The sequence below is a fragment of the Bidens hawaiensis genome, unplaced genomic scaffold (assembly GCF_021521415.1).
Source record: "Bidens hawaiensis isolate Kalapana, Puna unplaced genomic scaffold, B.hawaiensis_p1.1 tig00017570_1, whole genome shotgun sequence".
Classification (NCBI taxonomy): Eukaryota; Viridiplantae; Streptophyta; class Magnoliopsida; order Asterales; family Asteraceae; genus Bidens; species Bidens hawaiensis.
In genome coordinates, this window is record NW_027492658.1 from 68,136 (window position 1) to 140,224 (window position 72,089).

Below are 72,089 nucleotides of genomic sequence, written 5' to 3' on the forward strand. Positions count from 1 at the left end.
ACTTCTGAGGGTGCCAGGATGTTTCCACGCGTGGTATGAGGACGTTCTTCCTCTATCGTGATATGCGGGTGATCCATATGTCCCGCAGGTGGTATTGGGGAGCTCCTCTATGACCCGCGGGTGATATCTAAGGGTATTTGGGTCTTTTTGGTACCCTACCTCTATAAGTCCCCTCAGTCCAGTGTTTTTTCCGTGTGAAGTCTTTATGCGGGTGAAATGTTGGATTTAACGTATTTTGGGGGTTTTTAAATTTGAGGTTTGGTAGGAGATATCTTCTGTTGGTGTAGATAATCATGAAAAAAGGACAAGTTGACCACTCGCAGGCGCGTGAACAGGTGATGGAACATTTTTGAGGGTTGTCACTGTACCCGACTGTGCAACTTTTTCTCTTTTTCGAATTTCCCGTGTGACGTGGCGATTGTTAATTATGTGATGACTTTCTCTCTCTACCGTTCATATCCCATCGCATTAATTGCGATGGGTATAAATAGGGAGAGATTTCTTCTAGTCGAAGTTTTATCGTCTTGAATTCCTGATTATCTTCTTGCTTTCTTTCTAATAAAATACTAAATTTCTTGCATATCTTCTTTCTATTCCACCACGTCTTAGTAAAATGTCGAACGTTCATACCGAGGTTGACGAGATAGAAGTCTCATGGGATTATTCTGAATATCAGAAGTTGCTGAAGACTTACGGCATTCCACCGGAATGGGAGCCGGAGTTTCCTTCCCCTGGTTCTATAGCCAGTCTGCCACCGCTTGGCAAAATGGCTGTTTACTCTGATTATTTCGTTTATGGAAATTTCCGTCTTCCCATAACGAAATTTTTCATTAAGGTGCTAACTGCCTATGGGATTCATTTATCCCAGTTGCATCCACGCACTGTAATGCGAATTCGTCATTACGAATTCGTATGTACAGCACATGGTATGGTGCCACATCTTGACCGATTTCCCGTCTTCTATCGTCTTACAATCGTAACGGTTGGTATACGTGCCAAGGGTTCTCCGATCGAAGTATCGGGTACGAAGTTGAGAAAGGGTCTACCGATTGGCGGAATAAATTTTTTTGGATTTCGGAGGACGTGGTACCTATTACCATGGTTCATCGTCCGGTTAATTCTGCTCTTCCGGACGTGTCACGGCTGCTCATGATGGACGCGATTGGTTCTGCACTCTAACGGCGGAGCCAACACCAATGCGAGCACTACCTGAGGAAGCATTGTTGTGGGCGGGCATGAGCCGCTTATGGCCAACAAAATTTATGGAGCCCATTTTTGTTGATTTAAAGGAATGTAAGTTATCTTTTTTGTCAATTCTCTTCCTCGAGGTTTTTTATGACTGATTTTCTATTTTTTCAGGTCGGAGCCCTATGCTTAATGCCCTCTTTGAGGATAGGGGTTGTGTCCATGAGAGCATTCGTGATGCGGGGGACCCACCTATCCTTGAGAGGACCAAGGCCCGGTTTCTTTTTCCGACGAAAGTGCCGGCTGAGCCTGTAGTTTCGGACGCCACCTTTGAAACAGGTGCGTATGTTCTAAACCTTCCTCCGCTTAATGCCATTACTTCTGATGGGATGATCGCCATTCTATCATTAAGCAATGATGATGGCGATGCCTCTGAGTTTTCTGCTTCTCAAGAGGAGATGGACTCTGATGACGATGCCCCTGAATTTTCCTCTGTCTCATCTTTATTGGCAGAATTGGAGAAAATGAGAACTTTCTTGACTTTTCAAGAAAGTCAAGCGGGCGTAAAGACTGCGGACACTGCGGCGAGACCTTCGAAGAAAAAATGAAAAACTCATCGTCTCAAAAATCCACAGTACGGTCTTGCTGAACACATTGATATAGTAGAAGGTATGTATCTCCTTTTCTAAGTTTTACTATTTTGAGATGTTAGCTGAGTATAGCTTTTCTTTTTGTAGATCCATTGATCTTTAGGGATGATATATCCGAGAGGTTACCCACACCAACTCCCCAATCTGAGAAGCAGCCGTTTCCTCCTCTGGAGAAGACTATGGAAAATCGGCCGCATTCTCCTCTGATTAAGACGACAACAGAAGGAAGGCCACCGACTCCCCCAGTTGATATTACTTTGTAGGAACCTAACATCCAGTCTGGTACTGATAATCGGTATGACTATCTTTTCCAGACTGGAAGTGCTACTGGTTTCCAGGAGGACAACTCTGCCGTGAATGCGGAGGGTTTTAGGATTAACGAGTCTCCTCCTTGTCCTCCTCCACAACAATAATCTTTAATCCCAGTTCTCCTTGACACTTCAGGTTCCCGTTATTATGGGGACGCGAACTTGGGAGATAAGTTTGATTTGTTTGTCCCTCCGTGGGACATTACTAATGGGTCTCGGTTTTCTGACCCCGAGACTTGTATGAGCTTTATTAAGCACTGTGCGCCGCCAGCTGAAATGGCGTACCAGCGCGACTGCTCCCGCCATGAACTCCACACTGATCTTTCATTTTCCTTGGCTAATTCTTTAACTTGTAGCCAAGAAATCTTGCGTGAATGGCGTTCTATGGGTGGAAAGCTGGGTGACGCTCATCGGGCCGCTGAGGCTGCGAAGAAAGAAGTTGAGGAGCACCGTATAGCGGCCAATACTGCTAAGTGGAAGCAGGCGGATGCTGAGATCGCCCTTAGGGGTGAGCAGGATCAGAATGCTACCGCTGCTCGCCAATGGAAGGAGGCCTGTGAAAAGCAGAACTCTCTTCTTGAGGCTGCCCGGGCTAAGGCCCAGAAAGAAAAAGATTAGTTGGCCCGGGCTCAAGAAGCAAATTCAGCTTTGGAAAATCAAGTGACTCTTCAAGGCACTCGAATCCAAGAGCTTGAAGCGGAGCTGAATTTGCAGAGGGAGCAAGCTGAGCTTAATGACAAAAGTGCTATTGAGATTCAAGCTGCTTATGACTCCCTCTTGCAAGCTCAGGAAGAAACAACTGCGGAATCTCAAGCGCTCCGGATGCGAGCTGAACGTGCGGAGAAAGACCGTCAGTGGCTCCTCACTCGGGGACTTGATTCTGTAAGTTTTCCTTATTTGTTGTTCTTCTCACGTTTTGATGTCAAATACTTATGTTTTTATCTTGTCAGGTCATCTGTCATATCAAGGGGAGTCCTGAGATGGTTGACAGCTTTGCCAACCTGATGACTGCCTCTTCCCAACATGGTCGTGTGAGAGGCTTTAATGAAGGGGTGACCTATACTCAAAGTAACCGTTTATTTAAAGATCATCCGCTTCATGGCCTTGATGTCAAGTAGGAGCGGGAAATACGGATTAAGAAGCATGATAATCTTGTCTTCCCGCTTCAGAATATGCTCCCAGAATTTGCTTCCGCCGGTGACGGTGTGCAGCAGTTAAGGAGCTACTTAGGTGATGAGTCTGAGGACGACTCTTCTGAGGACACTTCCTCAAAAGCTCCGGAAGATAATAAAGCTTAAAATCCGTAGAATAGGATAGGCTAGATTTTTAAGCTTTGTAATTGATCTTCTATCTTTTTGTAATCATCTTTTGAATGTTAAATGGAAATGAACTTTTTTTTTTGTTTATCTTGTTGTGAATATTCAACTGTGTTGAAGTAAATGTCCTTAGGAGATATTTTCAAAATTTGAAATTTTTGTAAGATGGATGATCATGATGACGTGGAAGGAAAAGAAATTTTTTATAGGCAACTGACAAGACGTATATGACGTCCGTGACAGCCTGTTTGCACTTTCTTGAATCTCCCGCCTGACGTGTCGATCATCTGGCGGTCCTCGGTTTCTCTCTCTTCTGGCGCTCCATCAGTCACATTAATTGCGATGAGTATAAATAAATCAGTTGTGATTCCATTTAACTCTTATCGCTTTCAAATTCTCCTTCTTTCAAATATTCAAACCTTGAAACTCTCTGAGATTTCTTTCTTCTTCTTACTTAAATGGCTGGAGAGAAAAAAGGTACCCCTACCATTCGTGACGTCGTTGTAAACCTTAAGCAGAAGGACTTTGATGACGTTGTTAACGTATACAGTCTGGCTTCTGAATGGGAACCAGAACGTCCAGCGAAGGGTTCTGTTGCTACCCGTCCACCGCCGAAGAAGATGGTTGTATACATAGACCATTTACAACGGGAAACTTCCAGATCCCGATAACTAAGTTTGTCCGATCGATTTTGACGACCTATGGGATTCATATATCTCAGATCCATCCTTTTGGGATGTTGAGGATTTGACACTTCGAATTCTGTTGTCAAGTTCGGAATTTTGAACCGTCTGTCGGCATGTTTTCCGTGTTCTATAAAATGACCTCTCGCGATGGATGGTACAGCTTTTCTTCCACCGGGAAGAACATTATAGGTACGGAATGGATCCGTAGCCTACATGGCTGGAAGCCAAAGTTTTTCTGGATTAGGGAAGATGTTGTCCCGTTCCTGATGGTTCGTCGTAAGGCAGAAGAAGCCATGCCGGTGGTTCCGGCTACTGCACACGAGGGTCTTTCCTGGTTTACGGCTCTAACTGCCACGCCAACTCCCATGCGTCCTATCCATGAAGGGGCAATGGTGAGTGCGAAGATGAGCCGTCTGTAGCCATTCCCTGAGTTAGAGCCCTACTATGAGAGGACCGACAAGAGTAAGCTTGATCTTACCTCTAGTTTCTTTAATAAACGTCTGGTTTCTGATTCGTACTATTATTTGTACAACTGAGGGTTCCGCCTTTGATACTTTGTGGGATCAGGAAGGAGGGATAATGGTGCGCCGTCCGATTGATTCAAGGGATGTGCCCTTTTTAGAGCGCACCAGTTTTAACTTCCTGTTTCCCACTGCGTTTCGCTCAGAACCTGTGGTTTCTGAGGCGATGTACGCCCAAGGAGAGGATTATGTTGAGGAATGCATCCAGAAAGGTGAGGGCATTCTACAACTTCGACATGTGACTGCTATTACTTCCAGCGGAGTGATTGTACTCTTTTCGTCCAATGAAGAGTCGTCATTCCGCGAAGGAAATTTTCCAGTTGATGCTACTAACGCTGTGGACTCAACTGCATGTCTCACCCGCCTAAGAGACACTGCCAGCCAGGCACCGGTTCAAGACGATGCGAACACTGCTACGGAAGGCAACGTGCCTGATGATGTCATCCCTGAAGATATCCATCAAGCTGGTGATGCGGGTGCCTCCAAAGTGGCTGGTAAGCGTAAGGTTAACCCCGTCACAGTTGCTCCGAAGAAAAAATCCAAAAAGGCAAAGTCTACCGCCTTCGAAGCACGTTTAAACCAGCTTGACAAGGAAGACGCTTCCTTGGGTAAGTTAAATATTTCTCATGTTTTGTTAACTGTTATAAGTTAAATATATTTCTAACCAGCTGTTAACGTTATTCAGTGGACCTGGACAACCTTACTGAAGGTGCTTCGGGTTTGAAGAGTTTGACTCCTCTTCCGCCACCACCATCTCCGCCTCCCAACACTGCCAAAGATCCGATCTTTGTAGCGGATGATTCCCCTATGAAGAATAAGGAGGTTGACAATACTGAACATTTTAGTATGTCACCGTCTTACAACGTTCATCACTTTAGGGATCAAGGAGGTGAGAGCATGTTTCCCCATGGTCCTCAGACCTCTCCGGCTGCTCAAGAGGAAGATCCCACCCCGCATCGTCCACGTTGGTCCCTACGTCGAGACTCGACGTTTCGCGACGTGAACCTATGTTTTGAATACATGCGGGAAACTCTTCCTCTCGTTGAGAGGGAGCGACATCGACGTAGTATTCGCCAAGAGTTATTGAACTCCAATTCTTATCATTTGGCGAATACTATTTCCACCAGTCAAGAGATAACCCGGGACTGGTTGGCGATGAATGAGGAATGGGATGACTTGGAGATCAAGTTGGCGGAAGCCAAGAAAGAGGCTCTCGGGGCCATTGATGAGGCCAAAGAAAACCGACAAGCACTGGAAGCAGAAAAGGCTGCTCACCTTGCTACTGAGGAAGCCAAGGCTGTTCTCCAAAGACAACTGGCTGAATAAGCTGAGCTAATAAAGACCTTGAGCGCTTGGTTAATCTTGCTGCCAGAAGCCGAGAACAAGCATTGGAATGTGCTGGGCACAAGATGGAGCTTGTTTGAGCCAAGGCGGACAAGAAGTGGCTATTAGCCGAAGGAATTCCCAAGGTATGTATCCTGTTTTGCTTTGTAAATAATCTAAGTGTTTGAAATTACTTATACTTAATTATTCTAACAGGTCATTGCCGAGGTCCGGGCAAGTGATGAACTTGGGAACTGTGTTGTTGTTCTCCTAAAAGCTTCTAAGCAAGCTGGTCGCCAGCTAGGCTTCCAGGAAGGTTACAAGTTTGGTTCTACTTCCAAGTTTCCTGAGGAGTATATCTTGGCTAGCCAAGATACTATTGCCATCATTATCCAAAAGACAACGGATTTTGATTCTTTAAAATTTTCTTTGGCGGAGCAGGTATCTGAGCTTGCAGATAAGGAGGACAACATCGAGCAATTAAAAGTCCTTCTTGACCTTGGTGAAGAAGATGAAGAAGATGCTGATGATGCGAAAGACAAGAACGCGGGACATGATGATGTCGCGCCATAGATAAATTTTGTCTTGTAATTAAGCTTTCCTTCTTGTAATCCCTTTTGCATAAATAAAGAAGTTTCTTTTTGTATCCGATGCACTTTGTTTTATTTTTTATAATATAAGTGTTTGTAGGATCTTCTTTGTATGCCAATAAAGGATTACATAACCATACATGTCATAAATGACTGAAATAAAATTTTCATAGATGAGGCATAAGCCGAATTACAAAAAATGAAAGTACATAGTTTGTGACTATCTAATTAGACACGCAGGCCAAAAAAGAAAAACATACTACATGTAACATTTCTTTAGTTGGGCCCCATTACAAGTTCTAGGGATCTCAGTCTCATCCAACTTTTCTAACTTGTAGGCACCTTTAGATAAAACTTTCAGAATTCTATAAGGTTCTTCCCAAGTTGGGGCCAACTTTCCCGAAGGCTCTTGCCCGGAGGCTTCATTGTTGCGGAAGACAAAGTCTCCCGCATCGAACTCACATATTTGGATCTGCGAGTTATAGTACCATTGCAGCTGGCGTTTGTAATTGTGCTCGCAGATCGACGCTATTTCTCTCCTCTCCTCGAGGAGGTCAAGATTCATCCGGAGTTCGTGATCATTATTATCAATCGATAGAACTCTTGCGGATGGAATCCCAATCTCGGCCGGAATAATGGCCTATGTGCTGTAGGTTAGACTAAAGGGGGTCTCAGAATTACTAGAATTCTTTTGGGTGCGGAAGGCCCATAGTACATGGGGCAATTCGTCAACCCAACCCGCCCGTTTAGTTCCTAACCTTGCTTTGATTCCTTCCTTGATCGTTCGGTTGGTTCTCTCAACCTGACCATTCGCTTGCGGATGGGCTACAGATGTGAAGATTTTAGAAATCTGTAATTCTTTCAGCCATTCCTGTAGTCCACTGTCCGCGAATTGAGTACCATTATCGCTAACGAGTTCCAGCGGAAGACCAAACTGGCATATGATGAATTCCCACAGGAATTTCTTAACACTTGCTGCTGTTATGGAAGCAACTGGTTTGGCTTCCACCCACTTCGTGAAGTAGTCGATGGCTACTATTAAAAGTTTGACACGTCCCGGGGCTTCAGGGAAAGGTCCCATTATATCGATAGCCCATTTCTGGAACGGCCAAGCTGAAGTGACTGGAACGAGCTCGTTCTTTGGTCGCAGCGTGTTAGGAGCATGATGCAGGCATGAATCACACTTTCTGATTTCATGCACAGCGTCCAAATGCATTCTTGGCAAGTGCTATCCAGCATTCATCAATTTCGCTACGACCATGCGCGTGCCAGCTTGAAGACCACAAATGCCTTCATGAACCTCTATGATTAAATAGTTCGCGTCCTCAGCATCCACGCATCGAAGTAGTGGTCCGAGGAAGGAACGTCAGTATAAAACACCGTCATGCATCTGATAGTTCAAGGCTTTGTGTTTTATCTTCCGGGTCGCGGCTTTTCCTTCCGGAAGAGTTTCGGATGACAAGTATGCTATAATGGGTGTCATCCAGGATTCCACTCCCGTTTGGATCACCAAAACTTGGTGTTGTGGAACAGACGGGTGGTCCAATATTTCGATGCGGATGTCTTTAGCAAAATGTTCAAAGTTCGTGGAAGCCAATTTGCTAAGGGCGTCTGCTGATTTGTTCTCGCTTCTTTTTATGTGAATGACCTTGCATGAGGAGAACTGAATCATCAAATCTTTCTCCTGTGACACATATGAAGCCATAAAATCATTCTTTGCTTCATATGTTCAGTTGATCTGTCTCGCAATCAACATGGAATCCACACGGGCTTCCAAATGTCTTACCCCAAGCTTTTTGGCTATTCGTAAACCTACCAGGAAGGCCTCATACTCCGCCTCGTTGTTAGTGCTCTTGAAGTCTAATTTTATAGCGTATGTGAACTCATGGCCTTCGGGATTAACTAGCCTGAGACCTGTGCCAGATCCCTCACTGCTTGAAGAACCATCCGTGAACAAAGACCAAATATGTCCTAGTTCAGGAGGTGCTTGGGGTTGTTGCTCAATCAAACATTCTTTCTCTTTGTGTTGCGGGATTTCAGTGACAAAGTCCGCTAACACTTGTCCCTTAATTGCTGGCCTAGGTTTGTATTCTATCGCATGTTCACCTAGTTCTATGGCCCACTTTGCCACAATTCTGGCTTACTGATGACGTTCTTGAGCTTATATCCGATCAAAACTTTGATGGGATGCCCTGGAAGTACCTGCGGAGGCGTCGGGCAGCATAGACCAATGCTAGGACAAGTATTTCTAACATAGAATATCTTGTCTCCGGGTCTGATATTGTTCTACGAACGTAGTAGATCAGTGTTTGAACATTTTTTCTATCCGTTAGGAGGACAGCCCCAATAGCAATGTCTGATGCTGACAAGTACATCGTTAAAGGTTCTCCGGCATAAGGTGCTGTCAACGTGGGTAGCTCCATCAAACATTTCTTAACCTCTAAGAAAGCTTGTTCCGCTTCCACGGTCCATCTGAAATGTGCTTTCTTGAGGCAATTTCTTAGTGTTGAGATAAAGGGATAAGATTTGGCCGCGTGATTTGCCAAAAAACGATTTAAAGCAACCAAACGACCGTTGAGCGTCTGGACCTCCTTGAGGGAGTGTTGGTACATGTTTGTCAGTAGTTCATAGTCTTGTAATTGTAATCGAGTCTGTATTGTAATTGTGTATTTGATTATGTTTTAGATTGTGTAACTAGCAAAGTTGTCAACAAGTTTGCTCAGGCGAACTTGTTGAACAAGCGAAGTTGTCAACAAGTTCGCTCAGGCGAACTTGTTGAATATGCGAAGTTACAGACAACTTCGCCTGTGGCGAAGTTGTCGTGTATATATTCACTGTTTCAGCCGAAACGGGTAGGAGGTTAAGCAGTTTAGGGTTTCAGTCAAGAGTTCGAGTTTAAGCAGACGTGTTTGCTAGTTCCAGTGTCTGTAATAGTGACTACGAGTCACGTGTTTGGTTAATAATATTACGTGTTTGATTCATTGCTTGTGTTATTCTATATCTACACTCGTAACCTACCTACGCAGGGATTCCGCACCTGCGTTGTTAGAGAACATCCCGTGTACGATCCGTTCCAGGAACCTACAATTGGTATCAGAGCCAATCGGCTCGATTGTGAGGTTCGGGATTTCACGCGGGTGTAGTTTCGTCTCGTTTGACCTATTCGCGAGACGTATTTTTGTTGGGATTGTGTTCTACTAGTGCTTGACAGTCATTTTCAAGCCTTAGCATTGATCGGGAGCTTCTGGTTTGAAGAAAACAGATCTGGAAAAACTTCCAGGTTCATCGGGCGAACTTGCTGATCTTCAGGCGAAGTTGTTGAATTCAGGCGAAGTTGCCGTCACTAGAATTAGGGTTTTTGGCGAAGATATAAGGTTTGGCGAAGTTAACCACAACTTCGCTCAACTCATAAGTTCGCCTTAGCGAAGTTATCTGCAACTTCGCTTCACACTTAAGTTCGCTGATTTCATAAGTTCGCCTTAGCGAAGTTATCCACAATTTCGCTTACTACCCAAGTTCGCTCAACTCATAAGTTCGCCTGAGATAAGCGAAGTTAACTTTAACTTCGCCAATTCAAGCGAATTAAAGACCTCAGCGAAGTTCTCTGTTCAGCGAAGTTGACCTTCAAGCGAAGTTATCTTTAACTTCGCTTACTGAGCTGTTTTAATATTTTCTTGTTTTTTTTTTTTTTTTTTTTTTTTTTTCAGGTTTTTCAGGTTTTACAAGGATGTCGTCTATCAACATCTCCGATTTGGTCAAGATGGAAGTTGAGGCAGGGTCAGCCACTAAGGCCCCGAGATTGATGAAGGGAACAGACTTCGTGGCATGGAAGGATAGATTCATCCAGTACATTAAATATCAGGATGCCAAAATGTGGGTGTGCATTCAAGATGGATACGTTCCTCCAACCATGCAATACGAAGGACGTGACGTGGTGAAGAAGTACAGTAAAATGGAGGACGAAGAAAAGAAAATGTATGAGGCCGAGAGCAAGGCCCATGCAGCGATAACAATGGCACTTCCTCAAGAAGTTCTCCATACGTTTCGAAAGTACACTTCTGCAAGAGAGCTTTGGGATGCTCTGGAAAACAGATTCGAGGGGAACGTAGGTATCCGTGCCTCAAAGATTAAACTCTTGAAGACCCAGTTCTCCGTCTTCAAATATTTGAAGAATGAATCTTTGGATGATATTATCACCAGATACTATCATCTAATGACAGAGCTTAGCAATTATTCGATTGCCTACCGAGAAGAAGAGATCGTCGAAAAGCTTCTCGATGCTCTCCCACCGAAGTGGGAAATGTACACCGTCCTTATGAGGGAAGACAGAGACTTTCCTAACTGTGATTTGGAAACTGCAGTAAACAAGCTCAGAACTTATGAGCTCAATATGGTTCGAAAAGAAACACCAACAGACCAGATACAAGACCCTGGTATGTATGGTGCAAAGATTAACTCAGGCTCAAGCTCGAGACCTGAATCTGCAGCTTTTTACTCAAAAGGGGAGTCAGGTCCCGACTCTCCTCATGATGGAAACGTTTCTGTAAACACGAATGGTGATGTATGTTTCGTTGCTGGAGGATCTAGTACTTCAAAGCCTCAAGCATCCACAAGTAGTTTTTCTGTAAATGCATCAAGCAATAATTATACCAAGATGCCTATGAGTGTAAAATCTGCTGAAGAGCAGTTTGCAGTCTATGCTTCATTTATTGCTTCCTACGAAAACTACATCCAGGGGAAGATTGTGGACCCTGCTGTTCTGGATGAGGATTATGACCAGATCGATGCTGATGATCTGGAGGAGATGGACTTGCAATGGCAAATGGCCATGATAGTGAGGCGAGTCAAGCGTTTCATGAATAAAACGGGGAGAAAGTTCGTTGGTGGTCGGCCCGGGTTCGACAAGTCCAAGGTAAGGTGCTACAATTGTCAACAGTACGGGCACTTTGCCAAGGAATGCAGAAATGAGAGGGTTGAACGTGGACAAGGTCGACCTACACAACACTCAGGAGTTAACAGAGAGATAAATGCCATGTTGACCAGAGAGGCAGGAGAGTACAACTGGAATCAACGCCCAAGTGGTTCTGGTGAACAGGCTAACATGGCTGAGACTGAAGCTGAAGAATGTGAGAAGGTTGAAGAAACAGAGAAAGCGAATGAAGAAGAAACCGCTTTCATGGCAAATGACAAGGATAATCGCTCCGAGGTAAGTCTTAAGACTGTTTGTACTAGTTGTGAGAATTTGTCTGAGCAACTCACAACGATAACTGCTCAGTATGTCAAATTGGATGCTGAATTTAAAACGATTAAAGAAGATCACCATTTTACTAAAGCCAGAGAAAACAGTTATAAAATTAAAATTAAGGCTTGTGAAAAAGACATTCAAAGTTTAAAAACCAAACTTGCTGAGAAAGTAGAAATTATTGATCTTAGTTATGAAGTTTTGGAAGAAAAAACTAAAGTGATTGCTGATCGGGATAAACAGATTGCTGACCACCAGGTAAAGGTGGTGGAACTGAACCGCAAACTTGAGCAGTTCAGGAATTCCTCGGCCATCCTTGATCACCTCGTGAGTGATCCAGGTACCTCTGCAAAGAGGGGAGGAATCGGATATAACGAAGTTCCACCACCCTTTAACCACAATTATACTTATAATCCAAGTGTTCAGAAATCTGTCGATTTCGAAGTTCCTCAGACAACTCCAATCAAGATTACAAAACCAAGTGTTACCTGTGGAGAAACAAGCTCGAATGTTTCTAGTCTGAATATTTCTGTATCAAGTCCAGTCTCATCAGATTCGGATATGTTGTCCGAATCTGGTCAGACAAAAGAGAAGGTAGGTTTACCCACCGATGGAGATAAAAATGAAGTAGCTAAAAAGAATACTCCACTCAATCCGTACGTCCCACCTTATGTGAGACAAACGGATAGTAAAACTGCCTCTACATCCAAATCAACATTTGACAAGAAAGTGGAGAGACGATGTTGCTTTAGATGTAACAAATTAGGGCATTTAGTTGCAGACTGCCCTCTGAAGCCGAGATTCAGAGGTGTGAGGCCTAACAAAACTGAGAATAAGCGTAATTTTGTAAATGCTAAAATTGGAAACTTTTCAAATGTCAAAAATGTACCTAATTCAAGTTTTCATAAATACAAACCTCAGTTTTTCAACCAAACCACAAGATATAACTCTTTCAATTCTCATAGGTTTGGAAGGCATTACACTCAATCTGCAGGGAGATTCCCTAACAGGACGTACAGAAATTATCCTGATGCTAACTTGAGAAAGCCAGGATACGGGATGTATCGATCCAAGACCAATTGGTCTTGGGTCCCAAGATTCTAACTCTTTGTTTTATGGTGCAGGAACAGTTGAACAGGGCTGCAAACAATCTTTGGATTGTAGATAGCGGCTGTTCCAGGCACATGACAGGCAACAAACACTTGTTGCAAGACTTAAAACCTGTTCAGGGAGCTAGAGTTAGTTTTGCTGGTGAAAGCGGTGGAAGGATTACCGGAAGAGGAACTGTGTCGAATGGGAGAATGACACTTGAAAATGTAAACTTTGTGGAGGAATTAAAGCACAATCTGCTGAGTGTGTCGCAGATCTGTGATAAAGAATACACTGTCCATTTCACTAAGAATGAAGCGATTGTATTGAAGCCTGGTTTTCATATACCAGAAGAATGGATAGTAATGAAAGCTCCACGTGAAACGAATACATACGTGATGGATATGAGGTCTACTGAAATGGCCACCAGAGAATCCTGTTTAATGACAAAGGCAAGCGAATCAGAATCAGAATTATGGCACAGGAGAATGGGACATATTCATCTTCGTAAGATGAACTTCATTGTCAAAAATGGGCTTGTGATGGGTGTTCCCTTAAAGAGTTTTAACTTTGAAGATAAATGCATAGCGTGCAAGAAGGGAAAACAACACAAGAAAAGCCATCTCACCAAGACGATCAACTCAATTGCTGGTACTCTAGAACTACTTCATATGGATCTCTTCGGTCCGGTGAATGTACAAAGTCTAGGCGGTACCTCTTACTGCTTGGTGATAACTGATGATTACTCGCGATACTCGTGGGTATATTTTCTGAAAACGAAAGACGAGACGACTCAGATGGTAAAGAATCTCATTACAAAAGTCGAGAATGTCATGAGTAAATCAGTTAAATTCATCAGAAGCGACAATGGGACAGAGTTCAAGAACTTTGAGATGGAAATCTTTTGTCTACAGAAGGGTATTGAGCATCAATACAGCGCTCCGTATACGCCACAACAGAACGGAGTAGCTGAAAGGAAGAACCGAACGTTGATTGAAGGAGCCAGAACTATGCTGGCAGACTCAAAGCTTCCTGTGATGTTCTGGGCTGAAGCAGTGGCTACAGCCTGCTATGTTCTGAATCGGGTGTTAACAGTTAAGAGACTTGGAAAAACTTGTTACGAGCTTATGCACGGTAGGAAGCCCAACTTGTGCGGTCTTGAACCATTTGGTTCTCCTTGTTCGATTTTGAAGACTAACTCGAAATTTGGTGAAGTAGCCGATGAGGGAATCCTAGTCGGTTATGTTGTTGGGACTCCCAACAGATGGGTCTTCAATACGACAACTTGCAAGGTGGAGGTGGTTTGTAACACCGACATTACTAGTTATCAACCGCCAAAACCAAGCAATGGACCTGCTGAGCTTTTTGACTATGTTAAACTGTTTAAGTCGTTTAACGTACCTAATTTGGAAATTGCTGAAGAAGACGAAAGAGTTGTGACGAAGATGATATTTGATGAGGAAGAGGAGCTAGTGCAACATCAGATGACAGAAAAATCTCAGCCTTCCACATCAAACTCTATTGATACCCCTGCGGCCTCAACTGAAGATGAGTTTATTAATCCTTTTCACTCTCAGCCTGAAACTACCATAGATGAGATCTCTTCAAACTTGGAAGAAAATTTACATGTCGGTGCTGTTCCGACCACGAGAATTCACAAAGATCACCCTTTGGAGAATGTTATAGGTGACGTGTCCTCGGGTGTACAAACCAGAAGTAGCCTGAATGAGCACACCTGTGTTTATTCAAGCATTAAAGATACAGGTATTATGAATGAATGTTTGTACTCTTGCTTCATAAGCCAAATTGAACCGAAGAATTATCAAATGGCTTTGAAGGACAGCTCGTGGGTCGAAGCTATGCAAGAAGAGTTGGCTCAGTTCGAGAAAATGGAAGTTTGGTCTTTGGTTGAAAAACCAAAGAATGTGCATGCTATAGGCACGAAATGGGTGTTCAAGTGCAAGAGAGATGATAAGGGAATTATTGTGAGAAATAAGGCGAGGCTGGTTGTTAAAGGTTTTAATCAGCAAGAGGGTATTGACTACAATGAGGTTTTCGCTCCTGTTGCCCGGTTAGAAGCGATTCGATTGTTTTTGGCGTTTGCTGCTTTCAAAAAGATGAAGGTGTTTCAGTTGGATGTAAAGAGTGCGTTTCTTAACGGGAAAGTTGACGAGGTTGTGTATGTTGAGCAACCACCGGGTTTTCCTGACCCAGACTTTCCTGATCATGTATACAGGTTGAGCAAGGCGTTATATGGTTTACATCAGGCACCTCGTGCCTGGTATTCAACGTTATCGGACTACTTGCTGGAAAATGGTTTTGAAAGGGGTTTGATCGACAGTACGCTGTTTGTGAAGAGAGAAGGATGTGACTTCTTACTGGTTCAAGTCTACGTGGATGACATCATTTTTGCTGCATCAAGAGTATCCATGTGTCAAGATTTTGAGGCTGTCATGAAGAAACGATTTGAGATGAGTGCTATGGGTGAACTAACTTTCTTTCTAGGATTGCAGGTTGATCAGAAGAAAGATGGGATGTTCATTCATCAAACAAAGTATGTTCATGATGTGCTGAAAAGATTCAAGATGGAGGACAGTTCTCCATATGACACTCCAATCTGCGTCAATCACAAATTGGGAGCTGAATCAGATGGTGACGCAGATGTGGACCCTACTCTGTATCGGGCGATAATAGGTTCTTTAATGTATTTAACTGCTTCTAGGCCTGATATAATGTTTTCTGTTTGTCTTTGTGCTCGCTTTCAGGCAAACCCAAAGGAATCTCACATGAAAGGTGTGAAGAGGATTTTGCGGTATCTCAAGGGCAAGCCGAAACTAGGATTGTGGTACCCAAAGGGAGGAGACGTTGAACTGGTGGCATATACTGATTCTGATTATGGAGGTTGTAATCAGAGTCGGAAGTCAACAACAGGAGGCTGTCAGTTTCTTGGAGGAAGATTAGTTTCCTGGCAGTGCAAGAAACAGACATCAGTTGCAATTTCAACTTGCGAAGCTGAATACATGGCAGCATCCAACTGCTGCTCTCAGGTTTTATGGATTCAGCAACAATTGCGCGACTATGGTCTGAATTTCTTACTCACTCCTATTTTAATTGATAACACTGCCGCCATCTCAGTAATTAACAATCCCGTGAAGCACAGTAAAACTAAGCATATTGACATTCGTCATCACTTCATACGGGATTGTGCTGAGAAGAAACTGATCAAGATCGAAAAAGTTGATACACTTGAAAATTTTGCTGACTTGTTTACAAAAGCGTTTGATAAATCCAGATTTCAAAACCTAATTGAGCTAAATGGGATGATCAATCCCGAGTAACCATGTCTTTGTTTTTGATTCAAAAAAAAAAAAAAAAAAAAAAAAAAAAAAAAAAAAAAAGGTGTCTTTATTGCTTAAAATTAGTCGGTTACCTCAGTTTGATGGACATCTCCTCGGATATGTTTTGGTCCTTGTTTTCGACTTAGGAAATGAGGATAGCCATTAACCGGAAGACTGAAAGTAACTGGGGCAGTGTTGACATGTTTTTCTTTCAGTTGCTGAAAATTAGTCGGTCATTCTTAGTAAGAAGGACACATACTTGTATGTGGTCGGTCCAGCTGATCCAATGGATCTTCAGGATAGCCGTTTACCTGATGACTTTGACATGATTGGGGCAATTGAATTCAAAATTTTTTTTTAAGGGAAATGAAATTACTTTTCAAGTCTATTACTTCGTAAGAAGTTCTTTGCTGTGTTTAAAAGAAAATTGATCCAACCTTGGAAAATGATATATATACTGACTATGTGTGCCTAACTAGTGAAGTTATTAAGCTTAAAAGGCTTTAGAACAGTCATTGTATGTCATGGTAATTTTAATGGTGCGTAAAAGTAGATGTGATACTAACTTAAATTTACTCGAATTTACGTGGAAACTCCTTAAGAGTTTTGTATGTCTTCATACATATCTTTTCGAAGGATAGGCAGAAAAGCGACTACCCAGTCATACACGAGCCCGTGAGTGTTCTGATTCCCGTGAAGAAAGCATTTCAAGATACTGCAGTGATCCAGATTCGGGACTTGCAGTGATTTAGTACTCCGATGAAAATTCTTATGTTGGATTATTAAAAAAAAAAAAAAAAAAAAAAAAAAAAAAAATTCATGTATAATTTTTGTACTTATGAGAAATAGTGACAATAAACACGAGAACCGAAACGTCTCAAGATTTCTCAAGTTTGGAGTAAGAAGAAAACGGGAAGCAGACAACGAGTATCTACAAGTTAATCAGACACTATGGGTCGAAGTCAATTCGGGGTGACTTGGGTACAGCCAAATACGCTTTGAGAATAGATAGAAGGCATCATTACCTCTGAGTTGTTGCCAACTTAAATTTTTGAGCTTAACTGAACCTTAATCCGTATCACAGAAAACAATGAAAACCATTTAAGTTATTACATGCTTACAACCTGTTTCTCTATGTCACAATACAGCCAAACACGGATCCAAGTGACAGTCACATAGTTAGTATGATTCCTGTTCGGATCTTTTCTAAAACGTAGTGGTCCCTGACTAGACTGAAATTTGATCCCTTATTTCGTTAAAATTTTATAAGTATTTTCTGTTTTTGTAGTTATATTTTTTTTTTTTGTTGGTTACTGGTTCTTGATCATTTTTGTTTAACTCTTTTTGGTAACTTATAAGGATATATTCAAGATTTTTCAAACTGAAAGGGCTGTTTTTGTATATATCGGGCGAAGTTGTTGAATCGGCGAAGTTGTACTTAACTTCGCTTAGGCGAAGTTAAGAATAACTTCGCCTGAACCAACTCTGCCCTATATAATGATTTTTTTTCTGGAACAGTTGCACATATTTCAAACACTCGGCGAACATATAACAAATTTTCAATTTTTCCGGCGATCTTATTTTTCAATTTCGATTTCGATCTTGTGTTCCTTTGTTTCTACTTTACTTGTGGTATGTGTTGTCAAAACATCCTTTCATTCTCGTTATTATTTTAACCGGTTCGAGACCTCGGGTCGTCGAACACTCGAAGAACCCGCGAAACCAAGGTTTTCGACCTCACGTTACGTGTTCATGGACGACCTTTTCGTCCATACACCATTGAGATATGTTGTTCTTCATGTTTATATCGTCAAATCGGTCCGAAAACATCGGATTTCGACCTCTGAATCCGAACAGTCGCCGATTCTGTTTCAGGCGAAGTTATGGTTTTGGCGAAGTTAATCTCAACTTCGCCAGACGCTTAAGTTCGCCTAGGGCGAAGTTAACCACAACTTCGCCGTGGCGAAGTTATCATCAACTTCGCCCTGGCGAACTTAACTGTAACTTCGCCGTGGCGAAGTTATCCTTATCTTCGCCTATATCCTTTTCTTTTAACTGTTTTTTAGACGAATTTACTGATGATGCGAAGTTGTCCCCAACTTCGCCTCAACTTTAATTTCGCCTGTGTATCTTACATCACAACTTCGCACTTGCTACACTGCGAACTTGTGAGTTACGTCAAACGTCTCTAACTTGATTTGTTTTGTGCAGATATGGCTGCAGTTGGAGGAACTGGTGGTGATGATGGTGATGAGCAACGACAATTCTTTCCAGCTCATAACCAATACATTACTTTGGATCCAGACGCACGAGGCGTTGAAGACTATAGGGAGATTATCACATTTCTCCAACGATCACGAGTTTTTCACGCGATCACTAATACACTACCCATATCTCTGCCCAACATTCAAGACTTCTGGTAGACGGTGTATTATGATTGCAGACCTGAGGCTCCAGTGATGCGAGCAACCGTCAATGGTCAAAACATACAGTTTTCTTCGGAAGACATTCGGTTGGCTCTGCAGTTCGGCAATGAGACACGAGACGACCCAACGGAGTTCGTAGCTCCTTTCCGTGACGGAGCATACTTGAGAATGGGTTATTCGGGTCCGCTGGGGGACTCGCAGAGGAGGAAAGGCTTTCTGCTGGACCAATGGCGTTTTCTGATGCACGTGTTAATTGTGTGCATGTCCGGCAGGAAAGCAGGAACAGACGGGATGGGTGCGACGATGCAATCTGCCATGACGGCCCTGACTTACAATCGTCGTTACTCTTTTAGTCAGATGATTTTCTATGAGATTGATCGTCAGAGACGGGCGACGGCGCGAGAACGATTTATCATGTATCCGCGATTTCTTCAAATGATTATTAATCATGTCGCTCCGTCTCTACCGCAACGGCGCCCTATTCGATATGTTGAGTGTGTAACAAAGCGTATTTTTGCTCAATGTAGGACGTCGAGCACTCGTAGCAACCCTGAACGCCGTCCAAGACATACTCCACTTTTCGGGTATCTCATCAACCCGGAGTATGTTCCTGCAGGAGGGGACGAGTTCAGGGATCCGCAACCACATCAGGCGGCAGCACCTCATGCTGTATCAGCTGCGCCTGTTGTATCTTCTGCTGCTGTGCCAGCTACTATTGCACAGACTATGTCCACGGCTGAAAACGTTGATCTGGATGCTGCTTTCAGTGGACACGGTTTGTTTGATATGGATATCTCGGGTCCTCAAGTTATGGATGCTTCAACAGCAGCTACTTCGGTAGCTGAATCCGAGTTAGATGAAACGTTTGCTGAGGCCAGACGGCTAATGGTGACTCGTGAAAGGATTTCGGGTAAGAGGCCGAGAGTTGAGGAAGAGGAAGGAGATGAGGAAGAAGCGGTACAACTTGTGATGAGACGTTCGCGACGAGAACAACTAGGTATTGCTACTGGAGCGGGGGAGACTTCAAGGCATGTACGTTTTGCTCCGCCTGTCTTGTCAGGTATGTCACTTCTTCCTACTACTGCACAGGTTACGACTGTCGAAGCGTCAGCTCCAGCAGTGGTGTCTCTACCACCACAACCGTTTGATCCACCGGTGGTAGTCGCACGCTTCGTTGATTCGACTATCACAACAACTGCAGGGTTACCAAGTGTACCACCTGCGGTCACTTCTGCTACTGATGTTCCGCCAACTCCACTGCCTACTTCAGATGCTGAACGGATTACATCACTAGAGCGTATTGTTGCCGAACAGTCTAAGACTATTGAACGCCTAGTGGAATCCAATCAACTACAAGCTGCCCTCCTGGTTGAACACGGAAGAATAATTGATGCCTTCAAGGAATACTTGGCATCTCAGGGGGAGAAGACGTGTAGGGGCGATGAGTTGAGAACGAAAAGACGAGAAGATCATGACGATGATCCCAATGCACCTTCGGGTGCAGGTGGTGAGCTGCCAAGAACCTCTCAGGCTCTTGGGGCTTCCACAACTGAGGGGGAGTCTACAGATGTAGCTGGTGATGTTGTTGTTGGTATGGGTGATGATGCTGATGTTGAGGACGTTATCGATGCTTTAAAGGAGTTGGATGATGAGGAAGACGATGAGTTTATGGATGATGACGACGTGTTGCCCGTGGATGAGATTGAGAGGATTGGGGAAAAGATTAATGTGGAAAATGTGTTAGAAGAAGGTGAGATAATGGATGATGATGTTGAGCATGACATTCCCGAAGTGGAAAAGTCGGGTGTTGGTGATGAAACGGTGTTGGATGAGACGATGTGGGAAGAGCAGCCTAGATGGAAGGAAGAATATGCTCATTGGTTTGTCAAGACCAAGAAGCCTGCTGTTCCAACCATGTTCAGAAAGAGCTACAACATTAAAGGGTATGCAGAGGCGAAAAAGGGGATTATTTGTTGGATCTATGATGAACAGCTCAAGTTGTTTGTGGTGAAGCGTTATGATGGCGTTCAGTATTTCAAGAGAATGTTGAGATCGTTCAACACATTGCCTGAATGCGAAGTAAAAGATTTGGCCAGGTTGGGCCTGATAAACCGAAACAACGACAATATGGCTAGAATGATTGAGAAGATAATGTGGAAAGAAGGAGTAAAAGAAAAGAAGTTTGAGTTGCTAAAGCCACAAAAGGGAAAATTAGTGAAGGATACAGAGAGAGGTATGAGAGCAGATGGTAAACCGTGGATGGTGATGAAGTACAAACCAGTCCGATGTATCAAGGAGGTACCCATGAAAGCTATGCCTCGAGATGTGCTGAAAGATTTGAAATGGTGGTTTGTGGACTGTGAGACTGCAGAGGCAGTAATGGAGGACGAGGATGAACAAGAACTGCTTCGGGTTTACGACCCGATGCATCTTGTTAACCTGTCGCAAGCTGATCTGGAAGTACTCAACAACAAGAAGATCTTCTACATTCCTGCTTGGAAGGATCAAGCTAGGAGATATCAAAGTGTAGTGTCAGTATGTGTGAAAGAAGGGGCGCACGCTTAGAGATGCAGATTACAAGACTCGAGTTTTGAAGAATCAAGATATGAAGCTACTGCCAAGGGGGAGTCTGTTGGTACATGTTTGTCAGTAGTTCATAGTCTTGTAATTGTAATCGAGTCTGTATTGTAATTGTGTATTTGATTATGTTTTAGATTGTGTAACTAGCAAAGTTGTCAACAAGTTTGCTCAGGCGAACTTGTTGAACAAGCGAAGTTGTCAACAAGTTCGCTCAGGCGAACTTGTTGAATATGCGAAGTTACAGACAACTTCGCCTGTGGCGAAGTTGTCGTGTATATATTCACTGTTTCAGCCGAAACGGGTAGGAGGTTAAGCAGTTTAGGGTTTCAGTCAAGAGTTCGAGTTTAAGCAGACGTGTTTGCTAGTTCCAGTGTCTGTAATAGTGACTACGAGTCACGTGTTTGGTTAATAATATTACGTGTTTGATTCATTGCTTGTGTTATTCTATATCTACACTCGTAACCTACCTACGCAGGGATTCCGCACCTGCGTTGTTAGAGAACATCCCGTGTACGATCCGTTCCAGGAACCTACAGGGAGGAAGGAGAGGGCATGCGGGCTACAGCTTGAATTTTATCTGGATTAGCTTTGAAGCCCGCATCTGTAACAATTACTCTAAGGAATTTTCCTTCCTCCATCCCGAACGAACACTTAGCTGGATTCAGCTTCATGTTGATACTTTTTAATCTTTCGAACGTTTCTTCGATGTCCCTCAACATTTGGTCCTCCTCAACGCTCTTGATCACGAGATCATCCATATAAACTTCCAAGTTTCGACAAATTTGATTTTTAAACGTTGCGTCCATCAACTGTTGATAGGTGGCCCCCGCATTCTTTAATCCGAAAGGCATCATCTTGTAGCAAAAGGTGCCTTGATCAGTACGAAATGATGTTTTATCTTCATCACCCGCAGCCATGCGGATCTGATGATAACCTTTGTAGGTGTCCAGGAAGCATTTGAATTTGAATGGAGCCACAGCATCAACCTTGAGGTCTATCTCAGGTAAAGGATAATAGTCCTTGGGACACGCCTTGTTTAAATCTTTGAAATCAATACACATCTGCCATGTCCCGTTGCTTTTGGGAACAATAACCGGATTGGCGACCCATGTCTGATATTGAATTGGTCGAATAATCCCGGCTTGTAAGAGGTCCTGAACTTGCTCATTCATTGCTTTTGTTTGCTCCGGACCCATCTTACGTTGTTTCTGAACAATCGGTGTAAACATAGGGTTTACCCTCAATTTGTGCTCCGCAATGCTCCACGGGACACCAGTCATGTCCGCGGGTTGACATGCGAAGACATCAATGTTTTTTAATGATAACTGCTTCAAAAAAGTCCTCACTATTTTTGAAATAGCAGGTCCTATTGTTACAGTTTGATCAGGAAACTTTTTGTTCAAAACCCATTTCTCCGGTTCAGTCCTCAGAGATTGTTTTGGAATCCTGCTAGGTTTTGAGCTTTCTGTGGTAAGCAATGTCTATTGACGTGAATTATTGCTACGCTGGTGTTGGTTGGAATTCCGACCGCACCGTGAGCTGTGGACGGGTGAGCATTGAAATCTCTAATTGCTTCCCTCCCTAAGATGATGTCATGTTTTGACGTTGCAAGTAAAACTAAGAATTCGACCTCCTCGGTCCTTGAATGAACTCCATCTCTTAGGGTGACTGGGAAAGAAATTACCCCTCGCGGGTGCATTACCTCTCCTCCAAATCCTGACACAGGAGCATGGATGGGTTTCAGTCTTTCTTTATCCTCCTCATCCAGTTGTTCAAAGCACTGTTCATACATGATGTTCGATGTACTACCAGTGTCAAAGAAAACATATTAGGAATGATAATAACCAAAAACGGCAGTGATAATTAGGGGGTTCTGTTATTGGGACCTCCCTTGATTCGTGGAAAAATCACTGGTTCATTTTTCCATTCCTCTTCATCAGATTCTCTTCTCTTTCCTCCCACCTTATGTCCACCCTGGATCATATGGACGTTTAAGTCCTTGACTTGCTTTTTGGATGGACCCTGGTTGTCCCGTATATGGGCTTTACCAGTGCCGGACTTCCCATCTTTTACCAGGTGTCCAAGTTTTCCAGACTTCACAGCTATCTCAATTTCGCTTTTCATAGCATTACACTCGTTAGTATTATGACCAATGTCATTATGATACGAACAATGTTTTTTGGTATCAAGGAACGACTTCCTTGTGAGTGGCTGTGGCTTTCGAAATTCACGTTCTCCGTGGTGAGAATTTCAGCGGGAGTTTTTGAAAGAGGAGTCCACCTGTTAGGACCTCGATTCGAGGGTCCTGTTTTGTTCTTGTTGCCGATGAGAGATCTTGCGTCAAATGGCTTTGATGCTTCAGTGTTCGGCTGAAGTCTTGACCAAATTGGCCCTTTTGCCTGTTTATTGGGTCGTGGAGTCTGAAACTCAACTTTGAGCTTTTGCTTCGAACTGTTATTCCCTAATATTTTTTCAGTGTTGGCAAATAACTTCGCCGTAGTCAAAAGATCATCCCATTCCTTAGGCATTCCGTCCCTACCAGTGAGTGTGCGGATCAACTCGTCACAGTTGACATTCTTGCGGAAGGCACCGCGAAGCATGTCCTTGCTTATCCCACCAATGTTCAGACTTTTGTCATTGAATCTGGTGATAAAATCTTCTATGGATTCATTATCCCGATGAATAACATCCAGAATCTCTTACTGGTCACGCGTGTGCTTCTTTTGTTGGCTGAACTGTTGTGAGAACTTCTTCACTAGATCATCCCAACTAGAAATTTGACCATCAGGTAGTTTTTCGAACCATTCCCTTGCTGCCCCCGTCAGTGTCAATGCGAACATGTGACACCAATAGGGGAGCGTCCATCCGCTTACACCACATACCGCCACGAAGTTCAGTAGATGATCACTTGGATCAGTCATGCCATTGTATCTACCCACCGTCGTAGGTATCTTAGCATTGACAGAAAAAGGTGTTGTCGCAATGCTAGCTATAAATTTTGACTTCTCGGCAAAGGCTGCTGGACGGTAAGGCTTGGTGAAATCTTCCTCAGCATCGCTGTGTTACTCGGTTGGCGGACGACGTCACGCGGACGACTGCTTCTTGCCCCTGAACTCATCCTGCTATCACCCGTGTAGAAACTGTAGTCTCCCGGGTGATAAGTTGAGTCATAACTATCATATTCATCAAAGTAAGAAGGCATCCGCATGTCCATGCGAGGACGAGGGCGTAACCTTTGTGGTTCAATAAATTCTTGCTCGGTTTGCTGACTGTAGTGGATCGGACTTCCCCTCGCCGTTGGAGGAGGAGAAATAGGTCTCCGAGGAGATTCTTCATAAGTCAGGGTACGAGCGTGAAGATGTGCATTCCGCACTCTACGCTCGTACTCCGCTTTCAGGCTCTCTTGTTGGGCATGAAGCCATTCTTCCGGAGACAGTAGTCCGCTGGATCAGGAATTATGACGGTGAGACCTCGCCATACCAGAATCACCGGAATCATCTACCAGATCTAATACTGAGCGAGTTTGGCGAGTCTCCCTCATGATTCGTCCAAGGTCACCCAGATTAGAGCCTTCTGGAGCCGTAACATGCCCTAAATCAGTAGAAGTCGGTCCAGTTGGCGCAGTGACACGCTCAAGGGTACGAACACCAAGTGTTGTATCAGTGGCTCGTGAGCCCGTAGCTGTACCACGCGCAAACATACTGGAAGCAAAACCCTCAGGTGCTTTAGTATTAATGACACATGATGTTTGTGCAGGAATTCCCGTCAGCCCCTCAGGAAGTTTAATCATACTTTAAACGAACCGAAAAACCAACAAAAATTTGTGTTGTTCTAACACCAAAACGGATGGCGCCAATGAAGAAACACGGATCTAATCAGGTGCTTCAGTATATATATGAACATGTTAAGTTCTAATTAGTGATACGGAACATATATGAACATGTCAAGTTCTAATTGGTAATATGGCACATTTCACATTTTTTTTAAGTGGTAGATAAAAAGTATTGTGGTTTTTAACCTCCTATGACATTAGTAGTGGGCCTTCATTACACATAGGTTTGGCAATTTATACACATTATGTGAATACACGACGCATATCTACGTGACTTTAACAGGTAACAGATAAGGCCTTAACAGGTCTTGTGTACTAAACAGGTAGACACGAAATTACCTGTTAATTTTCATGTCTAAACAGGTATAATACATGTTTACATGTTAGATACATGTTAATACTTAAAATTATATATATATATATAGTTATATTATATCCCTAACCCTAAATTCATCCAAATCATTCTTACAAGTAACAAACCACAGTCGTCGCATCTCAATCTTTCATCATCCATGCTCCTGTCACCGGCCTTCCTCCAGTCGCCGACCTTCCTTTATCGCCGGCCATCTCTCTCTCCGGCCATTCTTACGTCGGCCATTCTTACATACCACAGTTAATACTGTCATCAGCCATTCTTACAAACCACAGTTGTCACCTCTCATCATCCATCCCACTGTCGCCGGCCATACTCCTGTCGTCGGCCTTCCTTCTGACATTGGCCACAGTTTTCGTGTACTATAGTGTATTATCGTGTATACCAGGTAGTCGTGTTCGTGTTTGGGTTACAGGTACACGATAAGTTTTCGTTTCGTGTACATGTATACACATTTCATGTTCGTGTCTTATCATGTACGGGTATACACGATATGGCAGCCCTAATCACACATGTTATTGCACCAAAAATGCCCAAACACCCTTACACGACGTTTTGATAATTGTTTGGTGTGCTGGTTTTCCCAAGACGGAGTTTTGGGAAATGGGTTGATCAATGGAACACTAATATTTCTTCTTAAAGTAACTAATTTAAACAATATGTAATCCTTACAAAGAATTGATTCAGTAATTTGAATTTTGTATTAAGATGGTGTAATATTATAGTTACAAGAGGTGTGGTTATATAGACCAAATGTTACACAATTGACCCTATACTAATATAAACTATTGGTTTAACACAAAGAATTTCAACTATTATGCATAAAAAATAATAAAAAAATCACATGTTTATGTGGCGTTAACGTGGCATGAAAAATGAACGCTTTTAGCCACCAATAGATGCCATTATAAATCAATCATGGTAAGTTTAAGTTGTTACAAATATTATTTTAATAGATTTGTAAGGAATTATATTGATCGAATTGTAATTTCAAATTCTAACATTGTACTATTGTAGATCGAGCACACTCAATTGACTCATTAAATTCTTACAAGTTACACGATTAATAAGGTGTGAGCGGTTCGAAAGAACGTAACTTATTTTATTAAGTCCCTATAAAAGCGTATTAATGATTAGGATTTTTTAACGGTCAATTTGGATCACCGAAGGGCCACTGACCCAATCGATTATCTTCATTTCACCTTCAGGAGGAAACCTCCTATAGGTAAGAAAACCTTCTGGCCTAACTTAAGCCCTCTGTACATTGTTTCAAGTGAGACTTGAACTCAAACCCTTATCAAAATTGAAGTCTTTGGGTGTCTCACTCTAAGCACTTGGACTAAAAATCAATAAATCATTGGTTATTAATAATTACATGATTAATAATTTATATTTTACAGTTATACAAAAATGTAAAAATAATGACGGTAATTCTATCTATATTTTAACTTTCACAACTACTAGGTTGGTCTAGTAGTTGTTTGGTAAGTGTTGCGTCATTAAGTGCTGAACCAATAAAAGGTCTGAATGTTTAAGAGAGTCTGAGCCAATAAGTGTTGAACCAGTAAGTGTTGTTTAGTTGGACCTCTGAATGACTTTGCAGAATGACTATTTTACCCCTCTAAACTATTTCGTGCAAAATGAACTACCATAATACGTTTTTTTTTTCATTAAAACTCAATATATACACAAATATATACGTAAAAATGAAAACAATGTACATAAATGTTTCAAAGATACAAAAATTCAGAGTATCATAAATATAAATGTTTAAAAATAAACATATTATGCAATAACGAAATCGGCGTCTTCATTCTTGCAACCCGAACGATGTCTTCATTAGGGGTGAGCAACTTAACCGCCATAACCGTTTAACCGAACCATAACCGACATAACCGAACCGATTTTAACCGATAACCAACATAACCGATGGGTCGGTTTAGTGAATTTTCAATAACCGCCAAATATGGGTCGGTTTTGGTTAAAGATAATTCCAAACCGCCATAACCGAACCGACCCATTTATTTAACCAATAATAAGTTCGAGGCTAACTTCCACCGAACATATGATCGGAATACACCATTTTGATGGTTGTTCAACGTTTGTTATTGAGTTAACTTGGAATTTCATTGTTGGATTATATGTTGCCGTTTTTTTTAAATATATGGTATTAGTATTATGGATTATATATTTTGTTAGACAATGTAATGTCATTTTTTTGTAATATTTGGTACCAAACTTTTTGCCGTAGATACATTGTTTTGGCTATGGTTAACCGACCCAAACCGACTCGTAATAACCTTCAAAACCGATTAACCGAAACCGCCATAATGGATCGGTTATGGTTATGGATATCCATTAACCATCATATCGGTTATGGTTATGGGTTTGACTCAAAACCGCCCCAAACCGACCCATGCACACCCCTAGTCTTCATACTTGTGTAACGCCCAATCTTAAAAGGCTTGATCATCTCGGCACTCGCATTAAACTCTACCTATAGTCGCCTCATTTGTCTGCATGACTCGAATGCTTTCATAAATTACCTACACATTATCACCACGAAAGATTAGCCATATCTAAGTGAAGACTCATAATTATATACAATTGTATGATCAATTAATTATATTCATTTTGTGATCATCCACTTGACACATTTACTTCCAATCTTTGAAGCACCTAGCTTGATAACATGTCAACTTTCAATACTAGAACACACAAGACGGATATTCAAATCACCCAACCATGGGTATTCTTCACTTATAGTTCATTTGCACATTTCTAAGTTTCTTTATAAAAAAAGTTTAGCATGGCATAATTTAATATTATATAAAAACCCAATTTTAATGTTGCATGTTTAGTGCAGCACCTATTCCCATTGGATTTTGACACCCTTATGACTTGAATTACTTCAACATGATCAAAGGTAAAATATAGTAGAATCGAAAAGCTTTTGACCATATTTAATGCACATTTATCCGAGATATGGTTGATTTTATATAAATTCAAGAAAAACAGGTAAGCAGAGTAATTTTTCGCCATTGGATTTGCTGAAATAGCTGTACAGCTATAGAAGTCAGCCATTTTACCCCACTTAATATCCAAATCAACTTTTCATATCTTAAAATGAAATGTAGTAAACTGAAAGGGCTTTTTAACCATATAAGGTACACACTTATTATAGTTTTATGCGATTTTATACAAAATTTTAAAGACGTACCAGTAACAAGATCAACTACACATCAACTTTGTTTTTTATCAAATTCGATTAAAAACTCAGTTTTATATCCTTTCTAGTGACATCAATATCTAGACTCCAATTTACACTCATATAGACTTCGTTAAAACTAGAACTCAATTGAAATTACCACTTTTATGATTAAAGATACCACACCAGCAATTAATGAATCACCACACCAACAATTAACAATACAATTTGGTCCATAATCGTCATAACAACATTAAATTAGTTATTGTAAGCATAAAGTTCAAACCCGTGCCCCAATTCCATCCATCCCAAATATCATTTTAAATCCCAGTTTCAAAAATGATAAACATGATTTGAACATATATAATTTAATCCTATACTCATAACCAGGCAACAATCAGCAAGATTTCAAGGTTTTATTCCCTGATTTCAACTTCAAAATTACTTCTATCATATCATTACATCAAAGAAGTAGGGTTTAAGGAAAAACTCACACCTTTTGTTCTACTAGCAGAGAAGAGAACGATTTCATAGCTTTAGAAGTTATCATAATTTGACCATGCATCCATTCTGACCCGATTAAACTGCTTTAGATCGACCTATTCTGACCCAATTAAATCAAACAATTAAAAAAATGGATTAAACAGAAACCTATTACATAGAAATCAGAAATCGATTAAATCTTAATCAATTAACACTACAAACAAAAAGGCATTCAATGGAACACAGAAAGTGTCACAAGAAATCAAAGAAGTGCCACTAAAGAACTATGTTGGAATCAGTGACACAAAAAAAGTGCCACTAAAAAGCGCTACCACTAAAGCCTTTTAGTGGCACTTTTTTTCTGCCACTACAAACTTTCGGGCTTTTTGTGACAATTTTTTCCGTCTGCCATTAAAAGAATTTTGGACTTTTAGTGGCACTTGATGGTTGGTTATTTTGTATATAATTAAGTTCATTTATTTATTGGTTTTAACTGTTTATTGTGAGAACTTTGATACTTCATACATGTGTATTGTGTTTCAGGTCATAGACGTTAAAGTACCTAATTTGGACTTGTTGATACACGAGATGAAGACCCGGGACGTCCAGCACGCAAAACGAGAAAATAATATTTAATATCTGATGTGAAGGCCCATCGCAATACGCGACGGGCAGGCCTGAAGACACATCGCATATCGCGATGGGATTAAAAATAATGTTCACCATGGTCCATCGTGCTACGCGATGGACCAAAGAATACCCCATAGCGTATCGCGATGGGTTACAAAGACGGGAAAGTTAGGGTTTTTATGTTTTTCATCCTAAGTCGGCCCTATCATTCCATAACGAGTTCTAGGCAGTTTCCAGAGCTACAAGAGGGTGATTAGATCATTCCAGATCATACTGAGGCCATATTCATGTTCTATATCATCATAACTGAAGATTCCATGATGTTGAGGCTCGGCTAAAAGTTCCGATTCATTCCCGGGATGTAAAGTTTGTATTTTATTTAGTTTTTAATGTAACCAAGAACATACATTGTAATTATCGTTGATTGATCTATGAGTATTGATATTTAGTATTGCTGTGAATTCAATCCGTTTAGGTTTACGTTGATCAGAACGATTAGTTTGCTAGTTACTATAGTAATTGCTCATAGGGTTGATTTGACTCGTTTGAATACAACAAAGCATACAATTGCCCTTATTTGAGTCACACTGGCAGGGACCGTTTGATAACCAGTGTCGTGTGTTAGCAATTGTTGGTGCCTAAGGTTTAACTCGTTAATCAGTCTTTAGTCGGTCTTTAATAATTAATCGGTTAGGTTGCATGAGAAACTGTTAAATTACATTCTGGAATTTGTGAAATTGTTTAATCATTCTTATTTTGCGTGCACTAAAACTCATTACTTCATAATATTATAAATTAGTTACACGATTAAGTTGACCACATACTTCTTGTGTTTGACACCCTACTTACCCTAGCTTGCTTAGGTGGTTAGGAACTTGATTTATTTGTTTTTGACTAGATAGCGACAGTCTAGCATCAACACTCTTTTCCGTCTGCCACTACAACATTCAAACTTTTAGTGACACTTTTTTCATCTGCCGCACAAACTTTTAGACTTTAGTGAAACTTTTTTTTGTTTGCCAACTTTAGGATTTAGTGGCACTTTTTTGAATGTCGCCGCTACTTTTAGAGGTTTTAGTGACATTTCTTTGCCTGCCACTAAAAACTGAACTTTAGTGGCACTGTTTTTATCTGCCACTGCAAACCTTTGACCTTTTAATGGCACTTTTGTGTTTTGTCATTATAAATTTTTGAGCTTTTAATACATCACCACAATGTTTTGGCATTTTAACAAATATAAAATAAAAATAAAACTCGTAAATATATAAATCATTATATCTTCAAGTTTGACCACGTTCCAAAACATACAAAATGTCTAATAACTCTCATCAAGCCAATATATCAAACGTATAAAAAGGAAAGTTAAAAACATTAATAAAAACTGAAAAACTTTACTACGATCATTAACCATTTTCACAGTCTTTAATCTTCATATGAGATACAAATACTTGATAAGAAAAATAGAAACTTTTCAATATGTAAACAATGTGGACGCTGAATTGTGTAACTAGCTTAATTAATAACCTAAACATGATAATAACCTATTGAAATCAACCATATCAACACTTGCCTTATTTAGGGATGCAAATGAGCCGAGCAGCACACGAGCTACTTCAGATCAGCTTGGGAAAAAGCTCGATCAAGCCAAGCCTAAACAAGCTTGACCCCGAGCCTAAAAGTAACCTCGTTTAATAAACGAACCCGAGCTTCACTTGTCGATCTCAATCCGGCTCGCGAGCCTAAACGAGCCTAGCATTTTTATAATATATATATAATGTTGTGAAATAATAAGTAAATAATATGTTATACTTATATATATAAATTAGTTAGTATATAGTAAACAAGCCGAGCTCGATCTTGAAAAACTACTCACGAGTCAAGCTCAAGCTTTAGACATAGAGATTGAAACAAGCCTAAAGTTATAGATCCTTTATTCAACAGAGTATTGAGTGCCTCTTGTCTACCATCTCACTTTTAACACATGGGTCTCTAGCTTCCATCACGTACTCGTCCAAGCATATCCAACTGTAATCTTCGCTGTTCAAGTACGTTAAACCATAAGATGATGAAGCGCTGAGTAAATAACAATAGGCATATCGTTTGTTGATGACACTTAAATTAGTGGCACAAAAGCGAAATGCCATTAAAAACGAGTGACACTAGATTTTTAGTGGCATACACAAAGTGCCAAAAAAATCAAAATTAGTGGCATTAAAACTAAGTGCCACTAAAATGTGTTATAAGCTATGGCACACACAAAGTGCCATTAAAAACCTAAATTAGTGACACAAGTGTTAAATGCCACTAATAATGTGTGCCACTAAATGGACTTTTTTTGTAGTGTAAGGATGAAATAGAAATCGATTGAATCAGAAATAGATATTTAACCTGGTTAGCTGCATCGACGGAGCAAAAAAGAGACATGGTTTCGGGTTCGGTGGCGGTGGTAGATGGTGCGAAGGTGTGGAGAGCTGATGAAGATGGTGGTGAAGAAGAAGAGCGTTGTGTATGTTAGGGTATAATGGGCTTATGTGTGTGCTGAATGGTTCAACCAGTTTTTTAACCTGAATGGCTCAGAGCTACACTGAACCACTAAGATGTTTTATTTGAGCGAACCAAAAACACCCATGTTTAATCGATTAAGATATCTACATGTGGATGGTTCCATTAAATGCCAAAGAAACAGCCCCTTACTTGATATGGGGTAAAATATCAATCAATCAATCATACCAGTGAAGTCCCACCAACAACAAACTATAGGTAGTGTATAGGGAGTGTGGGATGTAGGCACACCGTACCTATCCAAAGGGATAAAGAGGTGGCTTCCAGAGAGACCCTCAGCTCTAAAATACATATGTATGAATCAATACAAAGGAAATCAAAGTTGATCAGTAATATAATATATATATATATATATGGAAAGGATATACTATTATGGTGTGTGACCAAAATAAGGTAAATAAAAGCCCTAAGGTATTCCTTTCTCTCTAAAAAACCTTAACTTTAATTCTACGTCTCCACGAATTCTTATCCTCAACCATGTCCTCGGAGAGGTTTAGGTCTATCAAATCATGCTTAATCCTCTCATCCCACGTCTATTTAGGTCGTCATCTACCCCTCCTCCCTTTTATTGTAATGTTTTCTACGGATCTAACAGGATTCGTCGCCTGTCTTCTCTTCACATGTCCAAACCATCTCAATCTCGATCCACTCTCTTATCTTGTCTGCTATGTTCGCTACCCCTAATTTTTCCCGAAACACAACGTTTCTTATTCGGTCTAACCTTGTATGATATGGGGTAAAATAGGTGGGGAAAATGTTAGTTGTTAAAAACAAAATTCTATATTTTAACTTTCAATGGACAACTTTTTAAAAGAAATAAAATTATGGTAGTGATCTTTCTCTTTTAATACACGATAAGAGTTTTAAATTTTTGCATCTATGTTATATTAAAACATTTAAAGTATTATGAACAGTTTATACGAACTTCAATGGAATTAATTGTTACTTCCAAGTTATAACCATTTGGTTGGTAGTATACTTGATTACTTCATTTAATTCTTTACAGCTCTTACTTTATGATCTAGAACTTATACGTCAACTTATGACTGGTAATAGATAAATTCTTAATAAAGCACTCAACTAAATTTGTATATGAAAAATTATTATCAAAAGAAGTAGAACTCAATAGCCAAATAATACTTATAAATTCATTCAGTTATAACCCCATATCATATAGCATACTTTTTGTAGTACAGCAGCTGCCATGGTTGATCCTCCTAATCATTTCTTCAAGTTCATTCCACCAGGCTTCAACTTTAACATTGTAAGCTTTTATATATGCAATTAATATTCTTACTTTGATAAATGTTTAAGAGATTTGTTAACTTTCAATATATATTCAAGTCATCCATGGATCCATGCATGAAAAACAAAATGAAAAGAGGAAATAATAATAATAATAATAATAATAATAATAATAATAATAATACTTTGACTATATTTGAAATTACAGTCTATTCCGAAATCGTCTTTGCCGAACTTGGACGGATGGAGATCCAAAAAAGCAATACTGAGACGAGGGTGTCACAAATGGCCAGTGGACACTAGCGACGGAGAGGTTTTTGGTGACGGTTGGAGGAAGTTTGTGGTGGATAACGGAGTGCAAGAGTTGGACTTTATTGTATTCAAACATCATGGAAACATGGTGTTTGACTTATTTGTGTTTGACCCATCTACATGTGAAAGACAATATCTAAATCTAAGTGACGAGGTAGAAGATTCTCTCCCAGAATATGATTCGCTTCACACAGATGGTAAGCTCCGTTATGTAGTACCCTCTGCTCGTAGATTGTACTATGTTTTATGTTGGTACTCTATGAGTTTAGGAGTGTGAATTTCTTACACAACACGAAGCTAACACGAAATTTGTGGGCTGGTTTATGTTTGGTATAAACGGGTTCGGGTCAGTTTCAGGTCGAACCCATGAACATGTTTAGCTAACGTGAGTGGGTCAAACCCAGGGGGTAGGCGGATTAATCCGTTTAACCCTTTTATTTAATTATTTGTTTTATTTTATTGACACATTTTATGCAATAAATTAAACTGGTTGGGTATCTTAGGCTAAAGTTTAAAACTAATTAACATGAGATTTTATCATTAAAATTTATATATTTTGTATATATATTATTTTTGCTTTAAAATGTATATAAATATTAATATATGAAAATTATAAAATTTAAATCTTTTGGGTCAAATCGTGAATATGCGTGTCGTGTTCAGATTCATGTGTCTAACACGTTTTTTGGGTTCGATTCGGGGTCGTGTCGGGTTAGACCCGCCAACCCGTGTTTAACATTAGATGCCTTGGTGGTTAATTTTGTTTTGACATGTGATTAGAGAGGTCAAAGATGTTCAATAAGCGCAAGAGGGCCGAGTATTCTTCTCAAAGCAAAGATGGACTCCGACTAGACGACGATCATTGTTTTACGACCATAATGACACCTTACTCTGTCCGAACCTCACGAATTGTAAGTCAACTTGATATTAAATAGTAAAAAAATCGTTGAAAGTTCAAAAACCTTGGTTACTTAGATTAAACTTACAGCAAAATGTGGCCAATTTTGACTTTCGTTTCAATTGTGGTGTGTTTTGGAATACACGATGAATATAATTAAAAAAAATTAGTATATATCTTGGAGTGTTGAAATTAGAACGAGGAAATATAAACTATGAGAACCACATAACGAATTTGTACCTGTTGCTTTAAGAGTTATACAGAAAACGGATACACTGTGTGCAAAGTGTGGCTAGTGTGTGAAGCACTAAAATAATTATTACTTATGGTTCTGAAATAGCGAAATGTATATATTGAACTACGATAATAGTTATTTCACTACTTTAAAACTTTATGGTAATAATATTGTGGATGCTCTTATATATATAATGATATAATTGGTGTTAAATCTGTTTGCGACAAAATTTAGTTATACTAAATCATGATAAAATTCTGTTTCGTATGTCCTGAAAACAAAGAACAAATGTAGTTTAATGGTCTCGTCAAAATGTAGTTTTGGTGAATAAGTGCATCATTATACGCATTTTGCAGACCGTTCCTATAAAATTCGCAAGATCAAACAGATTAACTACCAGAAGAATGTATACACAAGTAGTTCTAGTGGACGAAGCAAAGAGTACTTGGCCTGCAACACTCCATATCAAGACAGATAAAGTTCAGTTAATGGGATGGTGTAACCTCATAATAGCAAACGGCTTAAGAGTTGGAGACAAGTGTATGTTTGAGCTCGTAAAAGCCGGAGAAGTGCCTGTTTTCAATCTCTTTAGTACGCATCTTTCTATTTGTTCACAATATACAAGTTTTTATCTACTGACCAATCGAGACATGAATTCAGATCTAGCAAAGAAGCCCACCATAAATCATATTCAAGTAAAGAAGGAAACTAGTAGCTCAACTTGTTACTATATATCTACTCTGAAGCCATATAGCTGTGAAAGGTGGCATTTGGTAACTTCTAACACCCAAATCTTTTGGTAAAACGAAATAACTAGCTTCAATCAATCAATCATACCCAGTGGAGTCCCACCAATAGTAAAACTATAAGTAGGGTCTGGGAAGGGTGGGATGTAGGCACACCGTACCTCTATCCAATGGGACAGAGAGGTGGCTTTCAGAGAGACCCTCAGCTCTTGATTACATATGTATGCGGCAATATAAAAGGAAATCAAAGTTCAACTATAGTATCATTGACAGGAGCACGTAGCAAAAATGATAATACTATATATATATATATTGAAAGAAAATATCATAATAGTGTGTGACTAAAAATAAGGTAAATAGAGGCCCCTAAGGTATTCATAATTTTAATCAACATATGGTGACTCTTTGTAGCATCTTCCGGCTGAATTTTCAAGATCAAATGGTTTAAGAATGGGAGAAATGATTCTTAGAGACGATAATGGTAGATCATGGAAAGTTCAGCTCAACAAACTTGGTGACAACAGACTTTATCTTGGATGTGGTTTTAGAGACTTCATGATTGGGAACGGATTAAGGGAAGGTGATGCGTACAAGTTTGAGCTCCTCGAGAATGAGAAGGACAAGCCTCCCATTGTGAACTTTTCGTGTAAGCTATTATATCTTTTCTTTCTTTTCATTTTAGCTAATTGATTATGTTTTCGAGTTTGATTCCCCTTATGTTAGACATTCATTTTCTTGTGAACTTTTCGTGTAAATTGTTGCACTTTTATCAATGTGAAGTTTCATATTATTTTAGTTCTAGGAAAGAAGGCAATCAAGGATCATATTCAGTTACAGGAGACAAGATTAAAGATTAAGGAGGTGATTGGTTCGACTTTGGTTAAGAAAGAGAATGACAAGCCTCCCGTAGTGAAAGGTGATTGGTTCAACTCTTGTAATAAAAGTGACTACTAGCGTAGCTCCAAACGAATCAAAAGTTATGCTCTTTTTATGTTGAGTCTTTCTAGCCGAATTGCCACTAGACTATTATGCAACTAGGCATGGTTAAAGGTGATTAATTGGTTCAACTTTTGTCTTAAAAAGTCTATTAGCTCCAACGAATTAAAAGTTAAGCTTTTTTAAGTTAGAGTCTTTGTAGCCATTTTGCCACCGGACGTTGACTATTTTCCCACTAGACATCATGAAAGGTGATTGGTTTAATTCTTGTTATGAGAAATTATGCTACCCACCAACGAATCAAAAGTTAAAGGTGCTTAATTAAGATGAGTCTTTCTAGCCAGTTTCCCACTTAACTATTTTGTTATTTTGGATATAATTATGTAATATGGTTAAGGCTGCTCTAACAGGGTTAATTATGAGCTAGATCCACTCCCATGCACTAACATGTGTATGTTGATTAGAGACATCAAAGATGCTCGACAAGAGTAAAAGGACTGACTATTTGTCTCAAAGCAAACATGAACTTCAACTAGACGACGATTATTGCTTTTTGACCATAATGACACCTTATCATATCAAAGACGCAAGATTGGTAAGTTAATTTTAACTTGATGATCAGTTTAGGTTAAAAAAATAATATTTTAATTGAAATTTTAGGAAAACTTTGGTTATTTAAATAAAGTTCTGATCCGGATGTCCTGAAAACAATAAACAACTGTACTTTTTGCAGAATGTTCCTATGAACTTGGCTAGATCAAACGGATTGACTACCAGAAGGATGCCTACACAAGTAATTCTAGTGGATGAAGCAAAGAGTACTTGGCCAGCAACACTCCATATGAACAAAAATGGAATTCGTTTAGCGGGCTGGCGTAACCTCATAATAGCAAACGACTTAAGAGTTGGAGACACGTGTATGTTTGAGCTCGTAAAATCCAGAGAAGTGCCTGTTTTCACTTTCTATAGTACGTGTCTTTCTGATTCTTTCTATATATAGCTTTTTTCATTCACAATAGTTATAATATACAAGTTTTATCTAGCTTTCCTGACCAAGTGGAAGGCATCATGAATTCTGTTTTTATGTCTATACTAACTTCATTGTCCAGAACTAGGAAAGAAGCCCACTAACAACAATATTCAAGTAAAGAAGGAAACTAGTTCCGCGATACAAAAGGCGACTAGCTCAACTCATTACTTTACTTCTACTCTGAATCCATATAGCTGTCAAAGGTCGATTTTGGTAAGCCTTTTAATACCCTAAATCGATCTTTTGGTAAAACGAAATAACTAGCTTGTATACCTCAGTTTATTTCCTAACATGTGGTGAGTCTATGTAGTATCTTCCGGCTGAATTTTCAATTTCAAATGGTTTAAGAACCGGAGAAACGATCCTTAGAGACGATAAAGGTAGATCTTGGGAAGTTCAGCTCAACAAACTTGGTGAAAACCAATTTTATCTTGGATGTGGTTTCAGAGATTTCTTGGTTGCGAACGGATTAAGGGAAGGTGATATGTACAAGTTTGAGCTTGTTGAAAATTAGAAGGACAAGCCTCCCGTTATGAACTTTTCGTGTAAGATGTTATATTATCTTATTTCTTTGTTTCGTTGTTTGTGTCCTTTTATGTTAGAAATCTGTTTTCTTGTCAAGTTTTTATGTTAAATTATTATACTTCATTACTTCTATTAATATGAAGTTATTCTATTTTTTAGATCTAGGAAAGATGGCAGGCAAGAAACACATTCACTTACATGAGAATAGTACAACGATAAAGAAGGTGATAGGTCCGACTCTGGTTAAGAAGAAGGGCATGCCCCAGATCATGAAAGGTAATTGGTTCAACTCTGATTATAAAAAGGACTGCTAGCTCCCAATGAATCAAAAGTTAAGCTCATTTTAAGTTGAGTTTTTATAGTAAGTTAATTTGTCACCAGACATTGACTATTTGGAACCACTAGACATCATGAAAGGTATGGTCCGACGCTAGTCGAAAAAAGTTAAACTAGCCCCGAATAAATTAAAAGTTAAGCTCGTTTTATGTTAAGTACTCTTTCTAGCCAGTTTGGAACTGGCTAGCTATTCTGCCACTAGACATCATGAAAGGTGATTGGTTCGACCATGGTTATGAAAAGGTCTACTAGCCCCTAACAAATCAAAGTGTTTATAGCACGTTTTCCTCTAGACATTAACTATATTTACACTAGACATTGTGAAAGTTGATTGGTTCGGCTTTGGCTATGTAGAAGTGAGAAGTACGCTAGCTCCTAACGAATCAAAAATTAAGCAAGTTTGGTCTATTAAGCCATTTTACACATTAGCACAAACTATTTTGTAATTTTTTATTATAAATGTGGAATACTACACTTTCCTTAGGCCTATGATCAGCTAGATCCACTCTTATGCACTAACAAGTATATGTGACATAAATTACATTATTGCAGAGGAAGTAGACTCTACTCCATCTGAAATAGAAGGCCGCCCATACTACAACGGCGAAGTAAAAGCCTACCACATAGAAAAGTCGATGCTGGTAATTCGATACATTTAGTTGTCATTATAAGAACAAAAAAAGCTCAATATGCAATAGACAATAGTGTTTGTGACATATATTTCTAACAACTGTGCATGGCATGTACGTAGTACTTGCCAAGTAAATTTGCAAGGAAATATGGATTGTTCAACAAGGAAGAAATGATTCTCAAAGACGACAATGAAAGGTCGTGGACCGTGGTTATAAAGTGCTCTAGGGACTATTGTTGCATAGGACCAGGATGGAACATATTTTGTGCTGCAAATGGCTTGAAGGAAGGGGATCTTTTCAAACTTGAGCTTGTCAGCAATGGTACAATACCCGTCGCAAACTTTTACGTTCAAAAGGTCTACTAGTTACATTTAACAAGCTCTCCTTGCCTGATAGTTAAACATGTCGTGATGTAACGTGTTTTGTTAAACATTTGTATTAAAGTATGTCTAATTTGTGTAAAACTGGCTTAAATGTTTGTAGTAAAATTATCGACTGTTACTTCTAATTTAGAAAGATGATTGTTAGCAACACAACTTTTGGAAGAAAGAGAGCATGTATATATGCCGTATGTAGCAATTGGCTTTGTCAATGACAAGGCGATAAAAGCAATGTGACAACCCATACGGCAATATCATCTTTTTTTATATTAATTTTTCAATAAAAATACCATTACTAACGAAATTTTTACCTATGAATGTCACCTTCTCTATGAAAATCTGTGTTAAAGTCTTCTAGCTAGTTGAACCTTTTAGAGTGGTATGCTTTTATTAAAATTATGTTGTGTTGAACCTCTTTTTAAGAACACGAGAATGTGAATAAATTAGCATAAGGTAAAAATTAGAGGATAAACAATTAATAATATATCATGTATAATTGGTGTAAAAATAACGTACTTTATCTAAAGTTTATTCTTAGATTTGCGAATGTTACCTTTTTGCTCCTATCATACTTACGTATGATTATGCTACGATTTCATGTTTTCCTTATATTTTTTTATCGAGCGAAAGATTTTATAAAAACTCACCGGCTAACGAAAGAACAAGCTGAGATTTTCAATCCACAAGGGCCAAAAAGTTGACAATTGCTTCAATTATCAATTCTTTCAGCTTGTTACTATATATATATATATATATATATATATATATATATATATATATATAAATAACATCATTTTCGAATCACCACAAATCTACCAAGAAGTTAAGATGACTGCTTCTATGTATCTAACTCCTTTTTAACCCTCTTACTTCTTTTTCCATCTTTTACCAATAAACAAGCGACTCCGGTTGCTTTGAAAATTGAAACAGCAAAAAAAACCTTTACGCGCTTTGAAATGGTGTTTTGGTTGGATACTCATGTTGCAATCTATTTATTAGCTACTTGTAAAATAGTAAAGTATTGTTGATGGTCATTTAACCCGTTTAAACTTTAAACTAGTGTATATCAACACATCTATATGTTAGTAATGTACTAATGTTCACATCTATTTGATTGGGGAAGAAGGCAAACAAACTGTTTGCTGTTTCAAAATATTATTTCCCTAAATGATTTAACATTTTCAAACAAAGGAGAGATCATAGTACAATAGATAACACATGAGAAGCTCACAAAATATGAACAAGACATGTGGTCGGGGTGTCCTACTTTAGTAGTAGTAATCCTATTTTATTTTATTTTATTTTATTTTTATTATTATTATTATTATTGAAATATGATGTTCGTTCTAGATTAATTAAAAGTATTTATTTTCTTTGTTGTGACTAAAAATTATTAGTATTTTTTGTCAACTTTTTAAATTGACATTAGTATTCTGTTTCAATATAAAATATTAAATAACTAATGACAACGCTCTCACTCAAATGACCATAGCACATACTAGTAAGTGTAAAACGCAGTTTGCTTTTGATTACGTGGCGATAACATAATAAGAGTATGTTTGGAATTGAGTTTGAAAAATGATTATTGGGTTGTTGGTGTTTTCAAAAAGCCAAAAAGTTTAAATGTGTTTGGCAATCACAAAAACTTTCTTATTTTAGCTTTTTGAAAGGGTTAAAAAACAGTTTTTCAAAAGCCTTAAATCTTGGCTTTTCAAAATGGCTTTTTAAAAAAGCACATAAACCAATAAGCATTTTTCAAACTCAATCCCAAACATGTCCTTAATAACATTTTTTTCACCCATGCAAGCATATAGCCTAATAATTAGAACTTACAACAATCAAAAGAACAAATTGAACTATCATTAGAACAAGAAATTAAGGTATAAAAAAATCAATCAATAGTTAATATTTAACAAACTAATCAAACCTAATTTTAAACTGGATTGATTACTTCTAGCCATAACTCAGTAGTTGAAGTTGAAATTGAAATCGAACAACTCAAGCAACACCCAAGTCGGACTTGCAAAAACTTATAAGGCTACCGAACACAAAGCACTTAAGCAACAACCAACAAGTCCTACCCATTTGAAACTTTGAATGTTTGATAAATGATTGATTTTGGTAACAACTATAAGCAACCAACCAAAGCAGATAAGCAACAACCAATATTCTCGATCTCTCGGCTCTTGCAACCACAACTTACGAGTCGATGGTTTGATTAATTGGTTGATCCATCTACTAGTGTTTTGATTGATCAATCAACTAGTTTAGTTAAACAGATCAACTCACTCACTTTTTAATAACTAACTTAACCCGTTTTTACAACCCATCAACTCGATTAACACGCTTACAACTTAATTATCGCCCACCAACCCATTTGACACATTTAGATAAATGAGTTAATCAGGTCATGCTGTTACGAGACTTTATGTGTGTGTGGGTTATGGTTGAACAATTTAACCTACAAACGTGTAACCCGTCCCAAATTTGACACCCATAGGTTCAAGCATGAGACTAAACTCGTTCAAGTTCAACTCGATTTGAAATTTTAACGTGTTAATATCATAACAAATTATATATTATGTGGAATGCAACATGAAAAGATTTAGTCTTTCAACTTTGACCCGAATATTTTAAACTTTTACAAAATAGTCACAAAAAACTTACACTTCCGTATTTACGCACAATTTCACAACAACATAACCTTTCATTTATGTTTCAGGCACACAACCATAAGGTAAGAATCAAACCGCCACAACACATATGTAAAATTACGATTCTTGAAATGTTAAACCAAACATGTTAGACGCAGCATCTAATATGCCGAATAACATTATCATAACAAACTGAATCAATATTGATCGACGCAATAAAACGGTTTAAAGCGACTATACTAGATAGTGATTGTGAGTCCCATGTCCCCTTCATATACCTCACTACATACAAACATACCAACTGATTTGATCTATCTTCTATATAATTAATATTATTATTGTCATTAAGTAAGAAGGTCAAATCCAAGAAAAATGGAGAACAACTCTCCGTATTACAAGGATGGCTTGCCACTATCAAACAGCAATATCTAAATCCGATAAACAACGATCCAGATCATCTTCATCTTCATCAAGATCTTCTTCTTCAATACCTTCAGTCTTTCTTGCTTTCTTCTCTTGTGTTGCCTGGCTTTACATCGCCGGAAGGTATACATAATTCAACTGTTGTTTTAAATTATCGATCTTGTTTCTTGTAATTGTTAATTGGTGAAGAGTTTGATGGTTCTGGATCTTGATTCTTGAATTTGGGAATGTTAATTACTGTGAGCATGTAGAGGTTACCAAAATTGGAAATTTTAGGGCTTTTATTTGAAATTATCATTATCATTTTACTAGTAATCTAATTTTAGGGTTTTTTTTATTTGGTGATCATGGAAGATGGCAATCATAGGTAGCTAAAAGATCACAATTTTGATAATGGGCTATAATTTAGGAGTGTAAACTAGCTGAACGGCTCACGGGCTACTCGAGATCGGATCGATGACAAGCTCAAAAAGAGCTGAGCTTGAGCACAAATAAAGCTCGTTTAGTTATCTAGCCCGAGCTCGAACTTTTGATTTTGTATTTTGAAAATTTTAGCTTTTTTGGACTTCTATATGTGTTAATTTCACACTACACTACCGAGCTCAAGCCGAACATTGGCTTGTTTTAGGTACTGCACACAAGCTCGAGCTGAACCTAGGCTTGTTTAAGTTTTCTCAAATATTTAATAATAATAAAAACTGTGTATAGGTTAATTAATTAATTAACAATAAAGTAATAAACAAGCCGAGCCCGATCAGAGTTCAAGCTTGAAAAAGTGACTCACGAGCCGAACTCAAGCTCGCGTAAGTCAAAACAAGCTGAGCCTTGTTTGCGTCCTAGGGCTATTGCCAGTTCTCTAAATGATTGAAGTTCAATTTTTAACAAAATTATAAAGTTGATCATAATTTATCCTTTTACTTATAATATGAATAATAATTCCTATTTTCTCTACCTTTGTAACTATGGATTAACTGCATTAATTATGTGAAATGAGGATTTGTGCCTGGAGGAGTTTTTTTAGGGTAATTATGGGCTTAAGTTATCACGTACTTTATTGAAAGTTATCATGTTATTATGAGCCTAAACGACTCGATAATATTTTATGCTTACTAGATTATGGCAAGATGCTGAGAACCGAACGTTGCTGGCTAATTTGCTTATGCAGAATTCCGCAGAGGTTTGCTTTAAATCTATAATTGTCAAATTATTTTTAGATGTTATATAAACAACTAAGTAGTTATGTATTTTTAACTTAAAAACCTTTTTGTTATTGTGTTTTATGGCAGAGACCAAAGATTCTTACAGTTGAAGACAGGCTCGTGGTCTTAGGATGCAAGTAATTTCTATTTTTTTTATATATTTTTAGATTTACTTGTTGATATTCTAATTCGGTTTTCGTTTAAATGTTTGTTATGCAGAGATTTAGAGAGAAAAATTGTTGAAGCAGAAATGGAAATAACACTAGCAAAAAGTCAAGGTTTTCTTAAGGACCGGCTAAAACAACCTGGTATTTCTTCCAATAAAAAACTGCTTGCAGTAATTGGCGTTTATACTGGATTCGGTAGTCGATTGAATAGAAATGTTTTCAGGGGATCTTGGATGCCAAAAGGTTAGTTGACGACTGAAAAATGTTTTAATCATTTTTCTTGAAATCCATAATGCTAAATGCTAATTTGTTTGAGTTTCTACAGGCGATTCTTTGAAAAAGCTTGAAGAAAGAGGCATTGTCATACGCTTTGTAATTGGACGGAGGTCATTTACTCGTTTATTTATTTACTTTTTTTACCTTATTATTTGATTTTGGATCAAAACCTAACTAAGCTTTGAAATTACAGTCCTAATCGTGGTGACAGCTTGGATCGCAACATTGATGAGGAAAATCGTACAACAAAAGATTTCTTGATTCTTGTAAGTTAAAAGTACGAGGTTTATCTTCAAGATGGTCAGATACTCATATAAAACTTAATTTTGTCTAATTACTCAAATACCAATTTTATCTTTATATATAGTTATTTATACTTGCTAAAATCACATGTATGATTCTTAGGATGGTCATGAAGAAGCTGATGAAGAATCACCAAAGAAAGCAAAGTTCTTTTTTAGCACTGCAGTTCAAAATTGGGATGCAGAGTTTTATGTGAAAGTGGATAATAGTATTGCCCTTGATCTTGGTAAGAATATTATCATTTGTTTTTGTATTGAACATTAAAATTTTGTTTTATTTATTAGTCTTGTTCATATTTTCAGAAGGGTTAATTGAACTTCTTGAAAGCCGCCGTGGTCAAGATAGTGTTTATATTGGATGCATGAAATCAGGAGAAGTAGTTTCTGAAGAGTAAGTAGCCTTTTTACCAACCTTAAAAACTTGTATTCATTTCATTTATGTGAGTGTGTGTCCCGCACAAGTTTAAAGATGTGTATCCTAAGTTTTTATTATATCAATTGTCAGGGGAAAGCCATGGTATGAACCAGATTGGTGGAAGTTCGGTGATGAGAAATCGTAAGTATTTGACCCTGTGAGTTGACTTTTACCCGTTTGAAAGTGAAAATGGGACCCGCAAACTAACTTGTTGACTTTGTGAAGGTATTTTCGACATGCAACTGGATCACTTATTATTCTATCAAAAAATTTTGCTCAGTACATAAATATAAACAGGTAAGTTATATTATTATGTCTCTTCATTGTTCCTGTGTTTAGACTTTTCTTCTACAAACTTATGTTTCCGGTCAATGAGTAAAAGACTAATATGCCCTTTAATTCACTATTTTCTTGTAGTGCATCTCTAAAGAGTTATGCTCATGAAGATACATCCATTGGTTCATGGATGATGGGCATACAAGCAACTTATATAGATGAAAGTCGTGTGTGCTGCAGCAGCTCTCGACAAGGTAAATTTGCTTCCATGTTGCTGACATGGCAATTTTGACTTGTTTACTTATGATGAAAACTCGTTTTGACCATCGGTTCATTACAAATTTGTTAATAATGTTCGGTTTGTTGCACAAACTTGATGGGTGTGTTTAGATGCTTAACATTCAAACAATTTTTTTCCAGATAAGGTGTGTTCATTGGCTTAATTGGACCCGAGAGGTTTTGTTATCGGTTCTAACAAAGCTATAGCCCCAGAGGTTTTACAGTTAGCTCGTTTCCACTTGGTAACTATATTTGTGTGTACAGTTTAGTGACTATTCTTAGTTGGTAAATTGAGTGTAACAATTCAAATTTTGGATTTTATATATGTGTTTGTGTTGACCCATTCATTACGATCGTGGGTTGTGGTATTGCCTCATCCTTATAACAAGTTATATGGCAATTTGGATTTGGCTTAAACTGTGGTTAGGTTTGGATTGTTTTAGTATCAGTTTGTTAAAAGAATCAAGTCTAGCTGGTAAAGTCTTTGTGTAAGCAGAATGGTTAATTGCTTATGTTAAATGGAGGACTAAAGTTGCAAAAGTGAACCAAAAAAAATGTTGGATATAATTAAGGATATGGTTAAAAGGGTGCAAAAATAAGATACAAAGAGTTTTAAAAAGTTGGACCTTGGACATTGACATCCTAACCAGACAATCAAAACTATATTGCATCTAGAACTATGTAAAGTGGTATAATGAATTTGATACAAGTATATATACAAAATATTGATGAATGATGATTGTTTACCTTCCCTAAACATTTGTGACTTACAACAAGCTCTTTTTTTTTCACATAAGCAGTAAAGATACATATAAATGTATTTTAAACATAACTATTAACTTTGCATTTAATCTAAATCAAAAACTAAAAAAAAAGAAGAAAAATTAATCTCTCCTTAAGTTTTCTCTTACATGTTATCAACCTTTGCACCATATTCTCTTACTATACTTCTTTCGCAAATCATATAGGATGTATCATATCAATAATAATACCAAAAATACCGATACCAAGTCTAAACAAAACTGGGTACCGAATATCGTACCGAATTTGTTGATATGGTACACGTACCGATATCAATGCCGGTATTTTGGTACGATACTCGTTTTTTTGTTTCTCCTAATGAAGCATACTTGTCCGAGTACCAAATAAGATAAATCAATACGGGTACCATTACGGTACGAGAACCAAATTAGCAAAAAACGATACTAAAATACTGAATACCAAGTTTGAAAAAAGTGAGTACCGAATAATAATGGCATGTGTACCATATGTATTAATTACCATAAAAAAAGAGTCTCATCTCTAATGCACATAGAAAATTTATTACATAACAAAACAACTGTGTATATGAATTTATAATTTACATATACAAAATAATAATGACATGTGTATATGAATCAAATACAAAAAATAGATGATAAAAAAGCCAAACTTAAGTTAAAATTTTTCATACAAGTCGAACTTAAGATTTAGATATAAAGCTTGAAATAAATCCAATTCCAGCTCTTATCAAACTAAACAGGGCAAACTCAAACTTCGAATCCTTTTCACTTATAAAAATGAGAGATTTTCTTTTGGAAGGCTAAATCAGATTTCAAAAAAACAAATGAATAGCAAAAAGTTATACAAACATCACTAGTACACAACATCTCAAAGATTCAAACAAATGTTACAACTTAAACTTACACCAATATTTTCATTTAACATTTTTTTATTTTTCGCTCTATACTTAACCTTTATGAAGTGAAATTTTTTTTCTCCTAAGTAATGTCTCTAATTAACGCCTTTATTCTATTCCATATACACCTACATGATCATTAGCGGACCTACGCCAAAGGTGTAGAGGTCAGGCCCCCTGTGATTTTTTTACGGTATATATATGTTAAAATTTTATCGGTTTTTTAAAGATATATTTTTTAAAGATATATATATATATATCATTAGCAACCCTACACCGAATGTGTAATATCCCGCCAATTTATGCTTTTTACATTTTTGACTTATTAATTATCCACGTATAGTTTAATGAGATGAAAAAAAAGTGACACTCCATACAATAATTCTAATATCATGTAACATGATGACTATCCACCAATTGCATGTATATAAAAAAATGGCGGTCAATGCATTAATTCTAATATCATGTTACATGCAATTGGTGGATAGTCGTCATCATCATCATCATCGTACTCAGTATATCCACCAATAGCAAAGCTATAGTAGGGTTTGAGGAGGGTAAGATGTAGACAGGGTGTTACACATGTATAGAAAAGTATGGCAAAACGGAAAAAGAAAAACTATTATTTCCGATTATACTATATATAAAGGAAAACGTTTTGCTACAGTAAAATAACGTTTTTCTATATTAATCATGATTTTATTAAAAGTGTGTTTTGGCCCGCCAGGTGTTTTTTTAGCCTTTCACTTTTTGCCCTCAAAGTTATCTATTTTTGTATTTTGATCATAAAGTTTGCAGTGTTTCAGTTGTTAAGTTTTATATTTTTGTTTATCCTATTTACATAAAATGCATTCTCATATACCAATTATTAGCTTATAAACTTTGAAGAATCGTCAAGTTCAAAGCTGAAAAATAATAAGACATGAATGGTTAGTTTTATACTTTTGTGTTTTCCAAATTATATAAAAGATAGTTTACATATATACGATCATCAACTTTTGTGTGCATACAAGTTCATACATTGTACATAACAATTTTTTTTCAATCTTATTTTATTTTTATTATTTTTGTTAATTTTTCATATTTACTTTTAACCTTTTACTTTTCATATTTTATGTTAATCCCTAGACTTTTCATCTTTAACAAATTTGTCACAAAACATTATTCACTTTTAACCCCAACTTTCACTTTCAACTTTTGTTTCGTTACTTTTCTATCATTTACAAATTTATCATAACGTTTCAGCTTAGATTCTGCGAGTTAATACGCCTCAAGAGCAATATGTGATTCAACCGTTCAACATTTTTACGTATGTTTTTTTCCCGTTCAACTTCAATCCTACCCTGAGTGAACTTAATTATTATCTTCTATGTTAAATTGTTGTGCCCGGTCACGGGAGCTTGGGGTGGACAACTCTAGAAAGATATTAATAATAATAATTTTTCATGTATAGAAATGGAATAGAATAGAAAAGAATACAAATTACTTATTATTATTATTATTATTATTATATTTAGTGTATTTAATTAATAGGAAGCAAGTGGTATTTATTTCCTTCCAACACTATCAATCAAACCCTCTTCTTCTCTTGTTTTGTTTTGTTTTGAGTTCAAACACACACACACACACACACAGAGATCGCCACAATCCGTCCGTCCGTCGTGGTGGGCGGTGCAAGCAAACAAACTCATCAGGTACCGGTACTCGATCGTTCGATTAATCGATCAATCAATCGATGCGTAATTTTCTAGGGTTTTAGAATTCAATTGCCTTTTTTGACCTACCTAATTGATTGCCACTTTGAAACCCTACGTCGTTTGATTTTATTCTGATTATTCAAGTTTTTTTTTAATTTGATTTGAGTAATTGGATTATTTGAGTCAAGTTAGGGTTTTTGAGCATCTGCATGTGTAATGAGTGCTGTTGATTGATTGTTTACTGGATTTTTGATGCCTCGTTAATGAAACCATAGGTGACAGATAACCGGTGGTGTTATTGGACAAGCGAATGGTTCACCAACACCTAAAGCAATGAAATTTATTGTTCGTGTTCGTTCATTAAGAAGATGAACTTGTTCGTGAATGGTTCACGAACACAAACACTGTTTTTTTTATATTTGGCTAACCGAGAATGGTTGGTGTCGGCGGTTCGGTCCGGCTGCCAAGTTCGTGTTGGTGTTTTTTTAACGTTCGTATTGATTGCATGGATGGCCAGCTTGAAATCCTAGGCTGTATGGTTTCAATCAATCGTTGTGAATTTTATCATATAAAGCTGTGTTTTTGCTTTTTAATTTAGGTATTGAATTGAGTTTATTGGCTAATTATTAGGTTTTTTATCTGATTTGAGCAATTAGGTTATTTGAGTGAAGTTAGAGTTCTTTTGTATCTGCAAGTGTAATGAGTGGCGTTTATAGATGTTTTAAAGGATTTTTAATGCCTGGTTAATAAAATGTTGGGTAGAAGATTATCAAGTTTTCTATTTGATTTGAGCAATTAGGTCATTTGAGTGAAGTTAGTGTTTTTATGCATCTGCGCGTGTAATGAGTGGCATTGATTAATTGTATAATGGATTTTTGATGCCTATTTAAAGAATTGTTAGGTAGCAGATTGCCGGTGATGTTATACATGAACATTGAACATGCATTAGTCAATTGTTTTGGTCTGCAGCTTCTATTTCTTATCTGGTTGGTTGCTGATGAGTTTGTCAGATGATTCTTGAGTTTTGATGAATTGATGTCCATTTGGGATTTTTTGTTTTATGCATGACATGCTTTACGTTTGGTTTTTTCACAAATCATAATTATACTTAGTGATCTGAATCATTGACCTTTAACTTGTTACAGGCTTTAAGCAGGGAATTGAGACAATGGCAAGTAAACATGGTGGCAAGGGTGTTATGGATGCTGGGAGCAGTGATGGTAACAGTTCTGAAACCACTGTTGAAATAAAGATAAAGACTTTGGATTCTCAGACATACACTATGCGAGTAGATAAATGTGTAAACACTGTTTTTCTTTCCTTGACATTTTATTATTTTATGTTTCCATCTGTAATCATTTATGCAATTGAATCTTTAGTTCAAAGCTATTTATACATGTTAATAAGAAATCATTTTGTTTATTTATGAATCATTTGTGTAATGTTTTTCCCTAGAAACGAAAAAAAATGGTTATCTGCTTATCTCTAGTATCTGTCCAATTCAATATTACTCTATATTACTTAAATCTGTATATCTTTATAGGTACCTGTTCCTGCACTGAAGGAACAAATTGCTTCTGTTACTGGTGTATTATCTGACCAACAACGGTTGATATGCCGTGGCAAGGTTCTAAAGGATGACCAGCTTCTTTCAGCTTACCGTATCCTTCTTTCTAGTATTTTTCCTAAAAAAAGTGTAATCATCAGTAAATCTTGACAATGAAGCTCCTTAACGAGTATGAACTGTAGATGTGGAAGATGGACACACACTGCACTTGGTTGTTCGACAGTCGATTAATCCATCAAGCGTTCCAGATCTTACAGGTTTCATGAGTTTCCACAATTTTAAAGAACAACCCTCTTTAGTTACTGAATCTTAAATCACAAATCTGCATATTATGTATATATGATAGGACAATGTAAAACTTCATTTTGTTGTTAAATAGGTTGTGGCCATAGAATTTTCATTAAAAAGGCTTCTTTTTTTTTTGTAATTCTGTGTGGGGCCTTCTTTTAGAATCCCTTTTGATCCCAATGTATTATGTATTTGCAGAAGGTGATCCAGCCTCAAGTACCAGACAGACCATGGGTAGCCATGGGCCTAGTGTAGTGGTAGGAACATTTAATATATCTGAACAAGGTGATGGGAGTCTTCCAGATTTTAGTCGGGTAAGATCATGAAAGTTATAAATTGTTAAAATAACAAAAGCCAATCGTGAAAAGCTAAATCAATTGGTTTGTGGTGCCTTTATATTTGGTAGATTGTATCTGCTGTTCTTGGTTCCTTTGGAATAGCAAATGCTGGAAGCAGTGGTGAAGCAGTAGATTTACAAGTAAGTTGGTCACTGGTCTATAATTTTTTTATAATTTTGGGTTTTGTTTCTGTTATATTTAAACAACGTATTGCCTTTTATTTTTCTTCAACAGCAACACATTTCTGAAAGGCTTTCACGAATACCCGGTCTAAACCAAATAAGAAATCTCAGTGGTCAACAACCTGAAGATGCTTCTGGAAGAAGTCAGCCTAGTTCTCAAAATGCTGCATTTACGGTCCCAACTGATGTTTCTATGGACTCTCTTCAGCTTCCTGTAAGTTCAATGTTAATTGTTACCAAATTTTGAACATGTGAAGTAAAAGATTTGAAATTGTAGTCATTTAGACACTATTGATTACTTTTTTCTGATTAAGAATCTGTAATAAATCCTTGACAGGTTATTCCCGATTCTCTGACAACCCTATCCCAGTATTTAAGGCGTTTGAGGCAAGAATTTAACGAAAATGGTCAGAACATATTCTTGGAACACATTAAACACCTTCAATTTCTTATTTTAGTTACAATATCAATTTGATAGATGTTTGACAGTCAGAATCCAGGGCAACAGTGGGGGAGGAGACCCATCTGCTGCACCAAATTCAGCCGCCGGTCAGGGCGGATTACCAACACCGGCCGCCCTGAGTGAAGTGACTCAGTCTACAAGACAATTACTTGTTGAACAAGCTGGAGAATGTTTAATGGTATGCACTAAACATAGCAAAGAATTTTTAACAGCAACATGGTATATTTTTCATGTCACTATTCTCAAGTTTTGTTTTCTTTTTCTGTAGCAATTGACCAGACAATTAGGGGACCAAACAAATGTAACCGATCCTGTAGCACGGTTAAGGGTGCAGTCAAATGCTTTGAGATCAGGTGCACTTTTGCAAAATTTGGGTGCTTTTTTGCTGGAGCTTGGTCGCACAACCATGACACTTCGTATGGGACAGACACCGGTGTGTTATAAAATTCTTTTGTTTTTCTTTAATTTCTTGAATTTTTATATCTGACATGTAAAAGTTTTTTTCAGACTGATGCTGTGGTTAATGCTGGGCCTGCTGTTTTTATATCAACATCTGGTCCAAATCCTATTATGGTTCAGGTAATGTAATATTGTAATTTAAGAGGGGGAAATGTTGACCTGATTGATTTGGGTTATGCTGTTTTCAAATCTGTCAAATAGACCATATCCTGTATTCCTGTTTAACAAAAAAGGTGCTTTACATGATAAATCCTTAAATTTCACAGTTTAACAGAAAGGTCCTTTTTCGTATGATGAATTCTTATAACTTTATGGAAAGGACCTTTTTGGTGAGTTTTAAAAGCCCCGGGATTTAATCATACAAAAATAAAGTTATCGGACACACATAAATTTTAATTTTATAAGGGCCTTACTTAACCATGGTGCAGCCTCTACCTTTTCAACCTGGGGCAAGTTTTGGAACTACAACTGCGGGGACCGGCACTGGTTTACGCCCAAGGAATATTGATATCCGGATACGTACTGGTAATAAACAATAAGTTATTATTCGGATTTTTAATTTTAAATAAGTTGCATTATAAATTACTGATTTACTTTTCGTTTTTACAATGTGTACAGGCTCAGTGTTGGCGCCAGTTGTTACTCAAAGAGAATCAAGTGGCGGTGAGCGGTCGGCAGCTGCTGATGATGGTGGTGGTAGTGGAGGTCCAAATGATCAAGCTGCACCTAGAAATCACTCTCAGCCCACGGGTGGTTCTGAAGTTCGTGTGGTTCCAATTAGGATATCTACACTGCCACCTGGACTTGCATCTTCTGAGTCATCTATAGGTTCTATGAGTGTGCTGTATCCAGTGGTAGCAAGAAGTGACATTAATGGACAGGTGTCAAATGGAAGTCAATCTCATAATGGTGAAAATAGACCAAGTTCTACAGCTCAGCAGCAACCATCTCAAGGTCCTGGTAAAACAGGAGTGTTTTTTAGCCTTTTTATCACAACAAAATGCATATAACAGAAATGAATTTTACACATTTTTCCAACTTAAGCAAATGACTTTATGTTAGGCATAAAACAGGATTCAACTTTTAGTTTACTGCTGGTTTTGCAACCATCTCATTTCAGTTGATTCTGTGGATCCTATGCCCGGTGTCATATCGGACACCATTTAACATATTTTAAATTAATAATTAAAAATATCCCATGGTATATGCATAGATGCTAAATCGTTAGTTTTCGAAATGTTAGCAAGAAGTAACCTGTTTTATCAGTTAAACGGGTCATTTATTGCTATAATCGTTACCTAGATGCAACTTGGCTGCCACATCAGATGTCACACAAGAAAAAAATGATATCTTTCTGCCAATATGTTGAAAAATAGTTATTATAACGACAAATAAGATGTCACATCATGAATCTGGTTGCTAAGTAGGTGATAAAAGTATAAGTTGGTTTCTGTTTTATGTTTAATATAAGGTTGGTTGCTAAACATGGGAAAACGTTTAAAGTTCGTTTCTGTTTCATGCAACTTACTCTCTTTCTATTGGTATAGTATAATGTAGCAATAACATTGACTTTTACAAGAAGTCATAAATTAAAAGATTTCACATGACAGTTCAAAGTCAAACATGAAGTCTTATAATCTGATGCAGGTACAACTCATGGTCAAACCTTTTCTTCAGAAATTCCGAGTGGACTTGATCAACTGCTGAGAAATTTATTTCCTGTGGAGCAAAATCATGCCAACAACTTTATCTTTCAGGGAACAAGTGTTGAATCGGCTCCCGCACCTGTTAATTCTCAAGAAACGCCAGCCGTTACTGAAGAAGGAACCTTTTTGTCAAATTTGCTTCACCAGATTATGCCTATTGTGACTCAACACCTCAATGATGGGGAAAACGGAGCTGCCCAATCTTCTTCAAATGTAAGTCTCATGTTTTCCTATGTTATTCTTTAAATGTAACTGTTTTATTTAAACTTTGATATACATGTAGGTCCAAGAAAACCAAGATCGAGGTGCATCTTCACGCCGGCCCGACAGTCCATCTCCTCCGTCCAAACGTCAGAAGGTACTTTTAAATATTAATTAATGGTTCACATGTATATAAACATCAAATTTTAAATTTTTTCTACCTATGATGCAGACAGAGTAAGTTATTGCAAAAGCAAGTTGAAACCTCAAAGGAACAAAAAGTGGGTTTTTGCAACAGATATCGAGATCCCTATAGCTGGTTTGACTCTGGACCAATTTCAGTTGACCCGGCATAATCGATGAGGACCCAAGTTCAATACATATAATCTTTGGGTTTCGTTTCTCTAAATCCGTATATTGGGTAATCTCTTTTGTGTTTTGAGTAAACAACTGCATAGTAAAATATTTGGCTTTTTTGGCATTGAATATAATATGCCCATTTGGGTAGACTTGTAAGAAGCTGGGAGCAATTGTTGCATCGGTGTTTGATTATTTTTGGAATGGGTTACTATTATTTTTGTGGTCTAGTATATGCTTTATAACGTCCATTGAATATAGTCATATGCCTCAAATTCTATTATTTGATGATGTAATGATGCAATATAAAAAGAAAGATAAGCCAATTATTTGGGCACATCATCATGTCATTCTCGTTACATGATTGGTTTGATGGTACATTATACCTAGAGATGGTCAAAAAAACCGGTTGGGGAACGGTTTGCCGGTTTAAACCGGAAACCGGTTTTTTAAAAAACTGGTTTGACCGGTTTACAAACCGCCGGTTCGTATTTCGGTTACAAGTTTTAGATCCAAAACCGGTTAACGAACCGGTTAATGGAAAAACCGGTTTTTTTTAAAACCGGTTATTATGAAAAAAACCGGTTATTAACCGGTTATTTTAAAAAAAAACCGGTTAACCGGTTATTAACCGGTTCTAACCGGTTTCTAAACCGGTACTAACCGGTTAGACCGGTTGGGGTTTTGACATACAAAAACCGGTTATTAACCGGTCCGGTTATTAACCGAACCGGTTTTTTTCCGGGCCAAAAAAAACCGGTCCGGTTAATAACCGAACCGCTTTTTTTAAAAAAACCGATTTGTGCACCTCTAATTATACCTACCTTATATTTATATGCTTTCTTTAACTTTTGGATTTTGTGTTAGTGGAATATATTGTGGGTTAGTGATTTCTTTTCCAGTTATGCCATGTTTTTGGTTTAGCTGAAAGCCTAAACTAGTCATATAACAGCTTTATTTTTATTTTTGGGTAATTTTTTAAGTTTTGACTTGGACTCAAAAGACTTCTTATTGATTATTATGTGTGTATATTTTAGTACTATTTTGAGGAGTTTTTGACCAAAATAGGGGAAGGGGAACATTATTTACCAAATTGGATGATTTTAAAAATATTTATTAAAATAGGTTTTTATATAAACTTATCTTTTCTCACTCCTAATTAAATGAAGAAATAATATTTTTTTTAAGACTATAAAAAGTTTATATATAAATAGATAGGTAAAAAATTAAATTATAATAATAAAAGATTTATTTTTATTTTTCATCGAGTTTAAATCAATATTATTCAAAAAAAAATGTTTTACGAAATTGTGTTTTATATTCATGCTATTTATTTATTTAGGGATTTTTACATATTTCTCTTTGCTAACACTTGGTAATTACATATTTCTACAACCAAAAAAAATAATTACATATTTCCTTTCATTTGAAATTACCTATTTACCCCTAATATATCTTCTCCAACTATTGTGTTTGTAATGAAACTTAATTTTCAAAATATCACAAACCCTAATCTACCCAAAATCGTCATCCCGTCAAATATTTATTACTCCATGCTCCATCTTAAAACCCTCCTCGCCAAACAGCCAAACGGTTTCCGACAAGCTCGATTCTCAGACGAGATTCCGGCCACTTCATCATCGTTGAAATGACCACAACCACACTTTCCCTCTTTCTCCTCTGAATTCCACCGTCTCCCTCCACCTAGCCCACCGACGACACCGATTCCCCTGCCACACAGCTCTCAAAACATGTGGTCGTCGGAGATGAGACCGGGCAAATTGGTAAAACAAGATGGCGGTGGAATTTGTGTAGTGGTGGTTCGGCGGAAGTTGTAGCTCTCGATGGAGAAGATGACAATGATGAAGATGGTTTAGTGCCATGTACGAAGACGAAGAAGAAGAAGAAGAAGAAGAAGAAGAAGAAGAAGAAGAAGAAGAAGAATGGGCAAAGGCTCGTTCAAGGAAAGGAAAAAGAGAGAAGAAGAAAATAAAAGAATTGAGATGTTTATTGTTTTCTTTATATAAAGGGTAAAACAGTCAATTCATAAGTAAATTTTAGTAAAATGGATATATATGTAATTGATTTTTTTAGGAATGAGAAATATGTAATAAAGGATCTTATGGAGGGGAAATATGTAAATGCCTCATTTATTTATTTATAAAAACCAATTTAAAATAAACGCCTTATGTTTTTTTTTCCCCATTCATTGCTAATTATTGTTTTTTTCTTTTATTTCTTTTTCTCTCTTTTTCTTTCTATATTTTATTTTCTATATTTTATTTTGAGGTACATGCGTAAGTATGTTTGTGATTGATAATACCACTCTTTATAATAATAAAAAAACAATTTTTGTTTAAGTTGTTTTAAAATCAAAACGGATGTATGAAAATAATTATTTTATATTATTCTTTTCTTTTATCAAATCAGTTCATTAGTCGCTAACTTAAAAAATAATAACAATAATAAATAAAAAGAATATACATATGGTCTTAGTTTTTTTCTCGACAATAAAGCATAAATCTTATTGAATATAAAATTGCAACTAGAGTAATTTTTTATTATAATCTATACGAGTGCCGCTACTAAATCGGTACCATGACGAACCGAATTGATTTTAATTGAACAACATCGGTATCGATATTAGCATTACTCGAACTGATTCCGACTAAACAACATCGATACCAATATCAATTTTAAACACTTCTATATAAGAAAACAACTTGAAGAAAATAATAATAAATAACATATTTAGCAAATTAAAAATAATAAAAAAACAAAAAAAATTGTTTTTTTTTTTGTTTTAATGTGGTTTTGATAAGAAAATAAGACATAAAAATCAGTTTCTAAAAACATGTTTTTGAATAATCTTAATTAAAAACGAGATAAAAAAACAAAAAATAATAAAAAAGAAAACGTTTTTGTATTTAATACATCTTTTTCATCTATCTTTTTATATAGAAATTTTTAATAGAAGTTATTTTATTCAATATATAAGGTTAAGAGTGACAAAATACAAGTTAAGAAAAAAAAAAACTTATCTTGGTAAATATTTTTCAAATCATCCATTTTGATAAATATTCTTTTTCCATCCCCCATTTTAGTAAAAAAAACTCCTATTTTGAGCCCTTCACGGGGTTTATTTAGGATTTTGTTTTTAATTGTTTTTGTTATTTTATATTTGGTAATATTTTGTTTTATTTTTTTAATGTAGTTTTGTTTTGACTTTATATGTATATATTAGTTTGTTATGTTAATTTTTTTTTAGTGTTTGGGTTCTTTCAATTAATATGTGTAGGTTTTTTAGATTTTTAAAGAACAAATATAAACCAACACGAACATATTGATTTTTTTTTTAAACAAGCAAACGCGAACAAAAATATTTGTCTTATGAAAAAGGGGAGGCTGATTTAGGTGATGGTGGTTGATGCATGAGAGGAGGTTGATAACGATAGATGGTAATCGGAAGCTAACCGGTACCAGTGATGGAGATGATAGACCGGCGATTGAGAATATGTAGAGGATATAAATTAAATTAGGGTTCGATGATGAAAATGTTTCACAATTATAACCTGTATAAGGGCTATACGGGTTTGGTGAGACCCATCATCTGTGAAAATTATTGTTTTTGATGATTAAGAAGATATTTCACAAATAAATTAGATATTGTAACTCATTTAAAGGCTATCTTGGTTTGGTGTGACACATGATCACGAAAATTATTGTTTGATTATGAAAGGGTTTCACAAATAAATGAGATGTTATAGACCTTGTGTAAATGTTGTCAGTTCGAACCCGGAGTCCACCCGAGTTTTCGTCCCACCGTGTGTTAGACAGAGAGTTCTGCTCTTGTGGTGGCACAACGACTTTCAAGTGGCAATCAACAGTATGATTTCATGGGAAAACGCCCAAGCCAAACTCTAAAGTCATCATGAGCCTGGTTAAAATAACTTAGTCTGACCAGAGTAGGCCATAAGGATTTTCTAAATTCAGAGAATGCGATAGCCTAAATACAAAAAATTCGCCCTTCTAAACACAAAATTTAAACACCAAGTCAAAGCATGGCCGGTTCAACGAATGTGGAGGCCTAAATCGAAATAAGATTTTGTGGCCTTTTCATTATAGTTGTTAAGGGAACAAAATTGATTATTATGTTATAAATATATATTATTATGGTTATCAATACCTAATATAGATTAGGTTTTTTCTCCAAGTAATTTTTTCCTATATATACATGTCATTGTATCTTATTGTAATACACACCTTAGTAATAAAATCTCTCCCTTTTCTCCCTACATGTCTTCTCTTATTCTTTAGCTATTAGGCTTGTTTCACAACACGTTATCAGCACGAGAGTTCTCTCTCCAACAACCCTAATTTATTTTTGTTTCTTAACAAGTTCATTTCAACAAGTTGATCTAATGGGGCAAGTAGCTTTTCAATTTATGGTAATTGTTGGAGACGACCATCTGACTTGCTACGTTTTACAAAAAGGTAACAATATATACATACTTAATTATTAATTTATGAAATTTGTTTTCTGGGTAATATATGGAAACCGATTATTAAAATCTTGCCATGAATTTTGACTTGAGATTTGGGGAATAAATTTTGGCATCAAGAAGTAGATTAAACGTGATTAGTTTTTTTTAATTTGACAAACAAGTTGCTACACAAGCTTTAATTAATAAAGATTCATAGTTATTGTTGGTCACACATATGCAACCGGTGTTCTTATGTGTTTCAAAAGGATTTTTATTGCTATTGTTAAAAAACCACACTTGTTTAATTTTGGTTTATAATTAGTTATTGGCACAAAAGTACTGCCAATTTAATAAATAGTAGAAATCAAAAGAGGATCTCGTAATTCATATTAATTTTTGCGTATACATATCAATCTAGTTTATTAATATAATATAAAATTTTAATCTTATTTTGTCACTTTAAGTTTTTTTTATATAGTAAATGTTTATGAGTCAACCTTATAAACTGCATAAATTTTATAAGGCAGTATATATAATAAATTGATTAGAAAGTGTGATATGCCTAAAATTTTATTGTTATTAACGAGATATTACCAATATCAATTATGTCGTAAAATATTGTTGGTGATAATCCTTAGTTCTATGTATACAAGTTTATGAAAATGGAATTACTTACATTTTAGAGAAGTAAATATTACATATTTTATTTGGATAATTTATTTCCACGATATTAAAAGATACATGTGAATTTGCATTTAAATGTGTAAGAAAGATTGCTAGATGTTGGACGAATATACACGATAAACTTCAACTACATTTGCACAACACGATTGATTAATTTAGTTTTCTTTAAATGGTTTCATTATATTGAACAAATCAAGTTGCATGGTGATTTTTAATTACAAACAGAAAACAAAAGATTGTAATCTTCTAGTAGTATTTTTGTAAAGAGTATAAAGTTTTATATTAACTGTTTAACTATATTTTTATATTAAAATATTGAGTGATTTGCAAGTAAATTGCATTCTAGTATCCATCTCTTTAGATTTTTTTTCTTTGGTTGATCATGTTTTCTTATAAAGTTTGAAGCATTTGGTTTAACTAAAAGTCACGTATCCTTTTATGCACTAAAAGTTAGAACTTTATCTATTGATTTGGTTTTGGTTGCATGTTATAAACATGATCTATGTAAAAACTAAGTTAATCCTTATACGTATATAAATACAATTTATTATTCAAGATGTATGATTTCTTAGTGCCTTTTATCATACATCAGTTTTGTCCTTCATGAAATCAAAATATTTTAAGAAGGCATATATTTGATGTTGATAGAAATGAGAATAGTATGATGTCTAATCTAGTAGTTCTTATTAGAAAATTATTTCTATTGCAATTTTGTTTAAAACCATTATAATACTTATGATGGTATTATCTTTGCAGTATATTATTGTTAAAAATATTTTTTAGAAGCTATTGCATATTTGTATGGAGATTATAGGATAAAGCTAATAAATACCAGAGTTGTGGTTATCACGTTCATGAAAAGTATACAAATATGTTTAGATAAGACACTCATAGTGTCCAACTCCATAAATTTCATTATCGATCAGTTTGTAGCAGGTCATTTAAATTTACATGAGTCTGTCACAAAATCGTCTCTCCTTTTATAAGGGAAGAAGATTGGTTTTATGGGAAAACATATATTTTGAAATAATTTAACATTCATGTGATTGAGTATATAATGAAGAACCATGAAACTAGTTTAGTTTCACTCCATTCCCTTAAGTGAATGTGACCATACATTGACCTCGTGATCATGGATGTAATTGAGAAACTTTAATGACGATCATGCTAAGAATTAGATTGCCCATTGGAGTTATAATAATGGTCATGTTAATAATAAAACGGACTACCACAAGTGGCAATAAGAATGATCATATGAGAACAAAATATCAAAATACAAAAGTGAATCACATAATCGCTTGAAACGATAATACAATGTTATCTCATATTTATAATCTTGCATTAAAGAAGCATAATACATATACGATCATAAACCTGAAGTTTATGGATCATGATTATCTAAAGGCACGACCGGTTAGACCACACCGAGTCAATGATGTGAAATTTATTGAGGAACCAAAAGATTCTTCATAATAATTATACATGTAATATTGCTCTCAAGTGAAATAATTTATTTACCAACTGAAGGAGGGTGTGAATCCCTAGATGTTATGGAATTGAGAAAAGGATAAGCATATCCTAACATGATACCATTTAGTGTTTTTAAAATCGATGCATCGTCTAAATGGTTATCAAGATCGCAACTTCATGTTTGCATGATCTATGGCTTAGCTAATAAGATAGCAAGCATATTATTCCAGATTGGTATATTTACATTCGATTATAATAATGATTTGATTCCCAAGTTAATAATGATAATTGGAATAAGTGTTAAACTTCATAACAGATTATGTTCATACATAAATGGTTTCGTTAAATACGATTACTCAACGTCTGTAATTAGTTGCAAAGGCAATTATCACGAGAGCAAAGGTTCATGTTTGTATTTGAGTACATATGATTTTACATGTCGTTAAACTAATTCACATCAAGCCAACAAGTTATGATACTTCCTCCCCATTGCAATTGGATTATTGTCAGTAGCCGAATACTTCTCATCTAATATTTCGTGTGTGTTATATACTGAAATTAATCCACCACAAGACACAAAGATGAGACCACAAAAAAAGTTGGGAATTTATGTCAGTATTATTATATATGATTAAATACTTCCATTGATGAGATATTTGCTTATGGCTCATTGGTTTTCACTTTAGTGAATCGATGTTCCCAACATCAAGGGGAGATGTAAGGCAGTTGGAAAATGAATTTAGTTGGAATGAATTATCATTGATCCTCAAACTAAATTATATAAACTGAAAATTCTTGTATAAAGATTAACGAATCAATTACCAGACAATTCACTGACCAAAATAGAGTGTCTATCTAAGACACATATACCAACTGCTAATGCTCCAATTAAAGTTGTCTAAGAAGGACAAAATCATATTGATAATGCGTCTAATACACGCGTGTAACATGGTAGACCAATCGATTCCAAAGATAAAATATCCTCGCAAATTGGAGCAAGTAATAAAGATAGTCAAGTCGAGGTACAATAAAAAAAGTCTCTTAAAAGACATTAGACATGATGGTTCTTGAAAAACCTCAGGTACCTGAAAACAAAGAGCTCTTAGTAAATTATATTGTATCATGTCTATAAAGATATATGGAATCGACATAAAGTCGACGTCGTTGTACTTTTATTTATACATATAATTAGCGCTTGAAATGATTATGAGGATCAAGATTCTAAATCTGCCTATGAAAAATGATTGGCCAAAGTGGAAAGACGCAAACATGGCAGAGTTGAATTCTCTAAATAAGGAAAGTTTTTGGACCATCAGTCCGTACAACTAAAGTTGTAAAATGTGTTAGATACAAACGGGTCTTGTATATGAGTTATGAAAATTCAATCAAGTTATATAAGGCAAAATTGATGGCACAAGGATTTTGCAAAGACCTATGAGTGAGTATTAGGAGACGCATTCTCCAATGGTGGAAACAATGACTTTCCAATACCTAAATAGTCTGGTAATACAAAGAGAGAATTGATACGCGTCTAATAAATATAATGATTCAGTTGATATTGAAAATTTACAAGAAAGTTTTTAAAGAATTTGAATTAACAAATCATGTAAAGTAAGTTCTCGAGAACACAATGGTTGTTGTGTATAGAGTTATATTTGAATATGTTACGATTCTTGAATATGTTGAGCATAAATGGAACTCATGAAGAGTTTTCTAAGGTAGTTGAATACTTGAAAGGTTAAGTGATACATCTTAATGATTGAATTCTTGTGCATCAGTAAGCATACACATAGAAGAGAATGTACATGATGAGTACAATATCTCAATAAACAAAGAAATTGTACAAAATGGATTTTTGATATGTGATACAAAATAATGTGTTTATGAAGCAAAAATCCTGAAAAAGTGAATGTGTATGCATAATTTGTCAAGTTAAAAAGAAGTCCATGATGGATTGGTAAATTCATGGATTTATGCTTATTAAGTATGGATTAAATTATTCGGATTGAGCATGATATAAATCAAGAGATATTTTGATAAAGAGGGAGATGAGTTGGATATAATTAGTCATACTTTTATCAAAATTTCACTCTTAAAATGTCATTATAATCACAGTTTACAATGATGTACATGTCACCGAGAGAAACTTATGAGCTTTTAAAGAGAAAATTCTTTTTGAAAGACCTTGACATAGTGTGATTATTGTTCGACTTATAGTTCGAGTAGATGTGTAATTATATACTTATAAATATCAAAGTGCATCTAGAAAATGTTGAGACATTTTATCATGGACAAGTTTAATCGTATTTAGCACGTTAAAGGATGACAAACAATGACTCGATATCATTTCTTATCTAAATATGAAATATTATTGGTTTGAAAATACCATTATTAAATGCATATGTGCATTATGTCATACTGTTATCTATATATGATTATTATTTTCTTTATTTATATTTATCAGCTTGTGTCTTGTTAGGAAACATCAGAATGGGTTAAAACATGTATTTCAGGTATGAAAGATATGTGTTTATATTTTATTAACCCATCATAACAAGTTTGGTTAGTCTTGTTGATGCAGAGAAACACAACATGATCATAGTGTTTACCAGATGAAGCAATAGAAGTTTTCACGTGAAGATCATACAACATTATTCAACTTAAAGATTCAAATGTCAAGGGACGAAGACACAAATGATTGACTACAAAAGTTTTGGGTAACTTTCACAGAAGATCGATATTTACCATTTTAAATGATATATAAATCAGGGGGAGACAATACGCGCTGCACTCTTTTTCCCTTAGCTATGGTTTTGTCCCACTGGGTTTTCCTAGCAAGGTTTTTAATGAGGCAGCATATCCAAACGTATTGAGTTGATAACCAAGGGGGAGTGTTATAAATATATATTATTATGGTTATCAATATCTAATATAGATTAGGTTTTTTCTCTAAGTAATCTTTTCCTATATATACATATCATTGTATCTTATTGTAATACACACCTTAGTAATAAAATCTCTCCCTTCTCTCTCTACATGTTTTCTCTTATTCTTTAGCTATTAGGCTTGTTTCACAACATATTACAAGTTTTGAACTAATAATCTATATCTATACTTTAGTAATAACCAAGCCTACCACCACACCGATTCATTACCTTAAGTTTACTTTACCCATTATAATATATCTATATATATAATGTCTTTTTTTTACTTGGAGACTTTAATTAAGTATGGGTCTAAAGCCATAACTTGTGTTTTCTGTCCCACTAGCTACCCTTGAGTTAGAAATGACCACACCTATATTCTAAGACATCCTATATGATTGGGGGGGGGGGGGGTATCAAAGCCCCTCCATGCCCCCGCTATGGTTTAATGTCCTAAGAGCGCCCATTTATATATATATATACATATGTATGTATGTGTACGTGAGAGATGGAGAGAGCCGTTGGAGGGGAGGGGGGGGGGGGCTCCACACCCATTAGCCCCCATTGTTGAAACGATGTTTGGCTCCGTGCCCCACCATCAAAAACGCCCCTTGATGATATTCCATGCCCAAGAGCGAATGACAGCCACCTCCACCATGCCCAATAGCGTATGATCTAATTAGCCAACCAATAACATGCAACTCCACTGAAACATCAAAAAAAAAATAAAAAAAAAGGTCCACCTGTTCCCCATCTACACAATCAACGGACAGAAACAATCAGATGCAAAATCAACGGCTTACACTCGTCCATGGTATTGTACAGTCCACATGGGTATGATATGAGCGTGTGTAGGCAATCAATCCTCTCTCTTCCAACAAGTAAACCAACCAAGTACCACCTGCACTTGTCACTTCCCCCTTTTCAATATTATTATTATTATTATTCACACACTCGCCATTGCTGCTGCTATACTGTGTGTGTAAACTCTGAACAACTCAAATCAACTCAAAAGCATATGTAATGTAACAACAACTTATTCATTCATCTCTTCTTCGTCTTCGATGACTTGAACAACCTCCTCTCGTGCTATGGATAATAATAATAATAATAATAATAATCAACGGCAGATTAGCAAATGCGGTGCCACGTGGCATTCATCCACGGAGCCGGCTCAAGTTCAGTTGCCGGATGCTTCTAGAACAACTTCTTCTTCGGTAATCTGCATTACTGTCATATTGTGTGTGTTGATTAATTTGTAGCGGTTATTGGCGCCTGTGTGTTTCGGTGTTAGGTTCTAATGATTCAGATTGAATGAATGTGTTATGCTCGTTATTGATTGTTTAGAGTAGCATCCGGTCTAGGCTTTCGAGTTTTTGCTTTCGATTTGCCCTAATTTTTGTTAGGTTTTGGTAGAGTGAAGAATATGTATGTGTAGCTATTTTTAACCTAATTTTTTTTAGGTTAAAGTGTGCAATGGGGTTATAAATTATAGATTATCTTCACAAATGCCTGGTGACATTGTAAATATTTAATGAGGTGAAATCACTCGGTTAAACTTGTTTATACAGTTCCTGTATCTTCTGTAATAGAACTTTTAGAGCATAGAATTGTGTGTGACATTTGTATGTGGAGATTATATTGTATACTGTAAACAATGTATATAGATTGGGACACATCTAAACATATAGCTTCTGTGAACATTCATGCCTTCATTTTCCCAGTTTCCCCTAAATTTTGTTAGTTACTGACAAAGCTAATACGTGTAGCTTAAAATTGTGCGCTGAATTCCTGGAATATATTGATTATCTTCACTGATGCCTGGTGACATTGTGAATATTTTATATGGTGAAACAACAAGGTTCTACTTGTTTATACAGTTCCCATACCTTCTATAAGGAATTTTTTGGGCATAAAACTGTATGTGCATTTGTATATGAAGATTATATCCTATACTGTAGACAATGTATATACTTTTACATGAATGCACTATTAGATTGGAACACATCTAAACATATAGCTTCTGCAAACGTTCATGCAATCATGAATTCATGATTCATGCCTTCATTTTCCCAATTTCCCCTAAATGTTGTTAGTTACTGATAAAGTGAATACGTGTAGCTTAAAATGTGCATTGGATTTTTGGAATTTATTGATTATCCTCACAATTTCTTGGTGAAATTGTAATTATTAACACTGTGAAACAACAATGAATCTGTATGTTTTATAGATGGAGGGAATGTGTCTCGATAATATAAATTTTAGGGCATAAGTTTGTATGTAATGCTGAGTTGCTGACAATTGGTGTCTGGAGATTATATGCTATACTGTAGACCATGTTTGTGTTTTTACATGAATGTACTATTGGATTGGGACACATCTGAAAATATAGCTTGTGTGAATATTCATGCAGTCATGCCTTAATATTTTCTTATGCATGTATGTATATGTTTCATCATTAATCGAATGATCTGTTATTTTTTGGAACTTGTTTTTAAAGAAAGTAAGTTGTGTCAACGTGTTTGAGATAGATTTGGTTATGTTTTGACATACAAGTTTGATAACTTTGTATTTTCTGTAGATGAATAACTCAGGTCGTTATGGTTATCCACATATTGTGCAAGAACCATCTTCATCAACCAGAAAACTGATGGCTGATCCCTTGTTTCAAACTACAAATTTCAATTTAGGCAACTCAAGTCTGTCAGTGATGGGAGCTCCATTTTTTACCCTGCTTTCTGGACCACCATCTTATTCACAATATGAGTCCCAACAAGTATTGAGCTCAAAGCCATCCAATCCATCCAGTAATGTTCATGTCTACAACAGTAGTTCTATACTGGGTCCTACAGGGCGCAGATCTTCATTCTGTTCCCCTAATTTATCATCGCACAGCATCGATAACCGCTACCTGACGTCCAAAACTGATATCCATCCACTTGTTCCAGTCAAGTCTTTAGCAAGTGCTGGTGGAAAATCTGCTTCTTTACATGAACAATCAAATGGCTTCACTTCTCAGAAAAATGCGCCAGTCTCTGGTCCAATGCCACCTCAGCATAGGAAGCTTCACAGCTCACCCCTTCATCATCAGTTATCTCTTCCCCCAAGTGTTTTGCCACGTGTGTTTTGTCTGTATGCAAGTGAGTTTTTACACCATTTTGGTTGCAACTTACAAGTTTTGATGATAAGCTCTAATTTTTTGTATTTTTATATCTTTGAAGGTGGTGAGCTCTTTCTCACCAATACTGGACTCTTTGGAGTTGTTTGCTCATGCCATGGTTTTCGCATGTCAATCTCTAAGTTTTCAGAGGTAGTTTTTGAATACATGTTCTTTTGGATTAATCAGTGGTTCTTATGAAAATGATTATGTAAATCTTATTGCTAATTGCATGCAGCATTCAGGTTTGCAAGATGTTAACCCTGGAGATTCTGTGCATATGGATAGTGGTGAGACCATTGCTAAGTGGAGAGAAGTCTATTTTTCTAAGTTAGGGGTAAGCTCATATATTTTCGTTGTCATGAGATTACTGTAATAGTTATTATGCAAGACATGCAGAAGATTTGCACTGCAGTATATGTATTAGTTTTGATCTTTGTGTTTCCGATTTTGACCATGAATCTTTATATCAGAAGCATGCATAACATGCTCCACTAGTCTAGTATGTGTTACTTTGGTTCTTTTTATTATTGAAAACTGTATTTCTTATTGGCATGTTATTGAAGCACCAAGAACACTGGTTGGTGATGTTTTTATCATGCTTTAGATTAGGGTACCTGAAGATCAATGTGGATGGAACTGGCCTGAAGGATACTCCTCTACAGCTGATGTTGCAAAAAGTAAGCAGAAGGTACCCAATGAAACGGAAGTTGCTGATTCGTCCAATTCTGTTGGTTCTTCTAGACCATATGCAGCTTCCAGACAGCCATTGATGATTCCAGATCACCACCATTTAAATCAGAATTTTGTTCACGCCCTTGATACATGTAAATTACCAAATGGCTTCACTGAAACATCTCAGAGCAATGCTCGTGGTGGGTCAGCTAACAAGACTACCGAGCGCCATGTGTCTCATTGTTTATCAACTTCAAAGTTTGTTGGTGACACGGATAAAGCTTTTAAATCTGTCCCAACTTACTCTGATAAAATAAACAGTTATAGGGATGGTGATTTAATGAAAACAACTAAGGTTTCCTCAAATATTGAGTTGAGACTAGGACAGCCATCTCAGCAGAATCAAACACCTGGGATATCAAAAGTACCATGCTTCGATACTCGTGTTAGCAGAGTTGGTCATCCATTGGAATTAGTTTCCTCGCAGCAGCGAATTTATAATGGTGTGTTTCTGCTATCTTTCTTTGTATTTGTTTTTTTTATTCCAACTTATATGAACTAATGGTCCGTTTTTTCCCCTCTTTTTTTCAAAATAAGATATCACAGGCAGTAACAGAATTACAGAGGAAAACAAGCAAAATGTTAACTGTGCTGCTCAAGCAGCTAAATCCTGTTCAACAGAAAGACAAAACCAGTTAGGATTTTCTAGTCTTGGGTTTGGAGCGTATAGCACAAGAACCACTTTGCAACCAGAACAACCGAAAGGTGATGTAGTCGCTGGTTCAGTTAATTCCATGCTATTTTCACACTTCAATAGTCCTAAAGATAAGATGTCTAAGCAACAATATGTAGAATCTCAAATTTCTAAGCTTGGTTTTAATGATATGGACAATTACAAGCTTATGGATAAAGGGAAAGGGTTAGAGCATGTTGACCATGGTTTTCCTGGTCCAGTTACATCTCAACATGTGTCTCCTAGACCACCTTTGACATCAAAAGCTCCATCACCGGTGTTTTCATCTATGATTATGAACTCTTCTCCTAACATGACCTCATCAATGTCAAAAGTAGAGGGTAGCAGAGTAATGAATTTACGTACACACTCATCAAATGTTTCATCTTTATGTGGGCTTGAAAAGGACCAAAATGTATCAAACAACCCTTTGAATGGAAACTTATGGAGTTCAATAAAAATTCCAGAATTCGTAAGCAAACCTGTTCATTCTGGAACCACTTTATGGATTGCTAAAGATGCAGAAAAATCAGCTGTAATTTCTGGTGAATGTTTATCTTATTCACTAGAGATTACTGATTTTTGTTCATTTTCTCCACCCTTCTAGATTTAATAAAATAATGAAAATAAATTCAGGCAATCCTTTGAATGGAAATTTATGGAGTACAACGAAAATGCCATCAAAACCAACTGCAAGTACATATATTATCCCAGAAGTTGCAACAAAACCTGTTCATTCTGGAGCTACTTCTTGGACTGCTAATGGTGTGGAGAAACCAGCTGTAATTTCTGGTAAATAGTTACTCTAATCACTATAGATTACTGATTTTTTAGTTCATTTTCTCTACCTACCTGAATCTGAAAAAAATAATGCAATATATTTTACAGTATCACAAGAAACATCATTTCAAATAGGAAAAAGCAGAGTGCTAAGCAACCCTTATCAAACTGGTCCTCCACTGCCAAGGTAACTAAAAATTACAACAAAATAATCAAGAAATAGTAATTCATTGTACTACTTTTGTTTTTGTAATCATTGTTTTGAATTTACATGTTAAAATTTAGGCTTGGTATACCTGGTTCATCATCTGGAAATGGAAACTGCTTTCAGGGTACATCATGTGCATATGTTCCAGAAACATGCAGGTGTCTGGTACAAAAAAAGCATATGGTTGAAAAATCAAATTTTGATGGAAAAGAATTTCTCAGTGCTTTTGGAGAACCATCAAAAATCAGAGCTCCTACATTATCTCCTAATTTGCAAAAAGGTTGCACTTTGCATGATGGATCTGTTTCTTTAGGTAAAATTGGAGAAACAATAAAGCCAAGTCTTAAAAAAGTTGAATTTAATGCTTTTCAATGGAAAGATGTTCCTACCAAAATGACAGGCAAGTGCCAAGCGTCATGCAGAGATGAAACTGCTAAGGTTTTAGAGGATAGAGTTGATGCCATTGACCAAACTTCTGATGTAGTTGTCAAAAGCGTTGACCAACCTGTTCAGAATGTTGACTGCATGAAAGAGCAGGTCATGTCTAATATATCATCTAAATGTTCGGCTCCTGCTTTGACCCAAGCTTCAGTCAAAATCAGCAATGGAGATTCATGCACTGATGATGCACAAAACACTGACTGTGCCAAAAATTGGTCTTCTGATGATTGTAGCAACACTGGATTTGATGGGTTTTCTCGGAGAACCAATTCCAAAAACGAAACACGGTCAAAATCAGTTCCTGGTCGGTCAAACCGTAGTCTTGTTGATGAGCTAAGGGTTATAGACTCTCTACGATTAAAGAAAGTACAGAATCAAGCCCCTTTGCATGAAAATAGTGCTTCAATGAATACATTTGATAAAGATTTTGAACCGAGAAAAAGAAAAGGAGAAACAAAATTCAAAATTCTTGGAAAATCATTCTCTGGCTCTCCTACTTCTTCAATATCTACTGGAAAGTCTGGGCAGTCTTCTCAGTCTCTTGAAGAAGTACATAGACTTGATAAACATAAAAAGGAACTTCCATGTAGGATTCAAAAAAGGGGTTATGAACATGATGATATTCTTGAAATTCCAGAATCATCACGTGCAAAGAAGCTAAGGATTGATTTGGATTTTTCGAAAACAAAAAGTGTTTGGAAACAAGAGTTATCTTGTAAAAGATTCACTAGGCCACTAGTATGTGGAAAGTATGGTATTATCTCAAATGGTGATACATCTAAACCAGCAAAGATATTTTCTCTTAAAAAGATTATTAAAACTTCCAAAAGATGCTCCCCTGTCACAGATGAATTTGTGAAGAAATCACCAGTAAAAATATTAAAGAAATCTATCATCAGAGAAGCAGATCGACGAACAGATAGATTTTCTAGTTTTAAAGAGGATATATGCTACATTGGAAAAGAATCTGAAGTATACAGTGATGATGATACAACGGAATCTTCAGATAGTGATTTTGGCACCAAGAAAAGGCAAAAAAGTAAGAAGATTTGCAAGCGTAGCCTATATGAGTTAATTACAGAAGGTATACTATTTCTAACTAATATAGGACACTAATGTTTAACTTCATTTTTCTTAAAATACTTTTCGGGTCTGTTACAGAGGTATACATTTGGTCCAAACATAACCTTATTCTTTTGCTCCTATGATATCATCAGAAAAAGATTCTGGTTTTGCTACAATTCCGAAGAACATAGCTTCAGTGTCTCAAGATAACTTGAAGAATGATGGAAATAGTAATAATCTCCGTGGAGTAGAAAACGTATCCAGGTAATTAGTTATATTTGGATTTGAATTACCTGTACATTAGTTACTTTTGTCTAAAAAAAACTGTATGATAAGATCAATGGCCTATGGTTTAGATCCCCGAAAGAGTTAACATGCAAGTCAACTCCAGATGTGGATAAATTCTGCAATGTTTGTGGAAGCTTAAACAATGATGAATTAAATTGCTTGTTGGAGTGCAACCGATGCTTGATTAAGGTATGCCCTTCAGTATTTGTATACTTTGATTAAAGTACCACCTACTTAGATTATGAGAAACTTTTATATGGTATTGTGCAGGTGCATCAGGCTTGTTACGGAATTCCAAAAGTTCCAAAAAACGATTGGTATTGTAGACCGTGCAGAGAAAATGCTACTAATATGGTAAGAATTCGTTCAATTTGAAATTGATGGCCAATTCATGTCTAATTGATTGTGTGTGCACACACGTGTATGCTAAACATTCTGCAAGTTTAACCTATGAAACATATTAATTGTGGTTTTATTGGCATTCAGGCATGTGTTCTATGTGGTTATGAAGGTGGGGTTATGACTCGGGCTCTTCATAGTAACAGTATTGTGAGAAGCCTTTTGAATCCATGGAATGTTGTTGCAGAATCACAGGAGACTCAAAATATTATATGTAAACATATAATGGCATCTTCA

The 72,089-nt window shown here is 36.9% G+C and overlaps 3 protein-coding genes and 1 pseudogene across 5 annotated transcripts in view; all 4 read left to right on the top strand.

Moving 5' to 3' along the window:
* The first annotated feature begins 32,202 nt into the window (after positions 1-32,202).
* LOC143554252 (B3 domain-containing protein REM14-like) lies at positions 32,203-36,732 on the top strand. Its single transcript, XM_077044052.1, has 5 exons — positions 32,203-32,286; positions 33,778-34,151; positions 35,337-35,727; positions 36,190-36,424; positions 36,575-36,732. Exons 1-5 carry the CDS (start codon positions 32,203-32,205, stop codon positions 36,730-36,732), a joined length of 1,242 nt encoding a protein of 413 aa, XP_076900167.1.
* Positions 36,733-42,634: 5,902 nt separating this feature from the next.
* LOC143554247 (hydroxyproline O-galactosyltransferase HPGT3-like) lies at positions 42,635-45,989 on the top strand (annotated as a pseudogene). Its single transcript, XR_013138979.1, has 12 exons — positions 42,635-42,817; positions 43,808-43,871; positions 43,981-44,030; positions 44,113-44,303; positions 44,386-44,446; positions 44,530-44,602; positions 44,742-44,865; positions 44,942-45,029; positions 45,144-45,194; positions 45,279-45,350; positions 45,471-45,583; positions 45,750-45,989. The product of XR_013138979.1 is annotated as a hydroxyproline O-galactosyltransferase HPGT3-like (transcript).
* A 2,975-nt stretch (positions 45,990-48,964) lies between these two features.
* LOC143554251 (ubiquitin-like domain-containing protein CIP73) lies at positions 48,965-54,763 on the top strand. Of its 2 annotated transcripts, XM_077044049.1 has the most exons (16): positions 48,965-48,980; positions 50,129-50,283; positions 50,527-50,644; positions 50,733-50,807; positions 51,037-51,152; positions 51,245-51,316; positions 51,411-51,572; positions 51,696-51,765; positions 51,848-51,999; positions 52,090-52,254; positions 52,329-52,400; positions 52,709-52,805; positions 52,899-53,240; positions 53,928-54,199; positions 54,270-54,344; positions 54,420-54,763. In XM_077044049.1, exons 2-16 carry the CDS (start codon positions 50,152-50,154, stop codon positions 54,426-54,428), a joined length of 1,929 nt encoding a protein of 642 aa, XP_076900164.1. In that variant the 5' UTR covers positions 48,965-48,980; positions 50,129-50,151; the 3' UTR covers positions 54,429-54,763. The 2 variants fall into 2 exon arrangements, with proteins under 2 accessions (XP_076900164.1, XP_076900165.1); XM_077044050.1 differs by lacking the exon at positions 48,965-48,980 and having other exon boundaries at positions 49,766-50,283; positions 53,958-54,199.
* A 10,373-nt stretch (positions 54,764-65,136) lies between these two features.
* LOC143554253 (uncharacterized) overlaps positions 65,137-72,089 on the top strand; it is a 9,366-nt gene continuing 2,413 nt past the window's right edge. The window contains exons 1-13 of the mRNA XM_077044053.1: positions 65,137-65,323; positions 66,688-67,246; positions 67,328-67,416; positions 67,502-67,635; positions 67,876-68,441; positions 68,536-69,216; positions 69,308-69,463; positions 69,560-69,638; positions 69,737-71,184; positions 71,318-71,429; positions 71,522-71,642; positions 71,724-71,807; positions 71,940-72,089. The exon at positions 71,940-72,089 is cut by the window's right edge and continues 207 nt beyond it. Coding sequence (XP_076900168.1) covers positions 65,198-65,323; positions 66,688-67,246; positions 67,328-67,416; positions 67,502-67,635; positions 67,876-68,441; positions 68,536-69,216; positions 69,308-69,463; positions 69,560-69,638; positions 69,737-71,184; positions 71,318-71,429; positions 71,522-71,642; positions 71,724-71,807; positions 71,940-72,089 — 4,305 coding nt within the window. The 5' untranslated portion in view covers positions 65,137-65,197. The remainder of the gene's footprint in view (positions 65,324-66,687; positions 67,247-67,327; positions 67,417-67,501; positions 67,636-67,875; positions 68,442-68,535; positions 69,217-69,307; positions 69,464-69,559; positions 69,639-69,736; positions 71,185-71,317; positions 71,430-71,521; positions 71,643-71,723; positions 71,808-71,939) is intronic.

Coding starts and splice junctions, on each gene's coding strand:
- LOC143554251 (XM_077044049.1), top strand. CDS start 50,152: ATGGCAAGTAAACATGGTGGCAAGGGTGTTATGGATGCTGGGAGCAGT. Junction 50,645..50,732: donor CCAGCTTCTTTCAGCTTACC/GTATCCTTCTTT, acceptor TATGAACTGTAG/ATGTGGAAGATGGACACACA. Junction 52,401..52,708: donor CAAATCCTATTATGGTTCAG/GTAATGTAATAT, acceptor ACCATGGTGCAG/CCTCTACCTTTTCAACCTGG.
- LOC143554252 (XM_077044052.1), top strand. CDS start 32,203: ATGGTTTCGGGTTCGGTGGCGGTGGTAGATGGTGCGAAGGTGTGGAGA. Junction 34,152..35,336: donor TTGTACTATGTTTTATGTTG/GTACTCTATGAG, acceptor AGTTTAATGGTC/TCGTCAAAATGTAGTTTTGG. Junction 35,728..36,189: donor CCACCATAAATCATATTCAA/GTAAAGAAGGAA, acceptor GACTCTTTGTAG/CATCTTCCGGCTGAATTTTC.